General features: G+C 45.3%; 1 protein-coding gene across 1 annotated transcript; it reads right to left on the reverse strand.

Moving 5' to 3' along the window:
* Window positions 1–14,019: 14,019 nt before the first annotated feature.
* On the reverse strand, window positions 14,020–51,624 carry LOC122926846 (vesicle-associated membrane protein 3-like). The gene is made up of 5 exons (XM_044278348.1): window positions 51,507–51,624; window positions 20,437–20,512; window positions 18,363–18,521; window positions 17,739–17,790; window positions 14,020–14,794 (listed from the first exon to the last, which is right to left on the reverse strand). Coding segments are annotated over exons 1-5 (306 nt in total). The 5' UTR covers window positions 51,509–51,624; the 3' UTR covers window positions 14,020–14,777.
* Between the last annotated feature and the right edge of the window lie 20,465 nt (window positions 51,625–72,089).

Genomic DNA, 72,089 nt, shown 5'->3' on the forward strand with positions numbered 1-72,089 from the left:
TCCTTAAGGACTCGGGAAACATGCCTTACCGATACGTCATGTGTCCTTAAGGGGTTAAAGGACCTGCTGAGATCATTTCAGTAATCGTCTTGTTAACTCAGGTGAGAATGTTGACGAGCACAAGGCTGGAGATCATTATGTCAGGCTGATTGGGTTAAAATGGCAGACTTGAGCTGTTAAAAGGAGGGTGATACTTGAAATCATTGTTCTTCCATTGTTAACCATGGTGACCTGCAAAGAAACGCGTGCAGCCATCATTGCGTTGCATAAAAATGGCTTCACAGGCAAGGATATTGTGGCTACTAAGATTGCACCTCAATCAACAATTTATATGATCATCAAGAACTTCAAGGAAAGAGGTTCAATTCATGTTAAGAAGGCTTCAGGGCGTCCAGCAAGCACGAGGATAGTCTCCTAAAGAGGATTCAGCTGCGGGATCGGAGTGCCACCAGTGCAGAGCTTGCTCAGCAATGGCAGCAGGCAGGTGTGAGCGCATCTGCACGCACAGTGAGGCGAAGACTTTTGGAAGATGGCCTGGTGTCAAGAAGGGAAGCAAAGAAGCCACTTTTCTCCAAAAAAAAACAGCAGGGACAGATTGATCTTCTGCAGAAAATATGGCGAATGGACTGCTGAGGACTGGGGCAAAGTCATATTCTCCGATGGAGCCTCTTTCCGATTGTTTGGGGCATAAGGAAAAAGGCTTGTCCGGAGAAGAAAATGTGAGCGCTACCATCAGTCCTGTGTCATGCCAACAGTAAAGCATCCTGAGACCATTCATGTGTGGGGTTGCTTCTCATCCAAGAGAGTGGGCTCACTCACAATTTTGCCCAAAAACACAGCCATGAATAAAGAATGGTACCAAAACACCCTCCAACAGCAACTTCTTCCAACAATCCAACAAACAGTTTGGTGAAGAACAATGCATTTTCCAGCACGATGGAGCACCGTGCCATAAGGCAAAAGTGATAACTAAGTGGCTCGGGGACTGGAAACTCCCCAGATCTTAATCCCAATGAGAACTTGTGGTCAATCCTCAAGAGGCGGGTGGACAAACAAAAACCCACTAATTCTGACAAACTCCAAGAAGTGATTATGAAAGAATGGGTTGCTATCAGTCAGGAATTGGCCCAGAAGTTGATTGAGAGCATGCCCAGTTGAATTGCAGAGGTCCTGAAAAAGAAGGGCCAACACTGCAAATACTGACTCTTTGCATAAATGTCATGTAATTGTCGATAAAAGTCTTTGAAACGTATGAAGTGCGTGTAATTATATTTCACTACATCACAGAAACAACTGAAACAAAGATCTAAAAGCAGTTTAGCAGCAAACTTTGTGAAAACTAATATTTGTGTCATTCTCAAAACTTTTGGCCACGACTGTAGATGTCACTGTTATAGTGGATACTGTTGATATCTTTTAACGACACACAAAAACATGAAATTAAATAGCTAAAATATACCTGAGCGAAGCCGGGTCCTTCTGCTAATTTGAATATAAAGCATAAGAGGGCCAAGTTCATGGGAATCAATAATACAGTTTCTTCTGACTGATAGATGGGGGTCTTGAGTAATGTGCCCTAGAATACAATATGGAGAGGGGTAATAGAGATGAAACCTGATTGGAAAACTGATTGAATAAGGGCAAGACATTTTTTTTTCTAACAGAATGAAACACAAAGATAAAACAGACATAAATATAAAAAAAGTCAATGTCAGATAGTAAAATTCTAATATTTTTAGCTCCTTCAACATATGATAAAGATGTCCCGAGTGGAAAGTTACAGGATGGCTGGAATTCTTTGCTGATAGACAGAACTGCAGAGATAATCACTCAGACTATTGTCCTCTGCTCAGTAAGAATATCAATAAACCTGAAAGGATGTAAAGCATGACAAGAACCATTCTAGCTCCTCCAGTGTACAAACACGTATGTCTTTGATAGAAGTGTTTCTAAGAACAAGAAACATGCTGCAGACACGTGGAGTTCACAGCATCCACTGCCAAGAGTAGATGAGGAGTTATATAAGAATGTCATTAGTCATATGCTGAGATTCTTCTGTCCTCTAACACTGGGAACAGGTCCTTATATGGGACTTCCTCCTGTCCAGCCCTGGAAAAGGGCAAGGAGACAAGATGAGCAGCGTGTAGAAGAAATAAAGCAATCAGGTTTGTAGGTACCAGTACCATTTGCACGTGATAAGCCAAGCTAAAGAATATTGAGGGGGACATGATGAGTTTGAGGATGGTACTACATTATTTGGCTGGAATCACAAATACATTGTTTGGTGCGGTTTTTTTTCCTTTTTTTGCCAAAGCCCGGAAAGCATCCAACATAAGTTGACAAGTGGGTTCTTGTTAATAGGGCATGAAGCTACATACTCTGCAATTGTCCAATAAGTACTGAAAGTGTTGGACTGTAAAAGGGGCACTCCTTATTTACAAGGGGAATAATATGGCCACATGATGCGGCTGTGCTGTGGGTGGGATGTGCTGCAGGAGCATCGTATTAACCGATTAGAACTGAATTGTTTATTCAGTGTTCATTGTCAAAGGCCATGTGGTAACTAGAAAAAATGTGCAGCCATTAAAAGGGGTTATTCAAGACTAATACAGACCTCCCAGAGTGGCCGACCCACAGTGGTGATCAATACTTACCTGGTCCCTGCCACTGGGTTCAGTCTCTGTTGCTACCGGGCCGGCTGGTCCTCCCCCTGCAGCTCTGAAAACAACATGTGTCGACAGGGGGGCAAGTGATCACTGCAGTCAATCACAGGCCGCAGCAGTAACCTGCTCCTCTTGCATCATGTGACCAACACAACACGCATGGCATCTGGAGATAATCTGGAAATGTATTTTCAGCTGAACAGTGTCTGTGGAATGCAGATGACACACGGAGGGCAAAACAAAAAAACCTAAAAAAACAAAACAAACTGATTCTTCACGGATGAAACACGGACGGAAATACCACTGGGTATGTCAAATGGACATGTAAATGCAAACGTGTGAACCCAAGAAGTAGGAAAAGTGCAGAACAAAGTTTGTCCTTTGCTTATGAAAAGAAAAACAAAAAATGCATTTGGAAAGTCTCCGGACCCTTTAGATTTTTTTTACATTTTGTTACGTTGCGCCTTGTGCTAAAATAAAAAAGAAATATCAAGTTTTCTTCCATCATTCTGTACTCAATCCTCCATTATGAGAAGGTGCTTTATTTATTAAAAATGAAAAACTAAAAATTTAGCATTGACATAAGTATTCAGACCAGGGGCGTAACTATTGCGGTCGGACCGGACCCGGTGGGGGGAGGGGCCCACTGCACTCACATGTAATAGGAGCGCTTTGACAGGGCCCGGCATGAAGTACAGTGAGAATGCTGGGCCCCGTCAAAGCTCTCTTCAAACATGAGGGGGCACAGGAGGCTGGGGGAGTGCAGAGGTAAGGAAGGGGGGGAGTGAGCGCACTCTCCTGGCAGTTCTTGTCACTGCCGGGCTGTTCGTTTTCAGAGTGAAGCAGGGCGACATCTCGGCTCCCTGCGTCACTGTTCTTCTGAGCTCAGGTGCGTTTCTGGCTGTGGAAGGAGCGCTGAAAGCCCAGGAATCAGCCTTCAGCACAGCCAGCAGTGCGCTGACAGTGTGGGAGCGCGTCATCAGGGAAGAGGGTAAGTATGTGTGTCTCCCCCCCCCCCATAAAGCTGCAGACTGGAGGCAAATGGGGGGGGGGGGGGGGCAACAACTAGAGTGAGGGGGGCAGCCTAATCTGGGCATAACCACTGTGAGGGGGCACATATCTGGCCATAACCACTGTGAGGGGGCACATAATCTGGCCATAACCACTGTGAGGGGGCACATAATCTGGCCATAACCACTGTGAGGGGGCACATAATCTGTCCATAACCACTGTGAGGGGGCACATAATCTGGCCATAACCACTGTGAGGGGGCACATAATCTGGCATAACTACTGTGAGGGGGCACATAATCTGGCATAACTACAGTGAGGGGGCACACAAGTAGGCATAACTACTGTGACAGGAACAAAGTTGGGCATAACTGCTCTGAGAGGCCACAAGGAGGACATAACTATTTTGAAGGGACCACAAGGTGGGCTTAACGTGGACTGTGCGGTAGCAGTAAGGTGGACTGTGTGTTATCACTTAGGGCAGGGGTAGGCAACCTCCGGCACTCCAGCTGTTGTGAAACTACAACTCCCAGCATGCATACTTGTTCTGCTCTTCTAAGAACTCTCATAGAAATGAATAAAGCATGCTGGGAATTGTAGTTTCACAACAGCTGGCGTGCCGAAGGTTGCTGATCCCTGACTTAGGGGAAATGTCCTAGATTACCAAATCTGGAGAAGGGTAGAAAAAACATTTCTGCTGAACTGAAAGTTACCAATTGCAGAGTAGCCTCCATAATTCTTAAACGGAAGAGGTTTGGAACATCCAGGACTCCATCAAACTAAGTAATCGGGGGAGAAGAGCCTTGGCAAAAGAGGTAACCAAGAACCCAAGTCACTCTGGCTGTGCTTCAAAGATTTTGTGTCCAGGTGGGAGAAACTTCAGAAGGTCAACCACCACTGCAGCACACCAATCTTTGCTTATTGGCAGAGTTGCCAGAAAGAAGCCTCTCCTCAGTAAAAGATACATGAAAGCCTGTCTGGAGTTTGCCAAAAAAAAAAAAAAAAAAAAAAAAAAAAAAAAAAAAGCAATTAAAAAGGACTCTCAGACCATGAGACAGGGCCGGCCTTTGAGGTGGGCGGGCTGTGCGGCCGCACAGGGCGCCATAGCAACAGGGGCGCCGGGCGGCCGACAGCTCGCAGTGTAATATGCGGGCGCAGCAGGCAAGCGAGCTGGCGGCGGCTGGGCACAGGGAGATGAGCGCTTCCATTGTGGAAGCGCTCATCTCCAGTCATCTGTATCGCCGTCCTCAGGACAGCGATACAGATGCCTGCCTGTGCTGCGGTAGGGGAGGGATAGGCTGCCGGCCTAGTGCCTGCAGCCTATCAGAGGCCGGCGCAGGCGGCGCGATGACGTCATCGCGCCGCCTGAGCCATACAGCGTGGGACACAGACCAGAAGAGGCCTGCATCGCATCACTGACATGGAGGTAAGTATGTTTTTTAAAAAAAAAATTATTATGCACAATACTTTTACTGGCGGGGGCTGTTATTACTGGCAAAGGGGGGTCTGTTTGTTATTACTGGCAAAGGGGGGGCTGTTATTACTGGCGGGGGCTGTTATTACTGACAAAGGGGGGGCTGTTATTACTGGCAAAGGGGGGGGGGCTGTTATTACTGGCACAGAGGGGCTGTTATTACTGGCACAGAGGGGCTGTTATTACTGGCACAGAGGGGCTCTTATTACTATGGGCTGTTATTACTGGCACAGAGGGGCTCTTATTACTGGGGGCTGTGATTACTGGCACAGGGGGGCTGTTATTACTGGCACAGGGGGGGGCTGTTAATACTGGCACATGATTGGGGGCACCATAGGGGCATCTACTGAGGACACAAAGGAGGGGTATTTTATATGGGCTCTCTGTACAGTACAATTTTATACTGGGACACATGGTGGGTTCTATGGGGAAGGGGGGAGAGGAGTACTATGGGGTCATCTACGGGGGCACTAAGGAGGGGTATTTTATACTTGCAAATTATGGGGGACACTGAGGGCATCTACTGGAGCATTTTATACTGGTACATTATGGGGGGCACTAGGAGGAAGGAGGGTGTGGAGCACTATGGGGTAATTTACTAGGGGCACTATATAGGGGTATTTTATACTGGCACATTATTGGGGCACTATGAGGACATTAGCTCAAATGGGGGCGTTACAAGGGGGTATTTTTTGCACTGTCACATTATAAGGAGAATTACTACTACTGGGGGGGGCATTATGGTGGGCTTTATTACTCCCCCATGGTATGACCCCCTAGTAGCAGCACCAGCCTCTCCCTGCTCTGCTATCCCTCTGCCCCTTCTCCAAATACTTATTATGAAATCTCTCTCATTAGGATAAAACGCCTCATCAGCTCCACCAAGCCCCCGGTCAAAGTGTGGAAGTGGCGTCCGAGATCCCCAAGGGCCAAGCCAAGTAACTGTAAGTTTTCATGTGAAATATGTTTGTTATACACATATAGCCTACACTGTGCCACACAATATATTTTTTATTTTATTTTTTTTGAAGGGGGGGGGGGGGGGGGGGGGCGGCGCCACAAGGTTAGCTCGCACAGGGCGCCTGAACACCTAAGGCCGGCCCTGCCATGAGAAACAATATTCTCTGGTCTGATGAAATAAATTGAATATGATGATTAAATATCGAACTTTTTGGCCTCAATTCTAAAGCCTCTTGCACACGACTGTATGTCTTTTTCAGTATTTTGCAGTCCGGAAAAAATTGATCCACAAAAAATACAGATGACATCAGTGTGCATTCAGTTTTTTTGCGGAACGAAACCCCTAATAGAACAGCACTATCCTTGTCCGTAAACCGGACAATAATAGGACATGTTCTATCTTTGAACGGAACGGAAATACGGAAACAGAAGGCATATGGAGTACCATTTTTTTGGTGGATCCATTGAAATGAATGGTTCTGTATACAGAACGCAAAAAACAGAACGTACACGAAAAAAATAAAATGTTCGTGTGCAAGAGGCCTAAGCGTCATGTCTGGAGGAAACCAGGCACTACTCATCAACTGCCCAATACCATCCCTACAGTGATGCACAGTGGTGGCAGCATCATGCTGTGGAGGTGTTTTTCAGCGGCTGGGACAGGGAGACTGGTCAGAGTGGCAGGAAAGCTGAAAGGCAAAGTACAGAGATATTCTTAATGAAAACCCAATCCAGAGTGCTCTGGACCTGAGACTGGGCTGAAGGCTCACCTTCTAACAAGACAATGATCTAAGCACATAGCAAGACACAGGAGCCCTGACTTGAACCCAGTCAAACATTTCTGGAGAAACCTGAAAATGGCTGTCCACCGAGGGTCCCCATCCAACCTGACAGAGCTTGAAAGGATCTGCAAAGACGAATGGCAGAAAATCTCCAAATCCAGGTGTGGTAACCTTGAGGCATAATATCTGAGAAGACTGAAGGCTGTAATCACTGCCAAAAGTCCCTCATCTACAGGTAAGTCCTGAGTAATGCCTTATGCAGACGTCCGTGAGATACCGCACTGGCATCCTGCTTAGTGCAGGAGAGCACAGCGTCATTGGTTGCTATGACTCCGTGCACTTTGTGCCGCCGTACAGTAATACACTTGTATGTTTCACGGACGCCTGCATGAGGCTTAAATGGTCTGAATACTTGCAGTGCCTTGCAAAAGTATTCACCCCTCTTAACTTTTTATTTTCCCTTTTTTGGTGCCTCACAACCTGGAATTAAGGCCTCTTGCACACACAGGTTCCCCCCCCCCCCCCCCCGATTACGTTCCGTATACGAAACCATTCATTTCAATGGATCCGCAAAAAATAACGTATTCCCATATTTCCGTTCAAAGATAGAACATGTCCTATTATTGTCCGCATAACAGACAAGGATAGTACTGTTCTATCAGGGGCCAGCTGTTCCGTCCGGAAAACAGAATGCACATTGACGTCATCCGTATTTTTTGAGGATCCATTTTTTGCGGACAGCAAAATACTGAAAAACCCAATGGCCATGGATTGTTTGAGGATTTACATCATTTAATTTACAGAACATGCCCACAACTCTGAATATGTTTACAAATAGGAAAAAAAATAAAATAATTGAAAAAAAGTCAATGTACATAACTATTCACCCCCCTAAAGTCAATACTTTGTAGAGCCACCTTTTGCAGCAATCACAGCTCCAAGTCGCTTTGGATAAGTCTCTGAGCTTGCCACATCTTGCCACTGGGATTTTTTCCTATTCCTCCTTGCAAAACTGCTCCAGCTCCTTCAAGTTGGACGGTTTGCGCTTGTGAACAGCAATCTTTAAGTCTCACCACAGATTTTCTATTGGATTGAGATCTGGGCTTTGACTCGGCCATTCCAACACATTTACATGTTTCCCCCTAAACCACTCAAGTGTTGCTTTAGCAGTGTGTTTGGGGTCATTGTCCTGCTGGAAGGTGAACCTCCGTCCTAGCCTCAAATCATGGACAGAGTGGTACAGGTTTTGCTCAATAATATCCCCGTATTAGGCACCATACACCTTTCCCCCAACTCTGACCAGTTTCCCAGTTCCAGCTGCTGAAAAACATCCCCACAGCATGATGCTGCCACCACCATGTTTCACTGTGGGGATGGTGTTCTTCGGGTGCCAGACATAGCGTTTTCTTTGATGGACAAAAAGTTCAATTTTAGTCTCATCTTTTATCGGACAGGGTAGATCATGTGATACATTTATAGAGCTGGCCATTACGGATGCGGCGATACCTAATATGGTTTTTTTTCCCCCTGTTTTTTTATTATAAAATAAGGGGAAAGGGGCATTTTTTTATTTTCCTTAAAAACTATCAATTTTAATAAAAATCCCTTTTGGGGGTCTGATCCCCTCTGCAATTCATTACAATACATCTGTATTGTAATGCATTGCCCGTTCGTGTACTACAGCAATTAGTACACTGACAGGTTGCCTAGGAGACCCAGCCTGAGGCTGGATCTCCTGGGCACCCATAGAAGGCAGGTCCCGATGCCCTTCAGCGCGGACCGTGGGATAGAAAGGGTTAATCCGCCGGCATTTTACAGCGATGCAGGCGGATACAGCAGGGGCCAGGCTACCCCTGCAGTGATCAGGTGTGCATCGCTCCGGTGCCCGCCCGATCACCATGACGTACTATTACATCAAATTGCGCGAACGCAGTGGCTTCCATTACGTAATTGTACGTCATGTGTTGGAAAGGGGTAAAACTGCTACATGCCCAAAAAGTCATTACATTCCTGACCATGTACAAAATCAGTAATACTACCCAACCTTAGATGATCCAACTTTAAAGGGGTTGTCTCACTTCAGCAAATGGCATTTATCATGCAGAGAAAGTGAATGCAAGCCACTTACTAATGTATTGTTATTGTCCATATTGCTTCCTTTGCTGGCTGGATTTTTCCATCACATTATACACTGCTCATTTGCATTGTTACAACTAGTGTTGAACCAACTTGTGTTTTCAATTTCGGCGTACAAGGTTCGGGTTATCTAAGAATTCCGTTATGGATTCTGCTACCACGGACAATAAGTTATGGTCCGTGGTAGAGGAATCCATAACTGAATGTGCTTGCATACTATAGAAAAAAGCACTAGCCTGTGTGGGCTTGTAATGTCCCGGCTGGCGGTTTTTCCTATAGTAGTGCGCAGGCACGGCCACCGCTGCTGGATTACAAGGTAGTCATAACCATGGTTTAGACCCTGAGGAAGGTAGTCATTTAGCACAGAGACCACACTTCCTGGGTTTAACCTTAGCAGAAGAGGAAGCCGCCTTCCACTCCGCATTTAGCCCTCCTGGACCACCGCAAGATGGAGCTTCACTGGGGCCACCGTAAAATAAAGGGGCCCGGACGCAGACCACACAGGAGGAGGGAAGAACCGGTCTGCAGTGCAAGATAATCCAAGTATCAAAATTAGGCTAGGAACCCAAAAGAGCTCCCAGCACCTCTCTGGTCTTTTCTTGGCAATAAAGGAAAAAAAACACTGGTAATAAGGGGTAGGGGTGGGGTTTTTAAACCTGTGTTTTTTCCTGTCCTATCAGAGGAAGTCAGTCTCAGGATGTGCTGTCATGGAGACGACTGGGGGAAATTGATGACTTCGGCCTCATGCACACGACCGTTGTTAGGGTCTGCAGAGCCGCAGTTTTTGCAGCTTGGTTGCAGACCCATTCACTTCAATGGGCCGCAAAAGCCTCCTTTGCTCTGTTCCGTGGCCCAGCAAAAAAAAAAAAAAAAAAAAAAAAAAAAAAAAAACACAAATAAAATAAAAAAAAATAGCATGTCCTATTCTTGTCCGTGATGCAGGGGCTTCTTTTTTAGCAGATCCGCAAAAACGCACGGTCCTGTGCATGGGGCCCTACCCTGAGGATAGGTCTTCAATATTTGTAGCCCATAGGCTAGATGCTCTAATCCAATATATAAAAAGTATTTTTTCTAAACTCTACATACCAACGGGGGTATCCACAAAATAAACTTTCATGTTAGAAATAATATATATATACTTTTTTATGCAGACATGTAGTTATAAGAAAGCACCCAAGAGAGGACATGCAAAATCTCTTTACAATCTGTCGATGCCAGTGTTAAACAATATAAAGTATAGCCAAAAAACAAACTGCAGAAAACAACTTTATTGTTCACAATTTTACATCTACCACAGGTTTAAAATTTGCCATCAGAATTGACCTCCTCCATTCATGAAAAATATACATTTTTCCCCATTTTTTTATTCTTAACTGAAAAGCTGGCTTAGAGTATGACGGACATCTGGTCTACAAAGATGGACCGGCATTCAGAAATAGTATACTGAAAACGATATAATATACCAGCATCCATCACAGGGGTTAGGCACTACTGGCAGGAAGAGCACTTTTAAAAAAAAAAAAAAAAAAAAAAAAAAAGTAAGATTTGTTTTTTTTACATGAACTTAAGGGAACCTGTCACCGGGATTTTGTGTATAGAGCCGAGGACATGGTTTACTAGATGGCCGCTAGCACATCCACAATACCCAGTCCTCATAGCTCTGTGTGCTTTTATTGTGTAAAAAAAATACCGATTTGATAGATATGCAAATTCACCTGAGAGGAGTCCTGTACGTGACTCATCTCAGGGACAGGACCCATCTCAGGTTAATTTGCATATGTATCAAATCATATTTTTTACACAATAAAAGCAAACAGAGCTATGGGGATTGGGTATTGCGGATGTGCTAGCGGCCATATAGCAACCCATGTCCTCAGCTCTATACACAAAAAACAGGTGACAGGTTCCCTTTAAAGGATTGTAGGAGCTTAGAAAAAAAATAAAAAATAATATATATATTATGCTTTCCCCTCCACTCAGAAACAGCACACCTCTTGTCCATGTCCAATGTGAAAGTAGTGTTTCTGGAGAAGGCAGCACACCCTTCAGTCTAATCACATACAACCCTTTAAAGGCTAGAGACAGACGGTGACATCAACAAAACTCTGGGATGTGACATTGGCTTAACTACAGATCCATAATGTACTGTAAATCTGCAGATTGAGGCATAGAAGTGAATGGATGTAACCACAATATATACCGTACGAGTCCGTCTAGCTCTAGCCCAAGAACACAGTGCAAGTGTGATGCAATTAGAAGTAGTAAACACTCTATGCAATCTGCATTTGTAGGCAGCTTTGGAAACCATTGAGACACTGCAGAACTAAGGAGACTGGTGTGACGAGTCATTCACCTTTTCTGTAGAACTCTGCAGCTTTCGGCATGTCACATTGGCATTGAGGCTACAATTTCATAAAGATTACACACTTCAAGTAATAATAGGAAAAAGTAACTAAGTGACAATTTCAGCTATTCACAAAAGAAATGTTGGAGATAGCCCTTACAAACTAACAGGACATTAAATAACTAACATCCCCTGTCCAAGTGCTGCACAATCAAATTCTCAAGTTTACATTTCTGTTAATAAAAATATAAAGTCACAAAAATGTATTATAGAAATATTAATCTAGAGCTAGTTAGATAAAACAGTTGGCACTAAACCTTCCTTTTAGGCCAGTTATGCACACATCTTGCCCCTCTGGTCTAGGCTGACCTATCCATTTAAATCATGGGGAAAAAAACAAAAACAAAAAAAAAAAACAACCTCTTAACATTACAAGGTTTGCAGGTCTAACATTCTGTGCCAATGTATTACTATATGTCTAAGTAGGTTTATCTGCCTTTCCTGCTACAGGAGCTCCAAAACCCCTGAAGAGACACAGAATTAAAGGGGTTTTCCAAGACAAATAGTGATCGTGGGGGTCAGACACCGGGGACCTCCGTCAATCAGCTGTTTTGAGAAGGCAGCAGCGTTCCTGTGAGCTCTGCGTCCTTCTCTCTGCTTTTCCTAGGCCAGTGACGACAATCATCTGTCACGTGGCCTAGGCTGAGCTGCAAGTGAATAGGGTTGAGCTGCAATACCAAGCACAGCCCCTTTAAGGGTAGTGTTGTGCACAGGTGTATGGCACAGTTTTTGGGCCAAATCCAGAAGTGCAATGGAAAGAAAAAGAGAAATATAAACCAAGGACTTCTGCTGGATCCACTTCGGGCTCAAAAAAAAAAAAACATGTCCACAAAAACTGTGCATGAAACCCCCCCCCCCCCCCCCCCTTATAGTTATTATGATGCCCGATCTACAGTTTGCTCCCAACCTTACAATTTACCTCTGTCAGGTAAACAGGTGAAAGACAATGGCAATGGAATAGATAGGACTGTGAGAAGTCACAAGAATTGTCAGCGTAGTTTGGAACTACGAGAGATAGAGAAGGTAAATTTTATGACAAGCCTGTCAGGTGGAATTCTGATCTGACAGTAAGGCACTAATAGGTAAGAGGAGCACACAAAGGCACATGGCATCTATTTAAGGACCTTGAAGTATTTGGCTGATAGGAAGGATGGCATAGTTACATTGGCTTCATATGCATAAGGATATGCCTGCTGTATGTAAAAAGCTTTATAGGACTTCACTCGTCCCCATAATGAAAATGGTTTTAGGAAAGAGAGTTAGACAAGTCTTTAGCTAGTTTCTTTGGCAATATGTGTGCCCATATTCACAGGGTGCCCAGATAAACGGGCACACTAAAAGTCAGCAGGTATAAGACTACAAGTAAAAATGCAGCTATAGGAATATGCATTCATTCTGATGAAGCATGTCAGTCATCAAGTATTACCTAACCTATATTTCATCAGCTGCAGGTAAAGCAGCATCATTAAATAGGTCACCAGCAACTACTCTGCATATGCCTGGTACATCCAAGTGTAACCCTTGGGCAACCACTCCCAGCATAGTGGGGTTGCTAAAGTATGAGGAGATGAGAGATGGAGGACACTTCGCTCTAGAATAGGCACCTCTAGGGAACTGGGTTGAAGACGCTACAACAGAAATCTGCGATCTGTGCCACTCCAGCTACAACTCCTTGAATGCCCTGACAGTACGCCACTGCCAGTCAGGGAGCTGCAGTTTAATTCCAGCTGGAGAGCCATAGGTCACAGACTCTTTTCCTAGAAAATTGAAGGCAACACAAAAAGGTTGCTTATGGCAACTGCGGACAGATGTCTGTCTGTCCCTATGACACAATGGTTTCATTAAAAATTTGAAATTCCCATTAAACAACAATTGTGGATGATATTTTCATAGAACTCTGCATGGTCATTCCACTCCCTCTTATGGCAAGGGAGAACTAAATGGGTTGTCCAACTCTTTCTAATAGATTTCCTTTGGACAGGTCATCAGCATCTGATCAGTGGGCTTTTTATACCGGGGAACCCTAAAGATCAGCTGTTTGAGAAGGCAATGGCACTTTTGTGAGTGCAGATGCCTTCTCGCTGCTTACCCTAGGCCAGTGACATAATGACCATAGGTCACATGGCCTAGGAGCAGCTCAGATCCCAATGCCGGATTTTTCAAATAGCTGATCGGTGGGGGGTCCTGGGTGTCGGCCCCCCACCCATCAGATTACGATGACCTAACCAGAAGATAGTTCATCCGTTAAAAAGAGTTTGATAACCTCTTTAATGATCAGCTGATTTAATAGCCAACGATAGTTCAGCCGCCAGCTCTATCCCGACTCCCCCATACAAATACACGTTTGACTTGGCTAAACATCTATGTATATTAAGGGTACTTTCACACTTTCAGCAGAGGTATATATTTTTTTCCACAGATTTAAAAAGGTCTGCGCATGCGCGGACCGGAAGAACGGATCAGTCAATGCGGCAATTTTAATGACGGATCCGGCAAGTGTTCAGTATTTTTGGCCGGAGAGAAAACTGCAGCATGCTGCAGTATTTTCTCCTGCCAAAAAAGGTAAGAGGGACTGAACTGTTGCATCCTGAACGGAATGCTCTCTATTCAGAATGCATTAGGATAAAACTGATCAATTTTTTTTCCAGATATTGAGCCCCTGTGATGGAACTCAATACCGGAAAAGAAAAACCGCTAGTGTGAAAGTACCCCAAGAGGAGAGAACATCATTCCCAGACACTACTAGTGGTGGCGGCTTATCTCTAGGAAGAACAAATATTAATTTTGCCCGATCCTTCTCTCCCCTAACATCTTTTGGGAACTCCCTAAAAGCATTAGACTGTTGGCCGAACCCACCACTCAGCTGGTTCAGCCAAAAATACACTAATGTGTACATAAAGAGCTTAAACCGCCAACATCATCATGCCCCAGAATAGCTATACCATGGGGAAATTCAAGTATTTGTAATAAAGACATATCAGGAGAGCTGGCATAAGAGGCTGTCTGTTTGTCAAATATTTGACTCCCAGGTTATTTTTGACTGAAGATAACAAAAATAAATTAAATTATAATCTATATTACCAAAGCACGAACAAGAGGGTGAACAAGTCGTGTTAAGACTGTGCAGAATGTCCTAAATAGCATTTAAAATATGGAGGGTACAATATTTCAGAAAAGGCACTTAACTCTGAACAAGAAATGCAAAAAAACAAACAAAAACAAAACAATCCTAAACTAATAAAAGACTTGGACATCAGAATATGGACTCCTGGTTACAGCAGATTGGATATGGTGAACTGCGTCGTCACGTAGGCCAACTTCAGCTGACATCTAGCAGTGATCTGGACATCAGGACACGCTCCACACTGCAAGAAATAAAATGACAATTGCTCACAAAAAAGTATATTATAAGCATTAATATACACGCAGACACAACAGTGCTGAGTATTTCTTTGAGAGTCAACTCTGAACATCCATTCCCAGAAGCATATCCAGATGATGGGTGGGGGGGGGGAAGGTTCACCATTTGGCATTCCCTGCTATTAGCAAGACCGTCCAGGTAAAGACCATAACTAAATCCAGAGGGCCGACTATTTTTAGGCTTTGCACATACAGCTTATCAATGTCAATGGAAGTGGTGTAATGCAGACGAGGGTGCTAGGATGAGGACATCTGAAAAGGAACTAAGGGCCGTTTCACACGAGCGGATGCCGTAAAGGTCATCCGCAGCGTGAATGAGAGCCAAGCCCCGCACTGGATAGCAGAGACACAGAACATGATTGATAATGCTCCGTGCCGCTCTGATCTTTTTACTTCAAAAATCAGTGTCTTAAAGTTGTCACTGTAGTTTTGTAGTAAAAAGATCTTCAACAGGACAGGGGAGAAGGAGGCAGTCCCTCCCCCCTGTGCCGCTGCCACCAATGGGCTGATAGCAGGGAGGAGGAGGGGAGGGGCTGTGGCCACTGCACCACCAATGAATATAGTTTACACCTGAATACAAATGCAGGCTACACTGCAGGTGCCGGCCATATCCCATACCCAGCACCCAGCCTCTGACTGCGCGCTGCGATCCAGTGCTATTAACCCCTCAGGTATATTCATTGGTGGCACAGTGCACCGAAACCACCACCCCCCAAACCGCAGTATTATAAAGTAGAATCATTGGTGGCAGTTCCGCTCAGAGCCCCAGCAGTGTAAGCCTGGGGCTCCGATCAGTTACCATGGCAGCCAGGACACTACTGAAGCCCTGGCTGCCATAGTTGGCTCCCTGCTGCTGTGCGCACAAAGCAGCAGGGAAAGTGTAAAGTCCTTTTCACCCTGATAGAGATCTATCAGGGTGAATAGGACAAGGGATGAAAGATCTCAGGTTCTAGCCCCTAAGGGCGGGAAAGTTAATAAAAAAAATAAAAATTACTTTATTTAATAAGTTTAAATCACCCCCTTGCCCAATTTAACATATAGAATATAAATTTTAAAAAAATAAAAAATACATATCGCCCTGCCCAAAAAAGTGCGAACTATTAAAATATAAAAAAAAAACTCCTATGCGGTGAAGGCCGTAACAGGAAAAAAAAAAGAAAAAAAAAAAAAAAACACGTGCAATTTGGCTTTTTTTTGTCACCTTGCCCCGACAAAAATTAGGTAAGGACTGTTCTATTATGGTCCAGACGTTCCATAAAATCTGGAATGCAGATTTTTATTTTATTTTTTTTCCTCACGTGGTACGAGTTACAAGTATCGCAATACTTTTTTATGGTATCGAAATAGTCAAAATTTTGGTATCGTGACAACCCTAGGTTAGACATGTGTGTGTGTGTTTTTTTTTTATTATTCTACCATAATTATATGTATTTTAAATTTGGTTAGGAGCCAATGGCTCCTTGATATTTTTTTTTAGTCTGGAGCCCTGCCCATGGTGTTGCTATCGACATCTTGTGGAGCCAGGAAAAACCACACTCTTCTCGGCCAAAAGGGAGCTATAACTATTACCGTGGCCGCCTCCTCTCTGATTTTCTTGAGGACTTTGGTAGCATTGTTTAGTGGGGGAAAGGCCAGCGCATCCACAGCTCTCAGATGCGCCACTGGAGAAAGAAAAGAAGACCTCTACCTTCCTGTTTGCCCTGGTGGCAAAGAGATCCATTTCTGGAGCACCCCATAATAAGGCCATCTGATTGAAAACCTCCTGATCTAAGGACCACTCTCCCTGGAATAGCTGATGACAACTGAGGAAGTCCGCTTTCACGTTGTCCAAACCCCTTATATGTATTGCAGAAAGATAATAGAGAAGTTTCTGCCAGGCTGAAAATCTGATGGGAGAGAGACATTAGGCTCTGAGTTCTGCCTCTGATGTTTGGGAGACTCTGTACTAAGGCTATCCTGATTGGGACAGATTTGCTGTCCCAAATCCCCTGCAATAGCAGGGACCCCACATGGGCTGCCCAACTGGATGGGCTCGCATCCGTAGTTAAGGGGAGAACCGCCTCCCTGGTCAAAGGAACTTCTCACTCTAGATTTTTTAGATCCACCCACCACCAAGGAATCTAAGGTCTTGGAGGATAGAGATATCTCAAGAGTCCAGAGAGGGGAGACTTCTGTCCCAATCTCGCAGGATCTGAAGTACTGGGCCCATTTCACCCCGGAATAGTGGCTGTCATGAGACAGCCAGACTTCTGCAGCGGCTCCAAGAGGACACTTACGCCGCACGGGGTAACCCACCACACACTATTTTCATAGCCGGGGCCCCCGCAGCTCTTTTCTTGATATCCAGCGGATCAGATTCCCTCCTGCCCCTTAGGACAGGAAACAGAACTTGAGATAGAGGGGATAATCCCTCCTTTAAAAGGCAGTTCTGGTTCCAGGTCCCTGTCCTGAGGACGTGGAGGCGGTCTCTCCAGGGGTACTGTCATAGGTGATAAAGAAAAACTGATGGTTTGGTTCAGTCAGTTTTGTCTGCTATTGTGTTCAGGGTTTCAGTTTTTTCTGTGCGGGCGCAATCAGTTTTGATGCGTTTCTTGAAAAAAGAAAAAAAACGCTGAATATAGAACATGCTGCGATTCTCATGCAACACATTAAATGATGAGAGAAAAAGAACGCTCCTGTGCACAGACCCATTGAAATGAATAGGTCAGGATTCAGTGCAAGTGTTATGCGTTTACTGCACGCACTGCAACCCCACTGAAAAATCGCTCATGTGAAAGGGACGTTACTGTGACTCCTGGTATCAACGTGGACATTTATTTTTGTTGAGCGGTTAAACACATTAATATCATTTTGTTCAAAGTCATCCTACTGTCCAAGTTGTGTACTCACCAATGATAATAATGATGATGATCACGATGACTGCAATTAATATTGCCCACATCTGTAGAGAGAAGCACAGTTAGTATGAGGGAACCTCTATGAACAGGACATTGCCTGCGGACACTAAATATTTTTTTACTTTACAGCTTGTGGGATAATGATTGCATAAAAATGTACCGATCATCCCAGATACATTTTTAGAATAAGCCATGATGTGTGTGCTTAAATTCCCAACTGCATGATGTGATTTTCAGCAGCACTCATAATCTCATCCCCCTCCCTGGCGCCATCTCTAATTTGCAGTTTTTCATGAGCTCAGCTCCAGAATGTGTAGGCAAAGACTGTTCTCCTACAAGTTGGGAGCAGTGCACTGCCAGCTCACAGTTCTGTGCTAGCTTCTAATGATCAGCATACCAAGTGAGCTCCTCATGTTCGCCCCGCCTCAATAACTGATCAGTCACCATGTCCTTTATTAGACATGTGAACCAGCAGCCTGTCTGAGGAACAAACATTCCTTCCCTCCTTCTTGGATTGCTTGGACCAGTGCATCAGACGAGGAGGAAGCTTGTTCCATCTTCCATGTACTGTTACTGCAGTTACCAGTAATTCCTTGATTGCCCAAGAGAATGTTACCTTACAGTTCTTCCACCAGTACTTCCTCTTCAGCTTGGCCGCGCTGGTCTCAAACTGTGAGGCCCCAGCCTGCAAAGCATCTGCTCGGTCATCCAGGTCAGAAAGTTTCTGGTCTCTCTCCAGGACTTTGTCCACATTGACTCTCATGATGTCAACCACCTAACGATTTAAAAGAAACATAGTGACCACTCCAACACACTGCATGAAGACCAATTTCCAAAACATTTCAATACCTTCTTTCAGACATTAAATAAATGAAACACTAAAAAGGCAATACAAGAATAAAAGAACCAATAGGTCTATCCAACTGCAATACACCAGACTCCTGGCACAATGGGAGGACAAAAACTGGTGTATATGCCTTGCACCAAATTTATTACATGTTTTATACCCCCACTAGACAGTGTTTAAAAGTAGTGGTGTAAAGTAAGCCTAGCGTATTGAAATCTGGTCTTAATAAATTCTCCCCCATGTCTATGCAGGGGATTTGGAGCTTTGTAACAAGCTTCAGCAACAGAATGGGGACTATCCAGAGGATGTGCCATAATCACTTGACGGATATAGGTGTCATCTCTGGGACCAGCACCTATCTCAAGAATGGAGGCCTCTGTCTGGAAACAAATGCAGAGGTGGCCAGGATTATGGAAATAGTCAAGAGTGCTGTGGTACATTGTTTCCATAGATCCCATAAAATTGGATAAGTGTTACCTCAACAGTAGCACAGTGAGCATAGCCGTTTCTGGAATCCCCGCCAGCTTTGCAATCAAGCGGACGCTTTGATGTGGTAGCAGGCCTCCATTCTACAGACATGAGTGAGTGAGGATATGGCACCCCTTCAAGCATAACCTTCCAAAACTAACATCTTTGCCCATTTCCCATTTATAACCTGCAGTTACAGCAAGGCTCTCTTGCGATTAGAAACTTGAGGTCATGCACTGGACCCTAAGGGTACTTTCACACTAGAGTTATTCTTTCCCGGTATTGAAATCCGGTAAAGGGTCTCAATACCGGAAAAAAAAACGCATTAGTTTTGTCCTTACGCATTCTGAATGGAAAGAAATCCGTTGAGTATGCATCAGGATGTCTTCCGTTCCTTGAACGGTATTTGACCGGACAAAATCCTGGAGCACTACCGCACTTCCCGGACCCGGAATTCATTTCCATAGAGATGCATTAATGCCTGATCCGGTACCAAGTGTTCCCGAAATTGCCGCGTTGCCGGATCTGTCTAACGGATCCGGAAAAAAAAAAAAAAACTATTTGTCTGCATATGGTTTGCCGGATCCGGCAGGCAGTTTCGTTGCCAGAACTGCCAGCTGAAATCGAACACCACTAGTGTGAAAGTACCCTAAGCTTTGCAGTACAGCACTTAAAGGTTACCCAAAAAATAAAATAAAACTGCCAACAACTAAGAAATTACTTCCTGCAAAAAGTCATTCAGAAAATTATGAATGGGAAAATCCATTCTTCAAAAGCTCTGTCCCTCGACTCTACATCAATATGATCAGCTGAAGCACAGCTTGAGGAAGGGTACAGTAATTGGCTTGAAGAAAAGGAGAAGAATAATTTGGAGCTGCAGGACACGGGGCTGGAGTAGTATTTCAAGCCACTGACACACAGTTAGAAATAAAATAATAAAAAAAAAAATACATATAGACGCAGAGAAACTGGACAAAAGCGACGGACAAAAATAGATGTTTGCCGGAAACCCATTCTCTGCATGAATTATCTGCTTTGATGCTGGATAAATAAAGCGTCTATCAGAACTAGGTCTGTGAACACTGCTGAGGAGATACTTGCAGCGTGACAATGCCACTACCCTCTTGACACAGCAATCAAGTGACTGAAATAATATTGTTCTATGGCTGACGTCAGGCACATTAACCCCTGTGAGCCAGCCTCCCTGCCAGGACTTCTACAAGCTCCGCCATACGCTTAAAAACAAAATTAGGATGTAGATGACGGCAGTAAACATCATTGGGCTGAAATTAAGTCGCTGTCCCGTGGTTTGCACACATGATCTATTTTGCAGGACAACTATGAATGTATTGGAGCAGATGAACCGAATGCTCACCTCATTGACCTGAGCTTGAGTCTGCTGGAGGCGCCGGTTACTGCTCGCACCATCACCGGATGCTGCAGGGGATGACCTGAAAGAACCAAAGGATTAGAAACGCAGAGGTTTAAAAATTAGATAAAAAATATATATTTATATTTATTCTCCCAATGGCAAATGTCTGGTTATATCTGTAAAGATGAATGAGCTATATCTGTACCAATGAATGAGGTAGATACTTGGCTATGAACATGCAGCATCAACTTACCTGGCTCCATCCGATATGTACAACTCCGCAACCAATTTTAAAAAAAATTACAATCCATCTAAATTGAAAAACCCTATAGCTTTGTGCATACATCCCCGAGGTGGACCTGTGTGTCTCCATGGTAACAGACTACAAACAAACCATGTGTGGTCTGATCCGCCATCCATTTGTCCCCTTTTCACTGCCAAGTTTCCATATGTAGGGACTAGCTCTAATGGAGGGGGATTACTAGATTTGTTTGTACTTGGCCACCATGCAAACACCAAGGATTACATGGGAGCTGTAGGCACAAAATTATAAGCTTTTTAATTAAGAAGTTTTCCCCAAAAAAATGCATTGATTTTGAGGCTATGATATGCCATAAGATACAAATGGAAGAGGAGTGTTTTAGCTCCAATGAAGTTTTCCAGTGATACCAAGTTTCTGACCGCTTTGAAATATGCCATTACTGTATGCCACCATTTACTAACCACAAGCATATTCATTAGGGCTCATGCACACAGATTATAGCCGAGTGATGTCCGTGTTGCATCCTCTTTTTTTGCAGATTCATTGTAACAATGCCTGTCCTTGTCCACAAAATGGACAAGAATAGGACAATCTTTGCAGACATATGGATATGGAATGCACTTCAAGTGTGGGTTTGTATCAAGTGTGTGACTTTAGATTACGCGAGTATCTGTGAGAGCTAAATTAATTTGTGTGCATCGCTGAGTGGCTGTGCCTGACCTTATTGTACTCTATACATAACAAGTCAGAGCAGTGTAGTCTAGGTTATACACTGACTTGCTTTTGCTGCCAGGTTTATTTCATAGCAGCTGAGAGTATACTGTGATGAAATGTTTTCTCTTCCTTCTCCAGGGTGTTGCAAAGGTGAGTAATTAGGGTGTGGCTATCTAATTAGGAGAAGTTAAATAGCCAGTCTTGAGGGCAGCTCAGTCCTTTAAATCAAAAGGGGGGAGGGGGAAACAGTTTGAGAGTTTGTGAAGTTTCGCGTGCTTGATTTCCAGTGTGTGTTTGTATTAAGTTTGTGACTTTAGATTATGTGACTTGAGATTCAGGGACTTTTGGAGGGGACTACAGTAAGTTAGATTCTTATCACTTCAACAAATGGTATTTTTCTCTCTTTTCTGGCGTAATCCCCACTTAGTACGTGTTCCATTATTGGCAGCGCAGTCCAGTGCACATCTTGTCTTATGTATGCAGTCCTGGAACAGCCGTTTAAAGGTTGCATATCTGTTCAAAATGTGAGCAAATCGCCCGCTTGGAATCGCACATAAAGGATCTAAAACGGGGGGGGGGGGGGGGGGGGAGGAGAATAACAGTTAGAAAGCGGGGTAGAGGGAAGAGTGCCAGGGAGGCTAGCCCTGATCTGACACACCACAAGTTTGCACAGTTGGCAGAGAAGGGGGAATGTCAGTTCAGGGAGAGCACTGCTGCAGCCCGACCCTTCCTCTGCCAGTCAGGAAAATGTCAGCTCCAGTAAGCAGGGGACCAGGGCAGGCCAGACAGGTTCTGGTAGTGGGAGACTCAATTATCAGGGGTACAGATAGGGCGATCTGTCACAAAGACTGGGATCGTTGAACGGTGTGTTGTCTTCCTAGCGCTCGAGTTCGACACATTGCGGATCAGGTCGACAGATTACTGGGAGAGGCTGGAGAAGATCCAGCAGTCATGGTCCATATTGGAACCAATGACAAAGTTAGAGGTAGGTGGAGCGTCCTTAAAAATAATTTTAGGGATTTAGGTCACAAGCTTAGGGCAAGGAGCTCAAAAGGTAGTTTTTCCGAAATACTACCGATACCACGGGCCACACAAGGCAGGCAGCGGGAGATTAGGTAGGTTAACAAGTGGCTCAAGAACTGGTGTAGGAAGGAGGTGTTTGGGTTCCTAGAGAACTGGGCCGACTTCTCTGTTGGCTACAGACTATCGTAGGGATAGGCTGCACCTCAATGGGGAAGGGGCAGCTGTGTTGGTGGGAAGAATGGCTAAGGACTGGGGGAGGGGAATAACGTTATAGGATGGGAACATAGTGCAGATAGTGACCAGGGTGAGGTAATTGGACTGGGGAGGAACTAGAACAGTTCAGAAGGAAAGCTGTAGGTTAAAAACAATAAAAATGAAAATACATAAACCTCAAAATTGTATGTATACTAATTCCAGTAGCCCGACTAATAAAACTGGTGAACTGGAATTAGTGAGGACTATGACATAGTGGTAATAGACATGGCTGGATGATAGCTATGACTGGGCAGTTAATGTACAGGGTTACAGTCTGTTTAGGAAGGATCGTTAAAACCGGAGAGGGGGAGGGGTCTGCCTTTATGTAAAGTCCTGTCTAAAGCCCACAGTTCGAAAAGATATAAGTGAAGGACATGAATATGTGAAGTCAGTAGGGATCGACAGATATTGATTTTTTTAGGGCAGATACCGATAATGTGTGAACTTTTAGGCCGATAGCCAATAATTTATACCGATATTATGTGAATTTTCATTTTTGAAAAAATAAATTCCTGCTGAAAATTAATGTTTATTGTTAACGTGTAGTTTTTTTTTTGTAAATCTTTCATTTATACTATTTTTTTTTATTTTTATTATAACTTTTAGCCCCCTTAGGGACTAGAACCCTTGTCCTATTCACCCTGATAGAGCTCTATCAGGGTGAATAGGATCTCACATTGTCCCTGCTGCCCTGGGCTTTGTGCACACAGCAGCATGGAGCTTACCATGGCAGCCAGAGCTTCAATAACGTCCTGGCTGCCATGGTAACCGATCGGAGCCCCAGCAGTGTAAGAGGAGGAGGGGAGAGGGGACCCTGTGGCCACTGCCACCAATGATTAATACTGGGGGGGGGGGCACACTGCACCTCCAATGTTGTTAATAATGGGGTAGGGGTGCACTGCGCAATCAATGAAGATAAATCTCTCATTTATTCATATACAGGAAGCGGGAGCTAGCTGCAGAATCACATAGCCAGCTCCTGACCTCCATGAGCGTTGGCTGCGATTCGGGCACCTGAGGGGTTAACTACCGCAGGTCGCAGCTGCTTGTCATAGAGGTCGGGAGCCTGCGAATGAATGAATGAGTTATCTTCATTGGTGGCCACAGCCCCGCCCCTCCTCTTGTCCCCTGTCCTCCCATTGGTGGCAGCAGCAGCACAGGGGGAGGGAGACACTGCTTCCTTCTCCCCTGTGCTGCTGAGGGAACACAGAGCGCTGACAGCAGCGCGATCTGTGTTCCCCATACGCTATCAGAATATCAGCAAAATAAACGCCAATACCAATAAGTCAAAATCCTCAATATCGGCCGATATCGGTAAAACCGATAAATCGGTCGATCCCTAGAAGTCACTGTGGGTATAAATACATGAAGGCAATAATACTAATAGGAGTTTATTATAAACCACCTAATATACCAAAGTCCACACAAAATCTGCTGCGAAACGAGATAGATGAGGCGGCAAATCGGAATGAGGTGCCTCAAATTTTTGCAGGTGACCCTAAACTGTGTAAAGTAAATAACACAGAAGAGGACAGTATACTGCTACAGATGGATCCGGATTGATTAGAGGCTTGGGCAGATAAGTGGCCGATGAGGTTTAACACTGACAAATGTAAGGTTATTAATATGGTAAGGAATAATGCAAGTCACCTGTACATACTAAATGGTAAAACACTGGTTAACACTGACATGTAGAACCCAGTGTCAGGCAGCTGCTGCCAAGGCCAATAAAATAATGGGTTGCATCAAAAGGGGCATAGATGCCCGTGATGAGAACAATCCTACCACTTTACAAAATCACTAGTCAGACCACACATGGAGTACTGTGTACAGTTCTGGGCTTCTGTGAACAAGGCAGACATAGCAGAGCTGGAGAGGGTTCAGAGGAGGGCAACTAAAGTAATAACTGCAATGGGGGACTACAGTACCCAGAAAAATCAAAATTAGGGTTATTCACTTTAGAAAAAAAAAAAAAGGGGGGGGGGGGGGAGATCTAATAACTACATGTATAAATATAATCAGGGGACAGTACAGAGATCTTTCCCATCATCTATTTATCCCCAGGACTGTGACAAGGGGACATCCTCTGCGTCTGGAGGAAAGACTGTTTGTACAAATAACAAAAACATAGAAGAGGATTCTTTACGGTAAGAGCAGTGAGACTATGGAACTCTGATGAGGTAGTGATGGCGAGTTCAAAGAGTTCAAGAGGGGCCTGGATGTATTTCTGGAGTGTAATAATATTACAGGCTATAGCTACTAGAGAGGGGTCGTTGATCCAGGGAGTTATTCTGATTGCCTGATTAGAGTCAGGAAGGAATTTTTTTTCCCCTTAAGGGCTCTTTCACACCTGCGTTGTGCGGATCCGGCATAGAGTTCCGTTGTCGGGGCTCTATGCCGGAAGAATCCTGATCAGGATTATCCTAATGCATTCTGAATGGAGTGAAATCCGTTCAGGATGCATCAGGATGTCTTCAGTTCCGGAACGGAACGTTTTTTGGCCGGAGAAAATAGCGCAGCATGCTGCGCTTTTTGCTCCGGCCAAAAAAAACTGAAGACTTGCCGCAAGGCCGGATCCGGAATGAATGCCCATTGAAAGGCATTGATCCGGATCCGGCCTTAAGCTAAATGTCGTTTCAGCACATTGCCGGATCCGACGTTTAGCGTTTTCTGAATGGTTACCATGGCTGCCGGGACGCTAAAGTCCTGGCAGCTATGGTAAAGTGTAGCGGGGAGCGGGGGAGCAGTATACTTACTGTCCGTGCGGCTCCCGGGGCGCTCCAGAGTGACGTCAGGGCGCCCCAGGCGCATGGATGACGTGATCGCATGGCACGTCATCCATGCGCATGGGGCGCTCTGACGTCACTCTGGAGCGCCCCGGGAGCCGCGCGGATGGTAAGTATACCGCTCCCCCGCTCCTACTATGGCAACCAGGACTTTAATAGCGTCCTGGCTGCCATAGTAACACTGAAAGCATTTTGAAGACGGATCAGTCTTTAAATGCTTTCAGTACACTTGCGTTTTTCCGGATCCGGCGTGTAATTCCGGCAAGTGGAGTACACGCCGGATCCGGACAACGCAAGTGTGAAAGAGGCCTAAGTTGGGAAATTTGGCTTTTACCTCAGTTTTTTTTGCCTTCCTCTGGATCAACTTACAGGATAGCAGGCCGAACTGGATGGACAGATGTCTTTTTTCAGCCTTAGAAACTATGTTACCATGTTGCCAGTATGATGTGGTACAGGGAATTCCAACCAGTAGAGTTAGAAATTACAAAAACTTCCCACACACCAAGCCCTGTATAGTACAAGGTGTGATGGAGCCCAGCCATGTACTGTACATTTACATAACTGCAGCACATGTCTACTGTACTATGCGCAGCTACATACAGTACACCCGCAGGGAGGGAAGTGCTGGCTTGGCACTAAGTACACGGAAACTAAATGTTCAGAGGAAGGTTGTAAAATTCTTGCCCAACAGGTTACATCAAAGCCGCTTACTTCATCTCATTAGCATCAAGCATTGCAAGAATGTCTACATTATTAATGCAGGCCTTGAGGCCAATAGTCAGATGTACTTGAAGTTTTTTGCCTTTTACAATTTTATTTTTTGTATTTCATATGAGGTTGGGGAAAACATGCACAGTGTGGAAGTTCTCAATGCATCCAAAGTGCAGGCCACTTGTGCACCCCAAATTAAAGCGGCGTCTGGATAGGACTGGGACTGACTCAAGTCAGAAAAGTTGCTGCCACTTCTACCGCTAAAGCCAAGTTCAGGACAAACATACAACCTCAAAAGTGTGGGAAAAGCTACCCTACTGTCCTAGTAGCTGCCTACCAGTCACAAGAGTAGGCTAGAGGACACCGCAGTAGAGACCTTGTCATAGGAGCTTACATCCTTCCCCTTCCAGAGAGGCATTGAGCATCTGATGACTTACATACGGAGGAGCAGTACAGCAGTGTGTGGCTGCAGGCTATTGTACAGGAGGTTACAGATAGTCGCGCCGTCCCATTATGCAACAGTTTAGAGGAGTTTTCATTGAAACCTGTGAAACAAAGCCAAGTACAGTTCAGCCTGTTCCATATGTAATTCTCTAAGTCTCCTGGCCGATCCATCCAGATTTCACATGTACATTTCTGAAACAGAGAACACCCATTAAAGCACTATGTTTCTAGCTGGAGCACGTGGAACACAGTCCCAGGCTGGTGACAGTAGGCAATTAGTGCCGACGGAAAACCAAGAACAGAGGGGGAGAACACCTGACTAAAAAGCATAACGCCTGGAAATACAAATATCCAAAAGTGTAATGGAGAGGGGTGCCAAGAAGTCCGAGCCTGGACCAAGCTGGTCTGTAGGACAAGAAAGATTCTGAGCAGGGCTGGAGGTGGCCTCAGCGAGGGGGATGACATGGCAGCCATTCATCAAGAGAGAGACTATATGAACTGGAGGTGTCTTTGTGCGACAACCTGGTTACAATGTTATCATTGGGATAATTTCCTAGATGTGCAGACTGGCCATAGACACTACAGGGAAATTTCCTGGTGGGTATGTAACCATCTGATGCTCTATACTAGTGTATTACTGTAGAGCAGCGGCTGCATGAAGCGCGCGGCGTCATAGCAACCAATGACGCCGTGCGCTCATGCTGTCAGCAGGAATCCCGGCCGGGTTTCCACGGCCCGCTCTCGGCCGCGGAACACGGCCATGTGCATGAGGCCTTACATAAACCACCCAAACATGACCCCATTTTAGAAACAAGGTATTCAAAACTGATTTTACAAACTTTAACACTTTAGGTGTACCACAAGAGTTATTGGCAAATGGAGATGAAATTTCAGAATTTCAATTTTTTGCCAAATTTTCCATTTTAATCCATTTTTTCCAGTAACAAAGCAAGGGTTAACAGTCAAAAAAAACCTCAATATTTATTGCCCTGATTCTGTAGTTTATAGAAACACCTCATATGTGGTCGTAAACTGCTGTATGGCCAGGGTGCACAAGGAAATGAGCGTGGTGATACCTAATATGTATCCATTTTTATTTTAGTTTTACAAGATATTATTTTTGAAAAAAAAAAAAAAAAAATAGAAAAAAAAAAAAATGGGTTTTAGTGTCTCCAAAGCAGTATATATTTTTTTTTTCTTCTCTCCCGTGGGCGATTGTCTGTGGCCAAATAGAATTAAAATTGGGGAAGGGGATTATAAATTTAGTACTCCATGGAAGTGTGGTACTCCCTGAAGCAACAGTCAATGCAGAGGCCCGGATGATCGGGGCATGTGTCACACTGAGTGGTGGTAGCCTTCCGTATCCCCCTCCTGTGACACACACTGCACTTTTTTGGTACCGTCCCTTCTTTCCAGTATGTGTTGGCCAGGGAAGATCCGGGTGCCTCCAGTTTCCGAGGTACTCCGGCCTGCTCTTTCCCATATACCGATTGTAGTCCACGATACAATCGGGCTTGAAGACATTCTGCATTATCTGCATAATGCAGGCATTTCCGAATGGCCTCAAAACTGGAAGGTGTCATGGCCATACAGTAGAGTGGGGTCTAGTAGAGGACGTCCCTACTCCAGTAATGCTTGACACTTTTTTTTTTTTTACTAGGCCCATGTGCAGCACGAAGCCCCAAAACGTACTCATTAGGCTACTTTCACACTAGCGTTCGGCTGTCCGCTCGTGAGCTCCGTTTGAAGGGGCTCACGAGCGGACCCGAACCGGATCCGTCCAGACTTACAATGTAAGTCAATGGGGACGGATCCGTTTGAAGATGCCACAATATGGCTCAATCTTCAGGCGGATCCGTCCCCCATTGACTTTACATTGAAAGTCTGGACGGATCCGTACGAGGCTATTTTCACACTTAGCTGTTTATATGCTAAAATAATGCAGACGGATCCGTACTGAACGGAGCCTCCGTCTGCATTATTATGATCGGATCCGTTCAGAACGGATCCGATCGAACGCTAGTGTGAAAGTAGCCTTACGGCTGCATTGACCGGAGTCCAGCCACCGGACTTAGCCAAAAAGGAGCCCGGGTGTTGAGCAAGTTTGTTTGCTCCACCCAATTCACAAAGTGGTCACTGAAAAAGTAATATTCAGTGAAGCCCACAGTGGGAATCTCTGATCAGCGGTGGGGTGGGCGATGCGCTAACAGTGGCCGGACGCCAAGAGTCAGCGCACGCACACAAATGTAAAAAAACACGCCCCGCAGAAAACGGAAGCCGCCCGTGTGCCTTCCGCAATTTGCAGAACGGAAGGCCCATTGTAGACATGCCTATTCTTGTCCAATAGGACATGCTATTTTTTTTTGCGGGGGCCTCGGAACGGAGCAACGGATGCGGATACGCCTGTGTCCTTAAGAGGTTAAAAAATAGGTTTCTTAAATTTGTAAATATATATATATATATATATAAAAAGAAACTAAAGATCCGACTTAGGCCTCATGCACACGACCGGTTTTTTTCACGGTCCGCAAAAACGGGGTCCGTGATCCGTGACCGTTTTTTCGTCCGTGGGTCTTCCTTGATTTTTGGAGGATCCACGGACATGAAAAAAAGTCGTTTTGGTGTCCGCCTGGCCGTGCGGAGCCAAACGGATCCGTCCTGAATTTCAATGCAAGTCAATGGGGACGGATCCGTTTGATGTTGACACAATATGGTGCCATTTCAAACGGATCCGTCCCCATTGACTTTCAATGTAAAGTCTGGAGTTCTTTTATACCATCGGATCGGAGTTTTCTCCAATCCGATGGTATATTTTAACTTGAAGCGTCCCCATCACCATGGGAACGCCTCTATGTTAGAATATACTGTCGGATATGAGCTACTTCGTGAACCTCAGATCCGACAGTATATTCTAACACAGAGGCGTTCCCATGGTGATGGGGACGCTTCAGGTTAGAATACACTACAAACTTTGTACAAGACTGCCCCCTGCTGCCTGGCAGCACCCGATCTCTTACTGGGGGATATGATAGCACAATTAACCCCTTTAGGTGCGGCATATTCCCCTGTAAGAGATCAGGGCTGCCAGGCAGCAGGGGGCAGCCCCCCCCCCTCCCCAGTTTGAATATCGTTGGTGGCACAGTGTGCCAACCACCATCGGCCCCCTCCCTCCCTCTATTGTATTAAATCGTTGGTGGCACAGTGTGCCAACCACCATCGCCCCCCCCCCTCCCTCTATAGCAGTAACATTGGTGGCAGTGTGCGGTCTCAACAGTAGAAGATTCATACTTTACCTGCTTGCTGCTGCGATGTCTGTGTCCGGCCGGGAGCTCCTCCTACTGGTAAGTGAAAGGTCTGTGCGGCGCATTGCTAAAGAACTGTCACTTACCAGTAGGAGGAGCTCCCGGCCGGACACAGACATCGCAGCAGCAAGCAGGTAAAGTATGAATCTTCTACTGTTGAGACCGCACACTGCCACCAATGTTACTGCTATAGAGGGGGGGAGGGAGGGGCGATGGTGGTTGGCACACTGTGCCACCAACGATTTAATACAATAGAGGGAGGGAGGGGGGCCGATGGTGGTTGGCACACTGTGCCACCAATGATATTCAAACTGGGGAGGGGGGGGTGGTCTGCTGCCTGGCAGCCCTGATCTCTTACAGGGGAATATGATAGTACAATTAACCCCTTTAGGTGCCTGAAGGGGTTAATTGTGCTATCATATCCCCCTGTAAGAGATCGGGTGCTGCCAGGCAGCAGGGGGCAGTCTTGTACAAAGTTTGCAGTGTATTCTAACTAGAAGCGTCCCCATCACCATGGGAACGCTTCTGTGTTAGAATATACTGTCGGAAATGAGTTTTCACAAAGTGAAAACTTAGATCAGAAAAAGCTTTTATGCAGACGGATCTTCGTCTGTATGAAAGCAACCTACGGCCACGGATCACGGATGCCAATCTTGTGTGCATCCGTGTTCTTTCACGGACCCATTGACTTGAATGGGTCCGTGAACCGTTGTCCGTCAAAAAAATAGGACAGGTCATATTTTTTTGACGGACAGGATACACGGATCACGGCCTCGGCTGCAAAACGGTGCATTTTCCGGCCACGGATGCACACAACGGTCGTGTGCATGAGGCCTTAGTTAGTGACTCATTCGATTCTTTCTTAGACTCCCTGTACAGTGTGCCCCCCAGTATAAGAAACATTGGTGGCACAGTGTGCCCCCCCCCCCCCCAGCACCCCAATATAAGAAACATTTGTGGCAGTGCGCCCCCCCACCAACACCCACCCCAACATAACATTGGTGGTACAGTGTGCCCCCCCAACACAAGAAACATTGGTGGCTCAGTGGGAAGTGCCAATAAGGGTTAAAAAAATATACATTTTTTAAATTAACTCACCTCCTCCAGTTGATCGCGTAGCTGCCGGTCTCCTGTTCTTTCTTCAGGACCTGTGGTGACGTCACTGAGCTCATCACATGGTCCATTACCATGGTGATGAATCATGTGATGTATCATGTGATGAGCACAGTGATGTCACCACAGGTCCTTTGACAGGTCCTGAAGAAAGAACATGAGACGATCAATTGGAGGAGGTGAGTTAATTTTTTATTTTATTTTTTTAACCCTCATTGGCACTGCCCACTGCGCCACCAATGTTCATTATATTGAGGGGGGGCGCACTGAGCCACCAATGTTTCTTATATTGGGGGGGCGCACTGCGCCACCAAAGTTTATCATACTGGGATGTTGGGGGGGCCCACTGCGCCACCAATGTTTATTATAGTGACCTTTTACTAAGCATTCTGTATTAAAGAATGCTATTATTTTCCCTTATAACCATGTTATAAGGGAAAATAATACAGTGAATAGACTTTCATCCTAGCAACCATGAGTGAAAATCGCACCGCATCCACACTTGCTTGCGATTTTCACGCAGCCCCATTAGCTTCTATGGGGCCTGCGTTGCGTGAAAAACACACAACATAGAGCATGCTGCGATTTTCACGCAACGCACAAGTTATGTGTGAAAATCACCGCTCATGTGCACAGCCCCATAGAAGTGAATGGGTCCGGATTTAGTACGGGTGCATTCCGGTATTTTGAATGCCAGATCCGGCACTAATACATTCCTATGGGAAAAAAAAATGCTGGATCCGGCATTCAGGCAAATCTTCAGTTTTTTTTCGCCGGAGATAAAACCGTAGCATGCTGCGGTTTTATCTTTTGCCTGATCAGTCAAAATGACTGAACTGAAGACATCCTGATGCATCCTGAACTGATTACTCTCCATTCAGAATGCATGGGGATATGCCTGATCAGTTCTTTTCTGGTATAGAGCCCCTGTGACGGAACTCAGTGCCGGAAAAGAAAAAACGCTAGTGTGAAAGTACCCTAAAATATTAAGTTTAAATCCCCCTTTCCCAATTTTACATATAAAATATATAAACAATAAATAAACATATTACATAGCACTGTCCAAAGTATTAAATTATTAAAAAATATCTCCTATGCGGTGAGCATTCGCCATTTTCTTGTCACCCCAAAAAATAGGATAGGACTGTTCTATTATGGGCTGAATGTTTCATAAAATGCGAAATGCACGCTTTTTTTTTTTTGCGCAGTATTTAGTATCTCAATACTTTTTTTATGGTGACGAAAGCGAATCAAAATTTTGGTATCAAAACAACCCTACGCCGATCTGATCGGCGTAGCGTTGTCACGATACCAAAATTTAGATTCGGTTTCGATTTGGCGACTAAAAATTTGATTTGGCTCCTAAATTTTTCAGTTCAGGAGCCAATGGCTACTAGGTATTTTTTTTTTAGAGAGATAGAGAGATAGACATACACAGCATGATGGTGTGTTGTGAACAGTGCAGTTATGGCAACTGTTTCGCTTGGTGAGGGAGTTATTTCCCCCCCCCCCCCTCATTTTTTGGGGACTTTTCCACTGTAACTGACATCCAGGGGAGACCCAGTTATAGTCATCAGGATAATAGGTTGTCCAAGATAATTAAAAATCTATTGCGAGCCCCCAAATGTTTTAAAGGTGTTATCCCAACAAATAAAAATATATCTATCTATCTATCTATCTATCTATCTTACTCATTTACCTTTAAGCCTCATTCACACGTGAGTGTTTAGTCAGTGATTCTGAGCCAAACCCAGGATTGGAGCCTCCACATAAGGTATATGGGGAAAGATCTGCACCTGATCTGTGTTTAGAGCCGCACCTGGTTTGGGCTTAGAATCACTGACGTGTAATTGAAGCTTTATGTGGAGCACTTTCTTCCCCTTCTGCGGGTGGGCAGTAGCTCATCAAGTACCTGCATCTCCCAGGAAGCACTGAAATTAACAGTTAACCCCCTTCTTTCCCCTGCATAGAAAATAGTACCTATAACCCCAGAGACACATATCAAACATTATGCCCCCCCCCCCCCCAATTTATTTTCATCCAGAGAAAGATATACCGTAGCTATATATCTGTAGGAACTTAGAAATAGTGATGAATGAATGTAAGGGGTCTCAGCCAATCCACCATGAGATCACTACACCTGCAGTGAGGAAGAGAAAGAAGAAAAGCTACACATACCGCTTTCTCCAGCTTCGTTCTATGGGCTGCTGGTCTGGTTGTCCTGCTACTGCTCGATTATAAACTGCACAGTGACCTACCGGTATACGAGACATGACCGCTGCAGTCACCCACTGTCACAGCTTCCTGCGAATCAATTTTGCCTAATAGCAGAAGAACTATTAAGAAGTGCACACCTCAATAATTTTGATGCATCTCAGACCATCTCCCCTTCATCAATTTATCAAACTACAAATTCTCATATATTTGGGGGGGGGGGGGGGGGGGGGGGGAATGATACAGTAAGGGACGTGAGAGTCAATGGCTTTTATGATGTGAGGTTTAGCTCTTGAACCCTAGAATGACTGAAGCAATACTGCCCTCTGGTGTTAAATAGACAAAACACACACACCACATAGTCTAGCACCGATGATGACCCAGTAGAGGAGAAAGCTCACGTAGGCTTCAAGGCCTTTTACAACTTTTCCAGTTTTTGAGATCCCAAGCATTTTATACTCGTGTAAATCCACCTAGTTATATGGCCGCCATTCAGGCGTTCCCATGGCTAAGCTGGGGCCAATACTGCATATAGCAGGGTCCAACAATCTTTTCTGTCTGAAGGACACAGTCATACTGAACCAAGGGCTGAAATAAAACCTAAAGAGGTATTACCAATTAAGAGATTTAGGGCATAGGCTGAGGGCGGGGAATGAGGAACACTCATTGCTGCATTTACACACAGCAATGATCACCGCTGTTATTACGATCATTCATCCCCATACATACACACTGCTATTCGCTGCACTTTTTATACAGGACAATGGGGGAGATTTATCAAAACTGGTGTAAAGTAGAACTGGCTTAGTTGCCTATAGCAAACAATCAGATTCCACCTTTCATTTTTCAGAGCTCCTTTGGAAAATGAAAGATGAAATCTGATTGGTTGGTATGGGTAACTAAGCTAGTTCTACTTTACACCAGTTTTAATAAATCTCCCTCATTGTATTATTGAGACACTAATTTTTCACGCCCTCACCAACGCTGAAGATGCCAATCCTGGGCTTGCCATGTAGTAATTTAATTGCTTTGAACATTTAGTAAGTGTTACCCTGCTTTCACACCTGAGCGTTTCTCAAACGCGCGTTTTACGCGCGTTTTTTGTCGCGTGCTTTTATGCACGTTTTTTGTAATAGTAAACGCGCGTTTGTGTGATTGACTGCAGTGTCCTATGGCCACAAACGTGCGTCAAAACGCCCCAAAGAAGCTCAAGTACTTGATCATGCGTCGGGCGTTTTAAAGCGCGATCGTACGCGCTGTAAAACGCTCAGGTGTGAACTTAGGGTTAGGGCTCTTTCACACTTGCGTTGTCCGGATCCGGCGTGTACTCCATTTGCCGGAATTACACGCCGGATCCGGAAAAACACAAGTGAACTGAAAGCATTTGAAGACTGATCAGTCTTCAAAATGCGTTCAGTGTTACTATGGCAGCCAGGACGCTATTAAAGTCCTGGTTGCCACAGTAGGAGCGGGGGAGCGGCATACTTACAGTCCGCGCGGCTCCCGGGGCGCTCCAGAGTGACGTCAGAGCGCCCCATGCGCATGGATGACGTGCCATGCGATCACGTCATCCATGCGCGTGGGGCGCCCTGACGTCACTCTGGAGCGCCCCGGGAGCCGCACGGACAGTAAGTATACTGCTCCCCCGCTACACTTTACCATGGCAGCCAGGACTTTAGCGTCCCGGCAGCCATGGTAACCATTCAGAAAAAGCTAAACGTCAGATCCGGCAATGCGCCGAAACGACGTTTAGCTTAAGGCCGGATCCGGATTAATGCCTTTCAATGGGCATTAATTCCGGATCCGGCCTTGCAGCAAGTGTTCAGGATTTTTGGCCGGAGCAAAAAGCGCAGCATGCTGCGGTATTTACTCCGGCCAAAAACGTTCCGGTCCTGAACTGAAGACATCCTGAATGGATTTCTCTCCATTCAGAATGCATTAGGATAAAACTGATCAGGATTCTTCCGGCATAGAGCCCCGACGACGGAACTCTATGCCGGAAGAAAAGAAGTGTGAAAGAGCCCTTATCCTTTACAATGACCCCCCCCCCCCCCCCCCCTCCAGCAATATTATACGATTAATCTCTCCTACCAACTCCTGCATGTTAGGAGAGGTAGGCTGAAGCCAGTATTGTGCGTGTTAAGTCCCATATTTTAGCTATCGCCTGCCTCCGACCATACCTGCAGATTCTGTAGGTAATTTTTGCGGAATCTAAAACACAGATCTTCATATTATATGTAGACCCCCAAAGGACCACAACATATATTTAAGGTTCAGAGGCCAGAGCAAGCGGAAGGTGCGCGAAACGGCCGTCGCCAGCTGAGCACTCAGCACACACGCCTGTATCCGCCCCAGCCTGCTGTTACTTTGTACTCGTCTTTTCTGGATTAAAGACATCTTTTTGCTACACCCGGGTGAGTGCCGCTATCATTTCTTCTCCATTGTTATATCATATGTTTAAGATATGCCTCAGGTTCCTAGGACACTGGGCCTTTAATCACACCCCCATCCTAAACAGCAGCCGAGGAGTTTTAAAGATCCTATGAAACTCTGACCGAGAATTTCTATTATTGATGGGACTTCTGAGAGGACTATTACAGTGGGGGACGCCCTGGCACAGTATCAACTTGGCTACACCAGGTTTGCAGAACTGTGTCGGTCAGTGGCTTTTTTTGAAGGCACTGTGTTGTAATTATTTAAGAGGTAATATTTATGTAATAATATTTTCAGGGGGTTCTGTTTCTGCAGTGATGTATTTGGTAGCATTCGGGAGCACAGCAATCAGGGTGGCAGCAGGATGCCACTGTGCGGACACTAGAATAGGGAGTATGTGTTGAGAAGGTGGGGAGGACGATGGAAAAGTAAGGAACATAATATGTCTGTGAGGCAAACTCTGCAAAGACAAGATGTGGTTGGAAGAAGTCATCATGGCGGTCTGGGCTTGAAGATAAAAGAACATTTACATCACAGGAGGAGATTTTAAAAGTAATAGTCATCCATCAAGGATCCAAATTTGGAGTCTGTCATTTTGACAGGAAAATAAGTGCTGCATATTGTGCTATTCTTTTCATCACATATGAAGGAACTGTTGAGGGATGTTCTGAACAGAGCCCATGACAGTGGCATGAGAAAACATACTCTTAGGCCTCAGGCACACGACCGTTTTGATCCGCATCCGAGCTGCAGTTTTTGCTGCTCGGATGCGGAACCAATTCACTTCAACAGAGTGCCGTCCGATTATTATTATGTCCATTTTGCAGACAAGAATAGGCATTTCTACAATGGGCCGCCCGTTCCGTAAATTGCAGAAGGCACACGGGAGGCTTCAGTTTTTTTGCAGATCCATAGTTTGCAGACAGCAAAAGACAGAACGGTCGTGTGCATGAGGCCTTACTGGTAATTTCCTTTTCTTGAGTACTCCACAACAGCATTATGCCTTATTTACACAGTCAGTGTTCAGTCAGTGATTTCCATCAGCGATTGTGAGCCAAAACCAGGGGAGGCTATAAAACACAGAACAGGTGCAGATCTTTCCCTTAGGGCTCATGCACCCAACCGTATGTATTTTGCGGTCGGCAAACAATACGGAATGCACACAAAAGTCATCTGTATTTTGCGGAACAGAACATCTGGCCCCTAATAGAGCAGTACTATCCTTGTCCATAACCCGGACATTAATAGGACATGTTCTATTTTTTTGCTGAACGGACATCTAGAAACTGAATGCACAGAGTAACTTCAGTTTTTTTTTTTTTTTTTTGCGGACCCATTGATATGAATGATTCCACAGTGTGCTGTTGTGGAGGACTCAAGGAAAGGAAATTACCAAAGAGTAATTAAGTTTTTCCTTTTCGAAGAGGCCGCATCCATCCCCATTCACCTGTTGGGACAGAGAGAAAAATATCAAGAGCTTCATGTTCTTGGCTGAAGCAAAGGGATCTACCTGAGAAGTCCAGAGTCTTAGGCCCCTTTCACACGGGAGAGTATTCCGTGCGGGTCGGATCTCTGTCTTCTTCTGTAATGTTGAGCTGCCAGCTAAGGACCTGTGGTGACGTCACATCACATGATCCAATCACATGGTCCCTCACCATGGTGATGGACCATGTGATGAGCACAGTGACGTCAAAGGTCCCATTTCCTGTGCACATCAAAGACGACAGAAGAGAAGCCGGCTGCACGATCAAGTGGATTAAGGCGAGTTAAATTATATATATATATATATTTTTTTTTAACCCCTCCAGCCTTATTGTACTATGCAGTCTGTATTAAGAATGCTATTATTTTCCCTTATAACCATGTTATAAGGGAAAATAATACAATCTACAGAACACCTAACCCAAACCCGAACAGAACATGCTGATTTTTCTCACGCACGTGCAAAACGCATTACAATGTTTTGCACTCGCGCGGGAAATTCACGCATTTTCCCGCAACGCACCCGCATCTTATCCGGGCAAAAAACATGACACCCGTGTGAAAGAGACCTTACAGTTACTTGATGCAAGACTCAAATCGCCGAGTCTCCACTCCCCTGGATGGACCCTGTTATATACACTCACCTAAAGAATTATTAGGAACACCTGTTCTATTTCTCATTAATGCGATTATCTAGTCAACCAATCACATGGCAGTTGCTTCAATGCATGTAGGGTTGTGGTCCTGGTCAAGACAATCTCCTGAACTCAAAACTGAATGTCAGAATGAGAAAGAAAGGTGATTTAAGCAATTTTGAGCGTGGCATGGTTGTTGGTGCCAGACGAGCCGGTCTGAGCATTTCACAATCTGCTCAGTTACTGGGATTTTCACGCACAACCATTTCTAGGGTTTACAAAGAATGGTGTGAAAAGGGAAAAACATCCAAAATGCCTTATTGATGCTAGAGGCCAGAGGAGAATGGGCCGACTGATTCAAGCTGATAGAAGAGCAACGTTGACTGAAATAACCACTCGTTACAACGGAGGTATGCAGCAAAGCATTTGTGAAGCCACAACACGCACAACCTTGAGGCGGATGGGCTACAACAGCAGAAGACCCCACCGGGTACCACTCATCTCCACTACAAATAGGAAAAAAAGAGGCTACAATTTGCACGAGCTCACCAAAATTGGACTGTTGAAGACTGGAAAAATGTTGCCTGGTCTAAAGAGCCTTGATTTCTGTTGAGACATTCAAATGGTAGAGTCCGAATTTGGCGTAAACAGAATGAGAACATGTATCCATCATGCCTTCTTACCACTGTGCAGGCTGGTGGTGGATGTTTTCTGGGCACACTTTAGGCCCCTTAGTGCCAATTGGCCATCGTTTAAATGCCACAGGCTACATGAGCATTTCTGACCATGTCCATCCCTTCATGACCACCATGTACCCATCCTCTGATGGCTACTTCCAGCAGGATAATGCACCATGTCACAAAGCTCAAATCATTTCAAATTGGTTTCTTGAACATGACAATGAGTTCACTGTACTAAAATGGCCCCCACAGTCACCAGATCTCAACCCAATAGAGCATCTTTGGGATGTGGTGGAACGGGAGCTTCGTGCCCTGGATGTGCATCCCTCAAATCTCCATCAACTGCAAGATGCTATCCTATCAATATGGGCCAACATTTCTAAAGAATGCTATCAGCACCTTGTTGAATCAATGCCACGTAGAATTAAGGCAGTTCTGAAGGCAAAAGGGGGTCCAACACCGTATTAGTATGGATACCTACTTATTAAGGGTTATCAGATCCTATCTGGGAGAATTCAAAGGAACACTGCTCTCAGAGCAGGGACCGAACTGGATTTTTCCCAGTTTATGATTCAACCCAGAAGCTGGCAAGCCCGAAGAACAGTTTTCCAGGCCTGCTGCCGAAACTGCCCACAGTGAGAAGATCGACCAAGCATGGGACAATGATCACATTTGAACTTCTTAAATGAGCCGCTACTTCCACCATTATTTTCGTGAATATCCTTGGGGCAGATGTCATCCCAAATGGTAAAGCCTGGAATGCAAAAACTGGCAAATCTGCCCCCCAGATGAATTGCAAGCCTGAAGAATTTTTGATCCTCCTGACAGACTGGGACATGGTAGTAAGCATCCTGAAGGTTCAAGGAAGCCATGAAGACTCCATCCTTCAGGAGTTTATTGTGTATTTCATTCCTAGATTTATTATTATTTGATGTGACCCGTTTGGCTGTTTTAATAGGAATACAACTGAATAACCTGTTTCCAACTAATCCTGAGGAACTGGCACTTTAGTTTTAAAATATCACTCTCCAATGCCTGCTGTAGCATTTGAGAGCTCTGAACTAAGAAGGAAGACGAAAGGAGATGTAACTTTTCCCAAAGTGTTCAGAAATCAAGTGTTTTCTGTAATTTTCTTCCAATGTTAGGCTACTTTCACACTAGCGTTCGATCGGATCCGTTCTGAACGGATCCGATCATAATAATGCAGACGGAGGCTCCGTTCAGTATGGATCCGTCTGCATTATTTTAGCATATAACAGCTAAGTGTGAAAATAGCCTCGTACGGATCCGTCCAGACTTTCAATGTAAAGTCAATGGGGGACGGATCCGCCTGAAGATTGAGCCATATTGTGGCATCTTCAAAAACGGATCCGTCCCCATTGACTTACATTGTAAGTCTGGACGGATCCGCACGCCTCCGCACGGCCAGGCGGACACCCGAACGCTGCAAGCAGCGTTCAGCTGTCCGCCTGTCCATGCGGAGGCGAGCGGAGCGGAGGCTGAACGCCGCCAGACTGATGCAGTCTGAGCGGATCTGCTCCATTCAGACTGCATCAGGGCTGGACGGCTGCGTTCGGGTCCGCTCGTGAGCCCCTTCAAACGGAACTCATGAGCGGACCGACGAACGCTAGTGTGAAAGTAGCCTAAAATAAAAAAATTTAGCCTTCGCCCTACCTGAAGCCTGGCGTCATTGTTACGAGTTTCAGAACCTTTGAGATTAAACAAGGAACCCTTGGTTTTCCCTGGCCTGGTTATTTTCATTTTTTGACTGAAAGAAGTTCCCCGTTTTCAAAAGGTATACTTTTTCCTGGAATTGACTAGAAAAGATTTTTTAGAATCATTCGCTTTCTGTAAAATCTTCTCCAAATCCTGGCCAAACAAAAGATCTCCATGAAAAGGGAGAATACATAACCTAAATTTAGAAGTAGCATCCCTCGACCAAGAGCCAACTTTTAAGAGATGTGGACACTGAAAAGGCCCAAATAAATTAATATATAATATATATATTAATATAATATATATACACACACACACACACACACTATCTCAGTACAGGTCTTATAAAAAGTCTATTAAAATCATCTAAGTATCCCCCCCCTGTCCACCTTATAAATACCGAAATATAACGTTTTATAACCTGCTTGTCCGGTCACTTATCTGCCCAAGGGGCGGCGTTTCATCTCAAAATGCGCCCAGCCAGCCGCTCCCAACTGCCGTTCTGAAGCCCCGCCCTGCTCATCAATATTCACTTCGCTGGGCGGCGGCTACAACTCTCCCGACTCAAGATCCTGCGCACGGCCCATTCAATCCTCTGGGCACGTCCTCCGTCCAATCTTCAGCGCATGCGCCTGGCCGGGGTCACATCGCGCCTGCGTACAGAGCGCTGCAGCCCCTGCTTTATGTGCATGCCCCGGGCACTTGAGTCGGGAGAGTTGTAGCCGCCGCCCAGCGAAGTGAATATTGATGAGCTGGGCGGGGCTTCAGAACGGCAGTTGGGAGCGGCTGGCTGGGCGCATTTTGAGATGAAACGCCGCCCCTTGGGCAGATAAGTGACCGGACAAGCAGGTTATAAAACTTTATATTTTGGTATTTATAAGGTGGACAGGGGGGATACTTAGATGATTTTAATAGACTTTATAAGACCTGTACTGACATATATATACCTAAATATGCTAATTGGGCCTGTCAGTGTCCCTTTAAGCCAGATTAGGTCTAAATAACACTGACACCGATTCCCAGAATCTTTTTAGACACGTCAACTTTTTTGTCCATGGGATCTTTTAATGATGTTCTTAAAGGGTAAAGCATTTGTCAAGGGTACATCTAATTTTGGGCATTCTAGCAGTGACTTTTCACCCTCTTCATTATAGGGTAGTTTGTGTTTAATGGTTTTAGGAATGAAGAGTTTCCCCATCAGGAACCTTCCATTCCCTTTTAATAAAAGAACAAAGGTTTTTATGAACCGGAAAGACCTTTCAGTTAAATTCATGGTAACTCCATCTGCATTAAAGGGGTTGTCTCGCTTCAGCAAATTACACTTGTGTAGAGAAAGTTATTACAAGGCACTTACTAATGTATTGGGATTGTCCATATTGCTTCCTTTGCTGGCTTATGACCTCCATGGTTATGACCACCCTACAATCCATCAGTGGTGGTTGTGCTTGCGCACTATAGTGAAAGGCACTAGCCTGTCTGCGCTCCCACAGTCCCGGGCACCAGTGAGGGCAGTGCTTTTACCTATAGTGTGCAAGCACGACCACCACTGATTGACTGCAGGGTGGTTGTAACCATATATAAAAATAAAATAAAAAAATAAAAAGTTATTAAAAATATGACTTCCCACAAAATGTAAATATACAAAAAGCAAAGACTGTGGCAACATAAAAACTTTTTCCATGCCATGTGCTATTATTGTGAAAAAGCAGTAAAACAAACTACACATTCTGATTATCACAATCGCCGGGGAGGGGACGCCGATCAGCTGTGCTCACCGAAGCTCTGCATACAGGCAGTGCAGCTCAGCTCCATTGACTTGAATGATGCCGAGCTGTAACTAGGCCAAGTAACCAATGTAGAGTTATGTCACTGGCCTAAGAGGCCGCGGTGCTCAAGACCTCTTCTAACACCCGATCGATGGGGGGGGGGTCCCACAGATCTAATACTGATGACCTATCCTGAGGATAACTCAAATAGCGTTTCCTGGATACTACCGGGCCACATACTGACACTGCTAAGGCCACCGACAGCTCCAGTGGCACAATGGACCCCATTCGGAGGTGCACAGGCCAAGGACCAGAAGGAGCACAAATCAGGCCCTAGGAACTGGAAAGGAGCAGATGAATACTTTTCTTTTTCTTTTGTTTAGGCACAGAATACTACTGGCCAAATGTAAAAGGCTTTATAAAGCTGGAAAACACCATTAGGGCTAAAATAGGTTAGGTCCTGAAGGGTTAATTTGATTCTCTAGCTGTAACTTGCGCCAACAGGAGCTCTGCCCTGCTGCCACTCTATAATAGGAGACCAGGCACACAAAGAATCTTGATAATCGGCGACCTTGGTCACTGAACGTAAAGACTGCAAGTAATGACTGAACGTGGTGGTGCTCTGCCCTAATGTGACCGACGCACCAGTAACAAAAGTACAGATCAGCTGGAAACAGACTTAAATATAAGCAGAGTGTGAAAGGTCTTTTTTTTTTTAAATGATACGAACACCTTTGTAAAAAACACTGATTAGTTTGTTTTGGGGAGAAAATAATTTCTCCAATTGGTTGTGTTATTTTTTTCTTAGTTTTCCTTCTACATGTACCTCCTATGCACAGCAGGCTGCTCTCAGTGGATTTACAGAGAATCATTGGGGAACCGCTCCCTGCCCCTTGTTCAGCCTCCCATTCCCACACAAATACAAGAAGGCCGCCCACTCTACCCCCATAATTCAGCAGCCAGTGCCTGCCACATGCCACCAGCTAGAGAACAGTACTAGTTGGCAGCGCACTATGCTCACCAAGTTCCTGAAGACCAGATGGAGCGGCAGGCAGGAGAAGCTGTGCAGCAGCACACATCAGTCGCTTTTTCAGGTATGTGCCTGCTGCCTGTGCCCCTCTGGCCCATGCCTGCAAAAAAGTGCTGGGCATGAGGAGGAATAATGAGAGATATAGATATAGATATAATATTTTTTTATTATAATATCACACAGTGCTGGGGGTAGGTAGGTATGTATATATACACACACACCCAAAGAACAGGGGGTGTATACAGAGAGGTGCTCCCTGCACCCACAGCTCCGCCCACTGCTGTACATAGCGCTAATCTGTGTGGGACAAGTGAGCGCTCACTGTGCGGACTGCACCCAATACTGTGTTCAGAAGAGAGTGCATGTAGTGACATCTGTCAATAATGAGATCTATATCAGGCCTATAACGCCATGCTTCTGACTGTAGATCGCTGCACTAATGTTATCTATATATCTATTGCCGTCTACAAATAATGGACTTTCTACAGAATGGAAAGTGAGACAGATCTGCTGCTTACAGGTTGTAGCATACAAGTAGCTGTGCTATGTGACCCTGACAGGATGTGGGGGCGGGGCAGCAGAGCTTGTGCATGTGAAATCTACAGGAACGCCCACAGAACCGCACAGGAGATGACAGCTCTGAACAAAACTCGTATCAGAGCATTTCTGAGGGCATGTGAAGCAAAGCTGATACCAGTAAACAAACAAGTGCAATTTTATTATGTGCTGCATTACGGCAAGATATGGGGTTATGATTTTCACTGCACAAAAGGTGTCCATAGCCTTTAACCTTATAGTTGAAATATGTGAAAATACTTAAATCGTATGAGACTCCTAGGCAAATAACACCAATAGAATAGTCAGACAATGCAATAGCAAGTTACTGACAACGTACAGATTCATTTAGGGAGAATGGATAACTCCTGCAAATATTCTAACTGCAATACAACAATTCACCACTAGATGTCAGCTTCCAGTAAATCACTTTATAAATCCCTGCCAAGACGGCTTGCGAACTTTATGCAAGGAATTTCCCTGGCTATACTCCACAAGGTTTATAGGGAAAAGCTGTAAACACAAGACTTCTCTGCTGCGCCATAAAAAAAGCTAAAAGCACAGTCACAAGATCTAACAGCTACCGTTAAAGGGGCTATGCAATAAAATCAGACATCATATACCGTAGCACATAACAAGTAATTGCCACAGCTTCTAACAGAAGATACAGTTGGTGAGAGTTAGGCCATATTTTTTTTTCCAGTTTATGTTCCGTATACGGATCCATTCATTTCAATGGGACCACACAAACAAAAAAAAAAAAAAAAAAACTGAATGTACTCCGTATGCATACCGTTTCCGTATTTCTGTTCAAAGATAGAACATGTCCTATTATTGCCCGCAAATCACGTTCCTTGGCTCCATTCAAGTCAAAAACCTGAACGGATACGGAATGCATCCGTATGTCTTCCGTATCCGTTCCGTTCTTGCAGAACCATCTATTGAAAAAGTTATGCCCAGTCCAATTTTTCTATGTAATTACTGCACACACCATGCTTCCGTTTGCGATCCGCAAAACACAGAAAAATGGAATGGAAACACTACTGAAACAAAGAAAAGGATCAGTTTAAAACGGACCGCAAAATACAGAAAAAGCCATACGGTCATGTGCAAGAGGCCTTAGACCCCTTGCAGATGAGCGTGTCCGGATGCGTTGCAAATGTGTTTCGTGAAAAATGCGCGATTTTGCAGGCAAAGTCATTCAGTTTTGTCTGCGATCACGTTCAGTTCACCACGTGGGTGCTATGCGTTTTAGGCTACTTTCACACAAGCGTTCGGGTGTCCTGTTGTGAGCTCCGTTTGAAGGGGCTCACAAGCGGACCCGAACGCTTCCGTCCAGCACTAATGCATTCTGAGTGGACGCGGATCCGCTCAGAATGCATCAGTCTGGCAGCGTTCAGCCTCCGCTCCGCTCAGCAGGCGGACACTTGAACGCTGCTTGCAGCGTTCGGGTGTCCGCCTGGCCGTGCGGAGGCAAACGGATCCGTCCAGATTTACAATGTAAGTCAATGGGGACGGATCCGTTTGAAGATGGCACACTATGGCTCAATCTTCAAACGGATGCGTCCCCCATTGACTTTACATTGAAAGTCTGGACGGATCCGTCTGAGGCCATTTTCACACTTAGAAATATTTTAACAATATAATGCAGACGGATCCGTACTGAACGGAGCCACAGTCTGCATTATATGAGCGGATCCGTCTGAGACGGATCCGCTCTGAACGCAAGTGTGAAAGTAGCCTTACACGCGTGTGATATAAAATAAACTGAAGGTATATAAACAGCTCTTAACAACTATGCGTGAAAAACGCATCACATCCGCACTTGCTTGCGGATGTGATTTTCACGCAGCTCCGTTCACTTCTGCAGTTTTCACGCAGCTCCGTTCACTTCTGCAGTTTTCACGCAGCTCCGTTCACTTCTGCAGTTTTCACGCAGCGCTGGCTCTATAGAATATAGAACATGATGCGTGAAAACCAACGCACATGTACACAGCCCATTGAAGTGAATGGGTCCGGATTCCGTGCGGGCGCAATGCGTTTGCATCACGCATGGCACACGCACGGAATACTCGCTCGTCTGCAAGGGGCCTTAAAGAATTAAGCTGAGCGCGTGCGACCACATCAGTTAGGGGGGAGGGAGCAATAAATAAAAGAACAAACAGCAGGTGGCGCTATACAGATACATTATATTGAATAGCTCAGGAGCCATGCTAAATTTTTGTTACATGGCATTACAAATTTATTCAGATCCAGGTGCTGGGTTTGAAAAAAGTATAGTCTCTCTTGTGGCACAACCCCTTTAAGTAAAAATGTAACCTATGGAAATCATGGCGCAGATTTACTGACGTGCATGCACCTAGAATCTGTCTCAAAAGTGGCACAAATTGGCTCAAGTAAGGTTTCTACAATGCCATGCGACTCACTGGAAAAAGGGTGTGGCTTCATGTGAAAGGGGGTGTGGCCTAAGATGCAAAACTGACCAACAATTCTGGTGCAGAATTCTGTCTGATAAGCCAACCAATAACTGGTGTGGAGTCAGAGAAAAGCCTCTGTCCCAGCACCTCACCCATCCTCCTGCCTGAGCCCCAGTGATAAATCTGGGGCAGGAGCTTACCCCATCTACAGGATCAGTAAGCCTGCCCCAATGTCTTGGCTTCATAGAGATTATCTACAGGTAATAGAGAAACGCTCCCATCCAGTGATGGCCAGTTCGCCCGCAAACACATGAGGGCTGCCATCTTGACTCAAGTCCGGCGAGGCACATGTAAGCCCTTACCTGTTGCTGCGCCGTGAACCGGTCTGAAGCAAATGCAGTCACCGGGAGAAAGCAGTTCTGAGAACAGCCGCCGTGGGCCTTCATCGGGCTGTTCTCAGAACTGCATGCTCCCAGTGACCGCATTTGTTTCAGACCGGCTGGCGGCGCAGGCACAGGTAAGGGCTTGCCTGTGCCTCGCCGGACTTGTGAGTCAAGATGGCAGCCCGCATGTGTTCGTGGGCGAACAAGGCGAACTGGCCATCACTGCTCCCATCTTACCATCAGACACAACAATGGATATTCTGAGGCAGACGGAGTGAAGAGCACACATTGGCAATGGAGCAGAGGAGACCTTTTAGGTGCCCAGCGTACCAGTTCTCCATTGGTCAGCTTGGCCTCTTTCACACTTGCGTTGTCCGGATCCGGCGTGTACTCCACTTGCCGGAATTACACGCCGGATCCGGAGAAACGCAAGTGAACTGAAAGCATTTGAAGACGGATCCGTCTTCAAAATGCGTTCAGTGTTACTATGGCAGCCAGGACGCTATTAAAGTCCTGGTTGCCATAGTAGGAGCGGGGAGCGGTATACTTACCGTCCGTGCGGCTCCCGGGGCGCTCCAGAATGACGTCAGAGCGCCCCATGCGCATGGATGGCGTGCCATGCAATCACGTCATCCATGCGCGTGGGGCGCCCTGACATCACTCTGAAGCGCCCCGGGAGCTGCACAGACGGTAAGTATGCTGCTCCCCCGCTCCCCACTACACTTTACCATGGCTGCCAGGACTTTAGCGTCCCGGCAGCCATGGTAAGCATTCAGAAAAAGCTAAACGTCGGATTCGGCAATGCGCCGAAACGACGTTTAGCTTAAGGCCGGATCCGGATTAATGCCTTTCAACGTGCATTAATTCCGGATCCGGCCTTGCGGCAAGTGTTCAGGATTTTTGGCCGGAGCAAAAAGCGCAGCATGCGGCGGTATTTTCTCCGGCCAAAAAACGTTCCGGTCCTGAACTGAAGACATCCTGAACGGATTTCTCTCCATTCAGAATGCATTAGGATAAAACTGATCAGGATTCTTCCGGCATAGAGCCCCGACGAGGGAACTCTATGCCGGAAGAAAAGAACGCAGGTGTGAAAGAGCCCTTATCTGAGTGTAAAATGATCCTTCACACGCACTTTACTAAAACCTGTTCTGAACGTGATGTAGAGGATTTTTGTAATGTACTTTTTTTTACTTTTCGTAATGAAATAGGGGCCTATTTTGCTTTAGAACCCACACGCTCATACGTGGCAGTGTACGGGACTACGGAGCCGGCACACAGGGCTCTGGAGGTGGTTTTAGACCAAACAGCCAACATGTATTTTATCCTGTGACTGGTACTTCTGGGGGAGTTTAACCAGCTCCATGGTAAAATCCATACCATTTGAGGCTTTAGCAGACAGCATAGATATGGGATAATTCATCAGGGCCACTACCATTCCCATCCTCTACACCGGCCTATATGGGATAATATACCCACCTTACAATTGTAAATGAAAATAGTGATAACCACCATGCGGTTCTGAGACAGCAGTACGTGGCTGTAGTAACTGTACGGGGGCCCTTTCAAACCACACATCAGCTGCAGAAACTTTGAGGTGCGGCAGCAGATTACCATGCCTTCCCCACAAGTGTGTTGGCCAGAATACCATCCAGAAATGGCCCCTGTATAGTGTTACTGTCCTCTATTCACTATGGCAGGCCACCCTCCATGGCTACTGTATGCTTCCCTATGCCAGGTACATGGCACAAGATGTGAGTAGCCAGTGACAAGTGTTGGCATCCCAGGAGTGATCCCTCCTGCAGGGAGAGGGGTACCCGATCTCTCCATTACAGAACTGACACCATACAACGCTGGAGATGATAATTCCTAAGCAGGTTTATATGCACAGATGAGGGGCAGGCCAACACGATGGGGGTTACACTGCAGCTGATCATGTGATGCCGCCTGGTAACAAGCACACGCTACATTCTACAGTCATGTGTGAGCGAGGCAGCTGACCTCTTATCTACAGCCTCGAGCATTCAGTAACAATCCAGTGACCGGAAGCCTCGGCTCACAGGATGCCTTACTATCTGCCCCCCCCCCCCCCCCCCCAAATCATTTATAGTACCGCAGCTGTCAGTCATAATAACCTAGTCCCATAAAAGTCATGTTCCAGCCCCCAAATAAACCCGGGCTGTATAAAATGCGGTGAAAAGTGATCACAATTGAAAATGAAGCAGAAGTGTGAGTCACACCACAGAGGTCAGCCAGTAACACCCAGCTCTGCCTGTTACTCAGAAAGGTACTCTGCAGGAAATTAGAGCCACTTGCACCAAGCTAACCACCCCATGCTACAGAGAACTATACTGCACCCCCTTGCTCAGTGAACCCTTCTCCTATACCAGGCGGTAATCGGCAGCAACATGGCACCCTTTACTGCAGTGGGGCTGCTGCAGCCAGTGGAGATTTTAGGCTGTCTGAGAAGGCACAAACGCTCCCTCCGGTCCTCTGGCAGCTTTTCCTAGACGTCACCATACATCGGCCACACGGCCTGGTGGCAGCTCAGCCCCACAGAATAGATACCAAGCACAGTCACTATACAGTGCACTGCGCTGTGCTTGGTAAGCAGATAGAAGGTTGCAGCACTGCCTTCTCAAACGGCTGACCAGTGAGGGTCCCGGGTTTTGGACCCCCACCCATCAGATACTGATGACCTATCCTGAGGATAGGCAATCAGTATCAAAATCCCAGAAAGCCACTTTAATATATGCAACTGAGCCTCTAGGAGCAACAGGGGCATTGCCGTTACACCTAGAGGCTCAGCTCTCTCTGCAACAGCTGCGCCCTCTGTACTTTAATTCACAGGGCATGGCAGGTGAGATCACATTTTCCCCGCATGGCCCTGTCAAAGTACAGATGGCGCGGCAGTTGCAGAGAGAGCGGAGCCTCTAGGTGTAACGGCAACGCCCCTGTTGCTCCTAGAGGCTCAGTTGCAGTGGTTTTCTGGGATTTTGATACTGATGGGTGGGGGTCCAAAACCCAGGACCCCCACTGATCAGCTGTTTGAGAGGGCACTGACGCCCCTGTTAGTGCCGCAACCTTCTCTCTGCTTACCAAGCACAGCGCTTTTCTCAGCAATGTGGACACATAGGAACCAACACAGATGTCTTCAGCTGCCAAGAGCACATGACAGATCTATCCTCGTTCTAATGATTGGTGGGGGTCTCAGTGCTCAGACCGCCACCAATCAAGTCTCTATGACATATCAGAAGTTTTCCTAAACTACAGGGACACCAATTTCCAGCCATCTGATGGGCTAAAATGTGACAACTACTCTAGGAAGCAGTTTGCAGCAGCCACAATGGTTGTCACCTCAACTTATCCACAGGATCCGATAGAGGATGCATGTCAGGTGTCCGACAGCTGGAGCCCCTGCCAATTACTAGAATGGGGGCCCAGCCGCCCATGTTTCCCGTTCGAATGGAGCGGTGGACACACACACACACAGCTATGGAACTGCTGGATACAGCAGAGAACTTGTCCCATACAGTTGAATGGAGTGGCAGCGTGTCCAACACTCGATTCAAGCAGTGGGGGGGGATACAGGCTCCCGTGCTAGTGATACACGGGGACCCCTACAGTCTGGAAAAAAAGCTGCCCTGCGCATGCGCTGAAATTCTGGCTCCCGACCCAGGTGAGAGACTAGGGGGCCAGGCGATAGCAGGATACAGACACTGGCCCTGTCAATCAACAAATGCGGGGGGCGTAATGTGAAGAGGGACAGAAGCCCAGGACGGGGAGAGATTTACCAAAACTACTGCAAAGGAACACTGGCTTAGTTACTCGTAGCAACCAGATTCCACCTTTCATTTCTCAGAGCTCCTTTGGCAAATGAAAGGATCAATCCGATTGGTTGTCATGGGCTCCCTAATGTGAGCAGGACCATCCAGTCCCCACAGCCTCCCAGTCACTGGACGTGTGAGGTTTTATGGAGACTGGACAGGACAGCCTGTATTCTGCAGGCAGACGTGCAGGGCGGCGGCTGCTGCTCAGTCACTGGGTGACTGTCCCTCATCTGATTAGGGGACTGGCAATTCTGTAACTTCCCATCATGAATATGGCGCTCAGATTTTCATTGCAAACTTCCACGGGAACGTCCGAGATCAACCCCGCCGTGTACGGCTTTCTATAGAACCCAACAGTGAGGTTGGGCAAAAATAGGGGTTAACGAAAACCCTAGGTGGACATTTGGCAGTTGTCCTGGCACAGTCACCTGCCCTACATGCACGGATCCCTGCTGAGGCCAGCGATTGGCTGCTGCAGTCACATGACTGATGTACAGAATTGCAGCCAGACTGGCCCGGTGGTGAATATGGAGGCACAAGTCTTATTTTTTTTTACCATTTCCTGTTGATCAACAGTCATAAATACTTGAAGAACCCCTTTAATCAATATGGTGTGTGTATTATATACGTCTATATCCTGACCCATACCTCCCAACTTTTGAAAATGATAAAGAAGGACAATATATGGCAGCAATTTTTTCCATACTAGGCCACGCCTCTAACTTCGCCCAAAGCATAATTACTGCCCCGTCACAATGGCAGTACCGGGGGGGGGGGGGGGGGGGGGGGGGGGGGGGGGGGGGGGATGGCCCTTTACAGCATGTGGAGCCCCTCGGACCATTTTGTTCTTGTGCTTCAATATCCGTTTAAATATTAGCACATAAATCATGGGATTATAAATATTGTAAGGTAGAAATTGCACTAAATAACTTACGGTGTAATAAACAGGTAGAAACCATACAGATAGTTTAGTAAGGAGCAAATTAGTACATTTATAACTGGACATTTATACATTAATTCCCCAGCTCAAAAAGAGGGACGTTTAAGGATCACAGAGGGACTTGGGTCCACAAGAAGGACACTTGGGCGGCATGCCTGACCCCGCACTCGCCATGAGCTCTCCGCCCCACAGACATGTCACATAGGTTTATACCGCACACTATTAAAAACACCTCAAAATATAGACGCAAATAGGAGAAAACAGGGAAGTTCCAGAACTTTGAGCCAGACAACATGGGGTTAAGGGTGGAGCCAAAGAAGCCAGGAACGGGGCGTCCGTGCCCCTCCACAGCCCAATAAACCCCTCCATCCCTTCACACACTCACATGACGGCGTCAGGCGGGAGCGGGACCGACACGAACTATCCTGGCACCGTCAGAGAACGGTGGGTTCTGTCACAGCGACACAACTGGAAGTGACAGCTGATTGGGCGAGGCTTATATGACGTCACCCGGACGGGATGGGCCGTTGGCGGATAGGGCTATACAATTCCTACCATTCTGTCAGGAATTTGTCTCCAGTGCAGACTTAGTGCTGTGGATGACGGCCGCCATTTTTATGAAGATCTGATTTAGTAGTAAGCCTATGGCTCGTAGAGAACAGGGGCAGGTATGACATTATACTCTGCACTGTGGTTGGAGGGAAGTACTTGTACAGTTGCTTTATATTGTTCTCTGGTCTCAGCCATATCAGACTTTAGGGTACTTTCACACTAGCGTTAAAGGGGTTGTCCCATCTCAGACAATGGGGCCATATTGCTAGGATATGCCCCCATTGTCTGATAGGTGCGGGTCCCACCACTGAGACCCGCAACTATATTGCGGGGCCGCAAGCAAAGTAGGGCGCACTGCGCATGCGTAGCTGCCCTCCATTCATTTCTATGGGGCCACCAAAAATAGCCAAGCGCTGGCTCGGCTATTTCCGTCGGCCCCATAGAAATGAATGGGAACCTGGGCCGCGCATGCACGGTAGGCTCCCATTCACTTCTATGGGAGCGGCGCTTGGTGGTGGACGGACCCTGGGAAATCTGGGGTCCTCCAGCCACAGCTCTCCCCCGCTCTGTTCTCGTTATAGCAGTGGGACCCACAACTATCAGACAATGGGGGCATATTCTTGCGATATGCACCCATTGTCTGAGATGGGAATACCCCAGTTTTCCGGTATTGAGTTCCGTGATAGGGGCTCAATACCGGGAAAAAAAACGCATCAGTATTATCCCAATGCATTCTGAATGGAAAGTAATTAGTTCAGTATGCATCAGGATGTCTTCAGTTCAGTCCTGCGGTATTTTCTCCGGCCAAAATTCCAAAACACCTTCCATTGAAATGTATTAATGCCGGATCGGGTACCAAGTGTTCTGGAAAAATGGACCCGGTTTCCCGGTCTGCGCATGCGCAGACCTTTAAATCTGTGAAAAAAATAAATCCCGGTTCCGTTTTAACGGATGGTACCGGAGAGATGGATCCGGTATTGCTATGCATTTGTCAGACGGATCCGGAAACAAATGCTATCCGTTTGCATACGGATTTCCGTATCCGGCAGGCAGTTCCGGCAATGGAACTGCCTGCCGGATTCTTTTAAGACTAGTGTGAAAGTACCCTAAGGTGAGACTCTTTAGTGGGAGAAGTGGTGCAAGAAAATCCCCACCTTATATAAAAAGGTTGTAGCCCTTTAAAATAAGCCTGTCTTTCTGATGCAGTGTACCTTGGATCTGCAGTTGGCAATCAGTTTAAATTTTTTTCTGGTTTGCCATAATAGCTGCACAATTAGAAGAAAAAAATTCAGTTTAGTTTTTTATTTCCACAGAAACAGCACCACACTTAAAGAGAACCTGTCAGCACCAAAATCGACCATAAACCGCCGGCGGTACCTTACAGCCGTTGATATCAGGTTTCTAATGACATTCTTGTGTAAGATGTCCGAGGCGCATGATCGCAATAAAACAACTTTTACTCCCTCCCAGGTCGTATGCAAATTAGGTTCTTAAAGTCAAGCTCACCGCGCCCCTATCCCACCCCTTCGCATTTAATTGACGGCCTGTTAGATTCTTTCAGATGCGATTCCATTCTGAGATTTTGCACATGCGCCGTATGATCTCGTTTCTCGACGATGGGTTGCCTTTAAAGAGGACCTTTCACTAGTTTAAAAACTAAAAACTAACTATATCAGTGGGCAGAGCGGCACCCAGGGGTCCCCCTGCACTTACTAGTATGTCTGGGCGCCGCTCCGTTCGCCCAGTATAGGCTCCGGTGTCTGCAGCTCCCTCTGTTGTACTGGACGGATTTTTTGTATTAGGCGTGTCCCTTGCTGCAGCGCTAGCCAATCGCAGCGCACAGCTCATAGCCTGGGACTCCCAGGCTATGAGCTGTGCGCTGCGATTGGCCAGCGCTGCAGCAAGGGACACGCCTAATACAAAAAATCCGTCCAGCACACCGGAGCCTATACCGAGCGAACGGAGCGGCGCCAAGGACATACTAGTAAGTGCAGGGGGACCCCTGGGCGCCGCTCTGCCCACTGATATAGTTAGTTTTTAGTTTTTAAACTAGTGAAAGGTCCTCTTTAAAGGAATATTTCCAATAAATATCCTGTGACTATACCATAGTATATCTGTGGTGAGAATACCTCTTTAACAGTGGCTCCCCACTGGAAGACTCGTCGTGATCAAAGTGTTCGATGTGCAGCCCTTTTATTTGCATAGGCGCCACGTGAGGCCTCTTGCACACGACCGTATGGCTTTTTTAGTATTTTGCAGTCCGCAAAAAATACGAATGACGTCCGTGTGCGTTCCGTTTTTTGTGGAACGGAACAGCTGGCCCCTGATAGAACAGTACTATCCCTGTCCGTTATGCGGACAATAATAGGACATGTTCTATCTTTGAACGGAACGGAAATACTGAAACGGAATGCACACGGAGTACCTTCCGTTTTTTTGCAGATCCATTGAAATGAATGGTTCCTTATATGGTCCGTACACAGAACGCAAAAAACAGAACAGAAACGGGAAAAAGAATGTTCGTGTGCAAGAGGCCTATGGCCTCATGCACACGACCGTTGTGTGTTTTGCGGTCCACAAAACACGGATGGCATCCGTGTGCGTTCCGTAATTTTGAGATTCCTTGGTGGTTGATTCCTTTTAATGGCTAACTGAAAAGACGATGACACAATTGCAAGCTTCTGAGACTACTCATGCCTCTTCCTCAGGCACCTTTTAAGACAGTATCTGAAGATTCACATATTTATATTTATACACCAAAGTACATAGGAAAATGCTTCGGTTTTCTCCCCATTCATTGTCAAAGGGGACAAAACGGAACAGAACAGAATGCATTCTGTTTCGTTTGGTTGCATTCCCATACTGGACAGAAAACCGCTGCAAGCTGCGTTTTTTACTGTCCGGCATGGGATGCAGAGCAAAATGGATCCGGCATGACACACAATGCAATGGTGCCGGATCCGGTTTCTCTGACACAATAGAAAACAGTTCCAACACCCATTGACTTAGGGCTCATACACACTAATGTATTTTCTTTCTGTGACCATTCAGTTTTTTTTTACGGACCGTATGCGGAACCATTCACTTCAATGGGTCCGCAAAAAAAACAGAAGTTAGGCCTCATGCACACGACCATTCCATTTTTTGCAGTCTGCAAACTGCGGATCCGCAAAAACGGAAGCCGCCCGTGTGCCTTCCGCAATTTGCAGAACAGAACGGGCGGCCCATTGTAGACATGCCTATCCTTGCTATTCTTGGCCGCAAAACGGACAAGAATAGGACATGTTATATTTTTTTTGCGAGGCCACGGAACGGAGCAACGGATGCGGAAAGCACACAGAGTGCTGTCCGCATCTTTTGCGGCCCCATTGAAGTGAATGGGTCCGCACCCGAGCCGCAAAAACTGCGGCTCGGATGCGGACCCGAACAACGGTCATGTGCATGAGGCCTTATGCTACATGCACATGACCGTATGTGTTTTGCGGTCCGCAACATGCCGATCCGCAAAAAAACGGATGATGGTCCGTACGGCATCGTTTTTTTTGCGGATCCATTGTAATAATGCCTATTCTTGTCCGCAAACTAGAAAAAAATAGGACATGCACAATTTCTTTTTTGAGTTTTTTGCGGACCTATTGAAATGAATGGGTCCGCATCCTATCCGCAAAAAAAAGGAACGGAAACAAACAACGTTCGTGTGCATGTAGCCTTAGGCCTAGTTCACACAAACGTTTTTTTTGCGAGTGTACGGGCCGTTTTTTTGTGTTCCGTATACGGAAGCATTCATTTCAATGGTTCCGCAAAAAAACGGAATGTGTTCCGTATGCATTCCGTTTCCGTATTTCCGTTTTTCCGTTCCGTTGAAAGATAGAACATGTCCTATATTTGGCCACAAATCAAGTTCCGTGGCTCCATTAAAGTCAATGGGTCCGCAAAAAAAAAAACGGAACACATACGGAAATGCATCCGTATGTCTTCCGTATCTGTTCCGTTTTTGCTGAACCATCTATTGAAAATGTTATGCCCAGCCCAATTCTTTCTATGTAATTACTGTATACTGTATATGCCATATGGAAAAACGGAACAGAAACGGAAACACAACAGAACTCAAAAACGGAACAGCGGATACGTGAAAAACAGACTGCAAAAAACTATAAAAGCCATACGTTCGTGTGAACTAGGCCTTACTCCGTGTGCATTCCGTTTCCATATTTCCGTTCCGCAAAAAAATAGAACATGTCCTATTATTGGCCACATTAAGTACAAGGATAGTACTGTTCTATGAAGGGCCAGCTGTTCCGTTCCGCAAAATACGGAATGCATACGGATGTCATCAGTATTTCTTGCAGATCCGTTTTTTTAACGGACTGCAAAATACATACGTTCATGTGCATGAGCCCTTACAATGGTTTTATTGATGGATCCGTCATGGCTATTTTAAAGATAATACAACTGGATCCGCTCATAACGGATGCAGCCGGTTGTATTTTCAATAACGGAAGCGTTGTTGCTGAACCCTGCCGGAAAAACGCATATGTAAAAGTAGCCTAACACAGTACAAATATATTTTTCACTTTTGCTGTTATCCCATTTAGTGCAATGGCTGCTCTGCTATACAGCAATGTTTGATTGTGTGATGAGTGTTGCAGCCAAGATAATCATGTAGCCCCTGTCTTATGCCACCCTCCACTCTGTAAGGCTACTTTCACATCTGCGCTTTTCCTTTCCGGTATTGAGATCGTCATAGGATCTCAATACCGGAGGAAACCGCTTCAGTTTTGTCCCAAACTGAACTGGACATAGTGCATCAGAATGGTAATACAACTGGATCCGTTCATAATGAATGCAGCCGGTTCTATTATCCTTAGGCCTCATGCACACAAACGTATTTTGTTTCCGTGACCGTTCGTTGTTTGTTTTTTTTTGGCGGATAGGATGCAGACCCATTCATTTCAATGGGTCCGCAAAAAATGTGGACAGCACACCGTGTGCTGTCCGCAGCAGTATGTCCTATTCCTGTCTGTTTTAGGCATTGTTACAATGGACCCACACCAAAAAACGGATGGGATACGGATGGCATTTAAAAAAAATATATAAATTGCGGACCACAAAACGCATACGGTCGCGTGAATGTAGCCTTACGGAAGCATTTTTGCTGATCCATGACGGATCCAGCAAAAACGCTGATGCCTAAGTGCTTCAGTGTTTCAGCCGCTGTCCCCATAGACTTCAATGGAAAGCTATGCAAAAATCGGAGGAAACTGCTCTCTGTTCAGAACTTTCATAGACTTCACTGAAGAGGACAGCGTACAGCCACATCTCCACTGGCGAATGACGCTCACAGGTAGCCCATTCTCACTACTGTACTGGCGGAATATGCTGCTATCGCGCATGTGTGGTGGAAATTTTATTATATGGACATTTTACTTTAGGATGTGTATTTAATATATTGTGTATTGTCATCATGTCTCTCAGTGTCAGGGTAAACCATTGGAGTGGATATCTTCCCGTGTATGTCCTGTAAAGGAACGTGCGCTTGTTGTCTCTAGTGCGCCTGATCAGCCGCTGGAGATAATGACGCTGTACTGTAAATAAACCTGCATGTGGATCATAGTAACTTTATCTGGCATTGATCACTGAGCAAGGATGGATAAAGTTCGCTCCAGTGGTAATGTATACATGTGTTTGTTAGCTGGCTATGTTATTCTTGTCTTCCTATGTCATCACTTCCTGTATGTCATCACTTCCTGTATCCTTGTCTTAGGCCAGCCCCTTTTATGTCATCACTTCCTGTATCCTTGTCTTAGGCCAGCCCCTTTTACACCTTTTGTTTAGTCAATAAAGGACGGACACTGGGCAAGGAGGGGAGGAGATGCTCAGGAGAATTCAATCAAGATGGTAACAAGTGGGTCTGTCTCTGACTGCAGATGATAAGAATGGATTTACCTTTTTCCTTACACAAACTTTGATGCGAGCTGATTGCAACCATTAATTTGTCTACAACACATGTACGGCTTTGGATGTACTCTAAGGCCCCTTTCAAGGTGCGGGTGCGTTGCGGGAACATGCGCGATTTTTCAGCGCGAGTGCAAAACATTGTAATGCGTTTTGCACGTGCGTGAGAAAAATCGGCATGTTTGGTACCCAAACCCGAACTTCTTCACAGAAGTTCGGGCTTGGGATCGGTGTTCTGTAGATTGTATTATTTTCCCTTATAACATGGTTATAAGGGAAAATAATAGCATTCTGAATACAGAATGCTTAGTACAATAGCGCTGGAGGGGTTAAAAAAATAAAATAAAAATTTAACTCGCCTTAATCCACTTGCTCGCGCAGCCCGGCTTCTCTTCTGTGCTGTGTGCAGGAAAAGGACTTGTGGTGATGTCACTCCGGTCATCACATGGTCCGTCACATGATCCATCATCATGGTAACAGATCATGTGATGGACCATGTGATGACCGGAGTGACGTCACCACAGGTCCTTTTCCTGTACACAGCACAGAAGAGAAGCCGGGCTGCGCGAGCAAGTGGATTAAGGTGAGTTAAAAAATGTTTTATTTTTAACCCCTTCAGCGCTATTGTACTATGCATTCTGTATTCAGAATGCTATTATTTTCCCTTATAACCATGTTATTAGGGAAAATAATAAAGATCGGGTCCCCACCCCGATCGTCTCCTAGCAACCGTGCGTGAAAATCACACCACATCCGCACTTGCTTGCGGATGCTTGCAATCTTCACGCAGCCCCATTCACTTCTATGGGGCCTGCGTGAAAAACGCACAAAATAGAGCATGCTGCGATTTTCACGCAACGCACAAGTGATGCGTGAAAATCACCGCTCATGTGCACAGCCCCATAGAAATGAATGGGTCCTGATTCAGTGCGGGTGCAATGCGTTCAACTCACGCATTGCACCTGCGTGGAAAACTCGCCCGTGTGAAAGGGGCCTAACTGTAGAAGACGGGAGTACCCTTTAAATGATTAGAGTATGTTCACACAGTGGAAATTTCACCTGGATTTCAGTACGTATTACGTGCTGAAACCTACATGAAATCCATGCCCCATTCTTTCCAGTGGGAATCTGCGCTGTTCATACAACCATGGATCTGAAATGCGCATTAGGAAATAACGTATTTCGGTGGAGTGTTAAGACTGTATTACACAGGCCGATGCGGCAGAGGATTGTCGGGAGGGAAGCGTTCCCTCCTGACAATCGCTTGCTAGCTAGCAGAAGAGACCGATGCTATTACATGCAGCGATCTCCTCCACAGCATGGGAAGGAGCGATCACTATGCCTTCACTCATCCCCATACTGTCTAGTGGTTTGGCGGGGGCAGATCGCTATTAGACAGCATAATCTGCCGCCAGCAAGCGCTGATTTTTAAGCATGAATTGGGCTAAGGCTACATTCACACGAACGTATTTTGTTTCCATTTCCGTTCCCTTTTTTTTTGCGGATTGGATGAGGACCCATTCATTTCAATGGATCCACCAAAAATGCGGACAGCACATCGTGTGTGCAAAACACTGATCCGCAAAAAATACGGATTACGTCCTTTTGGCATCCGTATTGCATCAGTTTTTTGCAGATCCATTGTAACAATGCCTATCCTTGTCCGCAAAACGGACAACAATAGGACATGCTCTATATTTTTTGCGGAGCTACGGAACTGACATACAGATGCGGATGCAACTAACAGACACGGAAACAAAATACGCTCATGTGAATGTAGCCTAAGCCCGAAGCTTGTGGATTCCATGGCGTATTTTTTATTTTGGCGTGTGACCATACCATTAGGCTCATTCACAGATCTGCACAAAGGCACTTCTGTCCCCCAGGGACCACGGGTGTACAGGAGCACGTTAAAAAAATTAAGGCACCTTGTCCACTGCACAGATTGTAAAGTTATGGGTATTATAGGGATGCATATAGGGCTTACCTACTTTAGCGGCAATTATAATTTGTGGGGAAACCCAGCAGCAAGTGTTGTTAGCAACCTGGCAGCAGCGCCACCACAGGACAAATTAAGAATTACATCCTGAATCCTCAGTGAAATCAGTGGGCTCTCCATGTAATTTCTCACCATTTTCAAGATCTCTGCTTGCTGTAGGGCACTGAAAAACCCTAAACAAACCTAAGTCAGTATAAGTTGTGGTAAAATTGTGCAATAAAAGTTCACTTAACAACCCACATTTGTCTCCTTCCTGATGTGCAGATGTTGAAATGATCGAATGCGTAACCTTGCATATAATAGTTACAGCACACACTGACCCGCGGCTTAATCCTCCTGGAAAATTAAAGGCATTAAGCGCATATTAAGAAGTATGTAGCATTCCAGCATAAAGGTCATATATCAATAATTTACTGAAGCTTGAATAATTCCATCCTATCCTCTCCGCAGAGACCTCGGCAGGGAGTATTGTTAGTTCCGCATCATATGGTCCTGAGCAACTGGAGACATTTTACGGTTACATTGTATTAATATAATTAAAATAAGTGAATTAAAATCATTCCCTTAAAGGAAACCTGTCACCGGGATTTTGTGTTTAGAGCTGAGGACATGGGTTGCTAGATGGCCGCTAGCACATCCGCAATACCCAGTCCCCATAGCTCTGTGTGCTTTTATTGTGTAAAAAAAACCGATTTCATACATATGCAAATTAGCCTGAGATTGAGAGTCCTGTACGTGAGATGAGTCAGGACAAGGTCCTATGACACTAGGCTGACCTGTTACATGTGCACTTGGCAGCTGAAAGCATCTGTGTTGGTCCCATGGTCATATGTGTCCGCATTGCTGAGAAAAATTATGTTTTAATATATGCAAATGAACCTTATAAGAGCAACGAGGGCGTTGCAGTTACACCTAGAGGCTTCCCCTTCTGCACTTTGACAGGACCAGGTGTGATGATGTTTACACTTCCTGGACTGTTAATCAAAGTGCAGAGGGCGTGTCAGTTGCAGAGAGAGCGGAGCCTCTAGGTGTAATGACTACGCTCCCTTTGTTTCTAGAGGCTCATTTACATATATTAAAACTTCATTTTTCTCAGCAAAACTGGCACGTATGAACATGGGACCAACAAAGATGCCTTCAGATGCCAAGTGCACATGTAACAGGTCAGCCAGTGTCATAGGTACAAATCTGCTGAAAGATGCCCTTTAACCTCCTCCTGACCGCCTAACGCAGGGATGCATCCTGCGGGCGGCCGGGTTATTCCTCCTTGACGCATCAATGCGTCATCTCGCGAGACGCGAGATTAGGCGCATATCTGGCCCGCACATGCTCAGTGCAGGTCGCAGAAGGAGTTGGTCATCAGCCTGCCAGCCAATGATCAGCGCTGGCAGGTTGGTGAGTTTTAAAATAACGAACCACAAGCCATTTAACACATTATATTTATAAATATAATGTATTAAATGGCTTCTGTGCTCTCTGCTGGGTCTTTTTTGTCGGTTGGTCCCAGCAGAGATCACAGTGAGTACACCAAGCACTACATATTTAGCCCCAGATCACCCCCCCATCACCCCAATTAACCCCTTGATCACCCCTGTCAATCACTAGTGAAAGGAAAAAAAGTGATCAGTGTAAACTGTCACTTTTTTTCCCCACCAGTATTGACTGTTAGGTTTAGGTTAGTTTAGGCCCCTTTGGTAGGTGGTTAGCTTCAGTTAGCGCCCAGCCCACCGCACCGCAGTCACTGATTCGCTGATTAGCGTATCGCAGCGAATCGCTAATCAGCATTGGTACTTTATAGTATCTGTAAGTGATCAGAACTGATCACAGTCAGATCTATAATAGTATTAGTGTCACCTTAGCTCGCCCTCCACCCAAAACGCAGTGTTTGCCCGATCAGGCCTGATCGGTCGCCCACACGTGCGTTCACCCACGCCCGCCCCGCCGCAGTGACATTTTTTTTTTTATCACTACAAAAGCGCTGCGGCAATAAAAAATTGATATTTTTTATCAATCGCAGCGGCTTCCTGTACTTCGCTAGCCTCCCATTTGTAAGACAGGCTCCTATGTCCTGGCAGACACATTTCAACCTCTTTTTTTTTTTTTGCACATTTTTTGACAGAGATTTGTTTCATCCACATTGATCGATGCGAATGAAGAAATCTGTGCCGTTAGAAATCTGTGCCGTTAATTTTTTCTTTTAGCCCAGAGGCTGAACGGAAAAAAATATCTCATTACCCGTACGCTCAATATAAGTAGAATAGCAGAAACTCCTAATGCTGGCCATACATGTAATGATTGCGGAGACCCTCAAATGCCAGGGCAGTACAAACACCCCACAAATGACGCCATTTTGGAAAGAAGACACCCCAAGGTATTCGCTGAGGGGCATATTGAGTCCATGAAAGATTGAACTTTTTGTCACAAGTTAGCGGAAAGGGAGACTTTGTGAGAAAAAACCCCCCAAAAAATCAATTTTCGCTAACTTGTGCCAAAAAAAAACTTCTATGAACTCGCCATGCCCCTCACGGAATACCTTGGGGTGTCTTCTTTCCAAAATGGGGTCACATGTGGGGTATTTATACTGCCCTGGCATTTTAGGGGCCCTAAAGCGTGAGAAGAAGTTTGGAATCCAAATGCCTAAAAATGCCCTCCTAAAAGATACTCATTGGAATTTGGGCCCCTTTGCGCACCTAGGCTGCAAAAAAGTGTCACACTTGTGGTATCACCGTACTCAGGAGAAGTAGGGCAATGTGTTTTGGGGTGTATTTTTACATATACCCATGCTGAGTGAGAGAAATATCTCTGTAAATGACAACTGTATAAAAAAATGGGAAAAGTTGTCTTTTACAGAGATATTTATCTCACCCAGCATGGGTATATGTAAAAATACACCCCAAAACACATTGCCCTACTTCTTCTGAGTACGGCGATACCACATGTGTGACACTTTTTTGCAGGCAAGGTGCGCAAAGGGGCCCAAATTCAAATGAGTACCTTTTAGGATTTCACAGGGCATTTTTACACATTTGGATTCCAAACTACTTCTCACGCTTTAGGGCCCCTAAAATGCAAGGACAGTATAAATACCCCATAAGTGACCCCATTTTAGAAAGAAGACACCCCAAGGTATTCCGTGAGGGGTATGGTGAGTTCATGTAAAATTTTATTTTTTGTCACAAGTTAGTGGAATATGAGACTTTGTAAGAAAAAATAAAATAATTCCATTTCCGTTAACTTGTGACAAAAAAAAAAAAAAACTTCCATGAACTCACTATGCCCATCAGCGAATACCTTAGGGTGTCTACTTTCCGAAATTAGGTCATTTGTGGGGTGTTTCTACTGTCTGGGCATTGTAGAACCTCAGGAAACATGACAGGTGCTCAGAAAGTCAAGTGCGTAAATTAATTTTTTTTGCACCATAGTTTGTAAACGCTATAACTTTTACCCAAACCAATAAATATCCACTTATTGAATTTTTTTTTTAATCAAAGACATGTAGAACAATACATTTAGAGAAAAATTTATATAGAAATGTAGTTTTATTTGAAAAATTTTACATCAGAAAGTGAAAAGTTTCATTTTTTTGCAAAAATTTCGGTCAATTTTGATTTATTTAAAAAAAGGTAAAATGTCAGCAGCAATGAAATACCACCAAATGAACGCTCTATTAGTGAGAAGAAAAGATGGTAAAATTCATTTGGGTGGTAAGTTGTATGACCGAGCAATAAACCGTGAAAGTAGTGTAGTGCCGAAGTGTAAAAAGTGGTCTGGTCATTAAGGGGGTTTAAGCTAGGGGGGCTGAGGTGGTTAATAAACAGATGGAGACATTATAGGGGTTCATCAGATCATCAGTATCTGATCGGTGGGGGTCTGACACCCAGGACCCCTGCCAGCCAGATGCTGATGACCTATCCCAAAGATAGATCATCAGTAAGAAAAAGGCAAACAACCCCTTTAATTAAAATTGCTACTAAGGGAAAAATTCTCTTAGCAACCAATCAGGTTGCAGCTTTCAGTCAGATTCCGGCCTCTGAGAAATGAGAGCTGGAATCTGATTGGTTGCTATGGGCAATGGCTCCATTTTTGCTTTGCACCAGTTCTGCTAAATCTCCACCACCCTGAGCTTTTTGTAGCTTCTTATACTGAAATTTTTGTGTGTCGATCAAGCTGATTTCAGAAGAACCAGTCAAAAATCTCACGTCTTTGGGGACATTGAGGAGGTCATGGAATATTGAAGTTGCCTTACAGGAGAAGCCTGAATGTGACATGCACACCAATGAAATTTTTTTGATTTACTTTGGTACACTGCTAGGTGGAAGCTTCTACCCAGCAGTATATTTGGTGACGTCACTGCCTCTGATGTCACGTGGTATGGTTTCGTCACTGGTTACCAAGACATGACGTTACGCCCTCCTGGGGAGTACGTAAGGTCAGCTTGGCACACTTTACACAGAAACCTCCTGTCCACGCAGGCACAGGGATGCACAGGGGGGGTGAGAGATGGTGGTCCACGCTACCTCCAGCGTGACTCCACACTCACTCACAACCCTGACAAGCTGAGAGGGCCTTTTCACTGCCCCAGTGAAACAGCGCCTTGCCAGCTGGGTAGACTGCCACCAGTTCCTTGTTAGAGATAAGCACGGTCCGCTAGCGGGATTATATCGGGTCAGAAACCACATGCAGTAGCGTATAACTATGCCGAAACAGAGACGTGGGGATTCGTGATCGAGATACAAGAACAGCGCAAGATTACATTATATATTTAATTGCCTTAAGGGCTCACTAGAAATAACACTATATAGACAAAGAAGATATACAGTGGTCAGATGTGCAAATACAGATGAGTAGTCCTTTAGGTTATGATGATGAATTCTTAGTTGCTATAGTACAGTATAGCTGTAGTCACATGGGGGCAATGATGTCAGCAGATCCAGGTCTCCCCAAACACATTACACCATGTGGCCCCCTTCAGAGAAAGATCCTGGCCTCTGGTCTGCATGGGCCTTTCCACCTGTAGTCGGCCCCTCCCTCCCTCAGGGAGGGTAACCATTGACAAAACCGTGCCATGTGAGCCTGACGTAGTTGATGTCGGGTGGGGCTGCGAGGTGCGGTATTCGTCACATATTCCCCTGTGTCCGGTGAGGCAACTCAGAATTACCCATTATGGATCATAGCTCCTCACCGGAAGATCACAAGGAGATGGTTCTGGCAGCACTGTATCCAGCTGGGTTTCGGCTACAAGTTGAGACCAAACATGGCGCTGTTATAAGGTTCCTACTGGGAGATCTCTGTATCTCCCCTTCCTTGCACCCAACCCCTAAACGACAACCAGGAGCAGTGTCTGCCTTGGTCCCAGGATTGCAGATATGTACCGGTTTATTTCTGGGATGGACGGGCAATTCATAATCCCTTATGAACTTCCGGTTCCATGATGTCTGATGGATTCTTTTGTTCTGTTGACCAACTCAGACCCCCCACCGGCATTCATCCTGCCAGAGAGGTTGAGTTGCCAGTGTGAAAGATAAACATGTGGCCACCCTTTGAAAGCAGGGCCCCCCTTGGAGTTTGATTTCCTCTGCCCACTCCTAGAGCAAATCGCAGGAATTAAATCATAACTCCACATTCCTCACAGCTCTGCCCTAGCCGTTTTACACGTTAGGGCAGCGCTAAAGCCCGCTCATTAGTGCCAGTGACGTCAGTGGGCTCAATGCTGGCAGAAGCCTCTGCCTAGTAGTCCAGAGCCTGGTAAGTCACCATATCTTTATAAAATGCCTTTGCCCTGCGTGAACATGAAATATTTTAGTGGGGCTGCTTGGGTAAAAAAGTGGGTTCAGCTCTGATCCTGGACAATCCCTTTAATTTAGATCCCAGGCCAGACAATTAAATGGGTTTTCAAGGCTTTTAATATTGATGACCTCTGCACAGGATAAGTCATCAATATCAGATTGGCGGGGTCCGACACCCAGCACCTCCGCCGATCAGCTGTATGAAGAGAAGGTGCACGTGTTCCGTCTCTCTTGCTGCTCGCCGCTGCTATGTCTATGGCAAGCAGGAAGAGAGACACAGCGTGTGCCTTCTCATCACACAGCTGATCAGCGAGGATGCCGGTTGTCGGACCCCCACCAATCTGACATTGATGACCTATCCATCAATATTAAAAGCCTGGACAAGCCCTTTAAAGTAAATCAAATCCCAGACCAGAGCCTTAAATTAATTCTGACACCAAACTGGGCCCCTTGCAGACCCTGTGCCAAATTCAGACATCTGAACCCCAAATCCACAAGAGAATTTCAACCAAGCCAGCCGCTATCCATCTGTATACCCTTTTCCAACTGTAAAGGAAGAGGGCAAAACCAGATGGATTTTTACAATGAGTCCCTATCGGTTACGTATGCCATTAAACTATATGCTTGGGTCCATCCTGGACCATACCTGCACTTTTTGTAATAAACTTTTTTTCTAGTGAGTAATCCAAACCTTAAAAAGCAGTGCATAAAAGTGCCATAAAACAGTGGCAGGACTGTGCAGATATCTAGTGAAAGAAGTGGTAGCTCTGTACTGTTTGTTAAAGGGGTTCTCTGGAAATTTAGAAAATTAAAATACTTAAATATTACTTTATTGTAAATATATTCCCATATACCTTTCATTAATTATAATGGCTCATTTTGTTTAGGTAGCAATCATCATTAGGAGAAACAAAATGGCCGCAGTCTTGTTAATACACGCAAAACCTGTCCTAATCATACAGGAGGACATGAGCACTGAGGTAAAGAGCTGCCTCATCCTCCTCTCCAACTTGTCAGGAATTATGATCCTGAATACAGATTATAAGAGTTTTAACTTAATCTCTGTGGGAATGGAGTTTATGAGGAGACATGAAGTACAGAGAAGACGGACAGGACAGTACTGTGGTGATAGAGACTGCGTACAAGAGCTGCTCCTCATCAGCCACATCACCTCCACCCTCCTCTCTGCACATCATGCCTCCTCATGAACTCCATTTCTACAGAGATTAAGCTGAAGATCATATTAAACTGTATTTAGGATCATAGAAGAAGATGAGGCAGCTCTTTAGCTCACTGCTCTGAAGTAACTTGTCCTTCTGTGTGATTAGGACAGGTTTTGTGTGTACTAATAGGACAGCGGTCATTTTATTTCTCCTAATGATTGCTCCACAGACAAAACGAGCCAGTATAACTAATGAAAGGTATTTGGGAATATATTTATAATAAAGTAATATTTAAGTATTTTTCCTAATTCCGGAGAACCCCTTTAATGGTTCTGTCTCCTTGACTGTGGCACTACCAACATACAGTACCAGCATCACAGTCATATGACCTGAACACTACCACCATGGCAGCTGGCCAGCTTTGGCACTGACATCTAGTTATAACTAACCTTGGCCATAGAGATGGTGGTCACTGCTGACAGGGCAATTGTTTTAGTTTAAAAAAAAAAAAAACACATCCAGGGTGCAGGGATCCTCATTTTAGAGTTCTATGCTGTGCATTTGCCCCCCAAAAAGTGCCGATGTCACCCATTCAGTTGCATTACGACACTTTAAACTATGGGAACACAGTATAAATTTCTAATTCCTGCAACACCTCTATGCATCTGCGCAGCTGCAGTCCCCTCCTGGCCCGAGCCTATTGCAAAGCAGTGGCCATGAGGGAATGCAGTGTATCTACACTAACCTAAAGAATTATTAGGAAAACCATACTAATACGGTGTTGGACCCCCTTTTGCCTTCAGAACTGCCTTAATTCTAAGTGGCATTGATTCAACTTAGTGCTGATAGCATTCTTTAGAAATGTTGGCCCATGTTGATAGGATAGCATCTTGCAGTTGATGGAGATTTGAGGGATGCACATCCAGGGCACGAAGCTCCCGTTCCACCACATCCCAAAGATGCTCTATTGGGTTGAGATCTGGTGACTGTGGGGGCCATTTTAGTACAGTGAACTCATTGTCATGTTCAAGAAACCAATTTGAAATGATTCAAGCTTTTTGACATGGTGTATTATCCTGCTGGAAGTAGCCATCAGAGGATGGGTACATGGTGGTCATGAAGGGATGGACATGGTCAGAAACAATGCTCAGGTTGCCCGTGGCATTTAAACGATGGCCAATTGGCACTAAGGGGCCTAAAGTGTGCCCAGAAAACATCCCCCACACCATTACACCACCACCACCAGCCTGCACAGTGGTAACAAGGCATGATGGATAAATGTTCTCATTCTGTTTACGCCAAATTCGGACTCTACCATTTGAATGTCTCAACAGAAATCGAGACTCATCAGACCAGGCAACATTTTTCCAGTCTTTAACAGTCCAATTTTGGTGAGCTCGTGCAAATTGTAGCCTCTTTTTTTTTTTATTTGTAGTGGAGATGAGTGGTACCCGGTGGGGTCTTCTGCTGTTGTAGCCCACCTTTCTTTCCCATTCTGACATTCAGTTTGAAGTTCAGGAGATTGTCTTGACCAGGACCACAACCCTACAGGCATTGAAGCAACTGCCATGTGATTGGTTGACTAGATAATCGCATTAATGAGAAATAGAACAGGTGTTCCTAATAATTCTTTAGGTGAGTGTATATAGTTGTTACATCTTCTGGTCCTTCCATAATGCATTGCATGCATGCTCCATCTTCAGCCATGGACCAGAAATCATGAAACAATGTATGTTGCTGCAATATGCCTAGTTATTTTTGGCAAAAATGTCACCCATATAGCACAAAGTGTTAAATGTCATATAGCTGGAGGGCTTCCTTCCCTTTTAAATAACTGCATCGTTTATTCCATTAGTCCCCTCCATGTAATTATTTACAATATGATGCTGCTCTGATTAAAGACAGTCTGATTTTCCAATTTATTTTCTAATTTTTTCATGAACGTTTCATGATATATCTATTATTTGTTCTGCCAACTCGACTGTTTTAGGCAATTACCACCACAAATAAACCTGGGAATAATTTCACCATTTAAACATCTCAAGTCAGGCCTGGACACCTTTGTTTGAAATCTGAATAAAAGGCCATGTGCCTACTTCCAGTGACATACCTTTCACTTCTAGGTGTCGGCATGTTTCATTTTCACTTAGGGTGTGTCAACCAGAGACCAGCCACTTGGGGAGGACTGGTTTTGCTGCTTAATGCAACAGTTTGCACGACCTTTGGAAAAGCTTGTACTATTGTACTATTTTACATTTGTGTGTATGACTTTTACCCTTGGGGATTCCATCTGGTATTTGGTAGCCCCACCATGACCCAACTATAAGACATACTTGAAACCAGTGGCAACTACTCTTGGTTAGACTTCCTTATGATTAATGTCTCCGACCTCATTTCATGACTGATCTGCCTCTGCGGGATGTGCATTGTTTGATATTTTTGACAACCTGTATTCTTGACAAGTCATTAAAAACTTGACCTACTTCCATCTTATCAGCTTCTATGGGTGGGAGCTAAACATTTAGAATAACATTTATAATACCTATAAAATGACAAAAACTTCATACATCTACAGTAATGGCCGTAAATGTTGGCACCCCTAAAGTTGTTAAAGAAAATGAAGTATTTCTCACAGAAAAGTATTGTAGTAACACATGTTTTGCTATACACGTTTATTCCCTTTGTGTGTATTGGAACAAAACCAAAAAAGGGAGGAAAAAAAGCTAATTGGACATATTGTCACACCAAACTCCAAAAATGGACTGGACAAAATTATTGGCACCCTTAACTTAATATTTGGTTGCACACCCTTTGGAAAAAATAACTGAAATCAGTCGCTTCCTATAACCATCAATAAGCTTCTACCTCTCACCCAGAATTTTGGACCACTCTTCCTTAGCAAACTGCTCCAGGTCTCTCTTATTGGAAGGGTAGCGGTTTTAAGATCTCTCCACAGTTGTTCAATCATTGCTGGCCACTTCAGAACGTATGTTTGGGGTCATTGTCCTGCTGGAAGACCCAAGATCTTGAACGCAAACCCAGCTTTCTGACACCGGGCTAACCAGTGCAACCCAAAATCCGTTGGTGATCCTCAGATTTCATGATGCCTCGCACACATGCAAGGCACCCAGTGCCAGAGGAAGCAAAACAACCCCAAAACATAAATGAACCCCCATTATATTTCACTGTAGGCACTGTGTTCTTTTCTTAGTAGGCCTCATTCCGTTTTCGGTAAACAGTAGAATAATGTGCTTTACCAAAAAGCTCTATCTTGGTCTCATCTGTCCACAAGACGTTTTCCCAGAAGGATTTTGGCTTACTCAAGTTTATTTTTGCAAAATGTAGTCTTGCTTTTTTATGTCTCTGTGTCATCAGTGGGGTTCTCCTGGGTCTCCTGCCATAGCGTTTAATTTCATTTAAATGTCGACGGTTAGTTCGCACTGAGCGTGCAGGACAGCTTGAATATCTTTGGAACTTGTTTGGGGCTGCTTATCCACCATCCGGACTATCCTGCGCTGACACCTTTCATACATTTTCCTCTTCCGTCCACGCCCAGGGAGATTAGCTTCAGTGCCATAGGTTGCAAACTTCTTGATAATGTTGCGCACAGATTCGCAATACACCCGGCCGGCACCCCCATAGAACTGCCTATTCTTGTCCGCAATTGCGGACAAGAATAGGACATGTTCTATTTTTTTCCGGAGCCGCGGATCGGAAGATCGGGGGGCACTCCGGAAATGCGGATGCGGACAGCACACTGTGTGCTGTCCGCATACATTCCTGCCCCATAGAGAATGAATGGGTCCGTACCCATTCCGTAATTTGCGGAACAGATGCGGACCCATTCTACGAACGTGTGAATGGACCCTAAAGAGGACCTTTCACCACTCCTGACATGCCTGCTTTAATAGCTTCATGCATTCCCCATGTAATAACAATTCTGGAGCATCCATTCTTGTGGCTCTATGTTGTGCCATTACTTTATTATTTCTACTAAACGTTATTAATGAATTGCTAGCAGTCTGCAGTAAGAGTACAGAGGGGTGGTAACAAGTTGGGGGGGTGTATCTGCACAGACTGAAAATGGCAGCTCTGATTGAATAGAGTGAGTCTGTGCAGGTACACCCCCCCAACTGGTTACCACCCCCTTTGTACCCTTACTACAGACTTCTAGCAATTCATTCATAACGTCTTGTCAATGGCAGATTATAATAGGGGCGTTTGGGTCTGCAGCCCCGGACCAGCCTGTGCCGGGACACAGCGCAGTGACATGTGTGCGCCTGCCTCATCATCCCGGCCCGTACCATCTACGTACCATTGAGGAGCACAGTGGGCACAGTAATGGGAGTGGCAGCAGGATGATATTGTCAGGACACCAGGATGGGGAGGTTGATAGAAAAATTGAGAAATCTAACGTGTCTGTGTAACAAATGCGGCTGAAAGAATTAGTCATGGGGGTCTGGGTCAAACAGAGGAGAAGAGGAAAAAGAAGGTCTACATGACAGGAGATGTCACTGGATATAACAGGTATGTGGTGCTGTATTCTGCTATATATAGAGCTGGCTCACTTCTGTGACCTGTGTCTCATCTTCTCCTCCAAATCTTTTTTTATTATATTTATATGTATTTTAAATTTGGCGACAATTTTTTTTATTTGGCTCCTAAATTTTTCAGTTTAGGAGCCAATGGCTCCTGGGTATTATTTTTTTTGTCTGGAGCACTGTGTGCTGCTGTGTCCTAGCCGGAAAAGGTGGAGGTCGGAGAGCAGCGTGGCAAGAACGATGAGGGCTCTCCAGCTTTCAGCAGCGCAGACTGCAGGTACCATGTAGTGTTACATAGGACTGCAGGTACCATCTACTACATTATCTGCACGCAGAAAGTTATCACTGTTATCTGGGATGTTACATAGGACAGAAGGTGACATTTACTGTACTAAATTATTTGCACTCAGAGTCTCTGAGTAGAGATAATGTAGTAGAAATTCCATGCAGTCCTATGTAACACCCCACGTAACACAATAATTCACTGTTATGTGGGATGTTACATAGGACTGCAGGTGTCATCTTCTACATTATCTGTACTCAAAGAGTTATCACTGTGTTATCTATGGTGTTACATAGAGATTCTGAGTACACATAATGTAGTAGATGTCACCTGCAGTCCTATGTAACACCTCAGATAATAGTGATAACTTTCTGTGTACAGATAATGTAGTAGAAGGTACCTGTGGTCCTATGTAGCACCCCAGATAACATAAGGTGAAAGGGTTTTCTGGGATTTACATATTGATGGCCTATCCTCAGAATAGGTCATCAATATGATATTGGTGGGGGGTCTGACTCCTCGCACCCCCGCCAATCAGCTGTTTGAGGAGACTGTGATGTTCCAGGGAGCATGGCGCTCCCTGGAACATCACAGTCTCCTCAAACAGCTGATTGGCCTCTTACCAAGCACAGCGCTGTCCATTTGATAGCACTGTGCTTGGTATTTCTGCTCAGCCTCAATCATTTAAT

This window comes from Bufo gargarizans, chromosome 2, assembly GCF_014858855.1.
Source record: "Bufo gargarizans isolate SCDJY-AF-19 chromosome 2, ASM1485885v1, whole genome shotgun sequence".
In the NCBI taxonomy this organism is placed as follows: domain Eukaryota; kingdom Metazoa; phylum Chordata; class Amphibia; order Anura; family Bufonidae; genus Bufo; species Bufo gargarizans.

Coding starts and splice junctions, on each gene's coding strand:
- LOC122926846 (XM_044278348.1), bottom strand. Junction 18,522..20,436: donor CTCAAGCTCAGGTCAATGAG/GTGAGCATTCGG, acceptor TTAAATCGTTAG/GTGGTTGACATCATGAGAGT. Junction 17,791..18,362: donor ACTGGTGGAAGAACTGTAAG/GTAACATTCTCT, acceptor TTCTCTCTACAG/ATGTGGGCAATATTAATTGC.